This window comes from Labrus bergylta, chromosome 8, assembly GCF_963930695.1.
Source record: "Labrus bergylta chromosome 8, fLabBer1.1, whole genome shotgun sequence".
NCBI classification, from domain to species: Eukaryota; Metazoa; Chordata; class Actinopteri; order Labriformes; family Labridae; genus Labrus; species Labrus bergylta.
The window spans coordinates 3731134-3803222 of record NC_089202.1 but is presented as its reverse complement, the minus strand read 5'-3'; positions in this window follow the sequence as shown (position 1 = coordinate 3803222).

The following is a 72089-nucleotide window of genomic DNA, read 5'->3' as shown; positions in this document are numbered from 1 at the left end:
TGTAACTTTGCTAAATGTTGCTAAGTGCTGTGCATGTTGAGTCCTTTTTAACATAACAATGAGTATGGTCTTTTACCTGCTCTTTTTTAAAGTGTCTTGAGATCACATTTTGAGTGAATTTGCGCTACAAATAAAGATTGACTGATTGATTGAGCCCAAAGAGAGTTACCACTGAGTCTTTTTTTTCCTCTACAGAACTTGTTTATACAGATGATTAAAACTATTATAATGGGAAAACTGATTCAGTTATCAGGAGCACAGTCATGTGCACATTCGTGCAAATTCTCTGTTTTTAATGTTTTATACTCCTAACAACCGTCTATGTAGTGAAGTAAGATAAACAGTGTGGAGGTCGAGGTGGTGGAGCAAGCAGTACATCCAACTTCCACATGGGAGACGATCAAAACTGAACACTGATTGTTTTTAAAATCATTTATCATCTCAATAATCCTTTAACTTTAACAAAGAGCTGAAATGTCCTGAAAATTATTTTTATTTCACGTGACAGCAGACCTTCCCATACCTCGCCTAAACTGTGGTTGCTGTAAGCAGAGGCTTTTGAAGAAAAAAAATATTTTCAAAAGTTGGCATTGGCTGTTAAAAAATTCTGTTTCTGAAAGTTACTCAAGTCTTTGAAGCTTATCCAATATGAAGATCCTATCTGGCAAAGGGTTTGGTGTAAGAATCTCAGATAGATCAGAAAAGCTCAGAAAAGGTTTTTTGTGGAATCTACTAATTCTGACAACATTCACCATGTTAGCTACATTTACCTTTATGTAAATAGGTATATTTACATTTCTATCACATCACATATTTTATTGTGATGTGGTATCCACATGTAAGAGCAGATTTGTTATATCAACAGTTGTTCATGTAATACACATCATTTTCAATGAGACACAGCCTTAACTCTGTTTTTTAATCACACTTAATACCGTGGGAAAAACACTTTGGTAATTGTAATTAGGGCTGTCAAACGGTTCAAATTGTTAATCGCGACCATCGCTAGATTTCAACAGTTAATTGCATTTAATCAAATTTTTAATCACATTTGAAATTCCATTATTGCCAATTGAAAATCAAAATGGACATGCTTTACTGTCTTAAGATGACTGTACTTTACTTGCTGTTTGAATTTAATCCTGCTTTTATTTTGAAATAAAGTAAGGACCTTCTGGTAGATGGACTGTTCACTTAGATTAACTTAATCACAGGAAAAGGAAATCAGTATGGATCAAAAACTAAATGAAAACAGCTTAAAGGAACGGTAACAAAGTAAAATAGTTGATGAGGTGGTTTTTGACTTGGAAGCTGAACTGTCTCAAGTTTTTTAAAGTGAACTAATACGGTCAAAGATGCAGCAGTGTCTTTCTTTTCCATCTAGAGACTACTTGGAGACACTATGGAGACTTGTACATAGTACGCCATGAAAGAGACAAAATAACATACAATTGATCTTGATCGACCAGAAGTGATTAAATTGGAAGCGTGGCTCAGTGGTCAGTCAGTCATCTTTCAACCGGAAGGCCGGGGGTTCCTGCAGCAACATGTCAGCAACATGGTCAAGACCCTTTACCTCAAATGTGTATGTGTAAGAATGTGTATGAATGGGATAAGCTAATACTCATGGCCACTTTACAGTCTCAGCCATCAGTGTGTGAATGGATAGGTGTGACCTGGAGTGTCAAAGCGCTTTGAGTAGTCAGAAGTCTAGAAAAGCGCTCAAGTTAATTTCCCATTTAAACATGAGTGATATGTATTTAAACAATTGTTACTTTTATCCACCTGATAGCTTCAAAATGTGATTTGCTGTTTGCTTTTCAAACTAATTGAACTACATTCACACAGTTGTAATTGGTGGTTGAAGTGTGTAAAAGTAATGGCAATATTATGGAAGTTTGAAATAAAGAAGGCAAGCCTACACAATATCCATTCAGAGCCAGACCCGTATTACAGCAGACATTATCTCACAGAGGACAGGACACAGACCATGGTGGTTTCTCCCTGACCACAGCTAGTCAATATCCTTTTGTTAATATGACTTTCTGACCAGATGTTTGGCCACAGAAACGATTCTGATGCAGTGTGGAGGACTTTTGCAACAGTCTGGAAAACCTGCAATGAAAGCTTTTTCATGGATTTTAATGGAGACTTTTAGTGTCCTGTAAAGCTCTAAATGCTGTTTCTCAGACTTACATAAAACCAGTATTTCCCAGAGGAATTGTACCTCAGGGGCATGTAACGTACATTCATTCCCTTTCTGTAAAGAACTTCAACATGTCCGTTTGGAAGCAGTTTGTCCTGCATTGCTCTGAATCAGCTCAATCACTGCTCCCCTGTGACACCCACCATTAACATTATCGTGTTTTTGTTGATGTCAGAGGTTGCTGACAGGGTTTCTTGGACTGCAATAAAGACAGAAGACTATCAAAGGAGGCCATGATGTCGCTGAATTAAACAAAGTGTGGGCTTTTATGTGGCAGGAATGATTTGATGTTTAATCAATTAACCATAAATTTGAATTTGTGAGCATTTGAAAGTATCCACTGATTCCATCACACTACAAATATGACAAAATATTGTAACTCAACACTCTGGTTTCTTAGGTCAAAAAGACAAACTCATTATTGGAAGAGTTTTTGTATATTCTTGTGGTATTGGTTTTAAGAAACAAAAGGAAAATTAAAGGAAAATTAAGCACACTGTGCTTGTAGGCAGCTTGCATGTCATCATCCCGTTGTTATTTCAAGCCTGTTAATTTCCCAGTACCAGTTGGAGTTGTCCATCTGTTTATTAAAGGTTAACTGCCTCCTCACTTACAAGCGTACGTTTCTCGCAGTCCTCGGTATGAAACATGCAGTCGATTGTCTCTTGACGCATCTGAAAAGTTTGTCTTCTGCTCGGATAAAAAGAGTAAGTGACAGGTTTTGTCACAGTATGGCTCACATAAATAACTGAACGTGAGAATGTAAACTCAGCTTGAACTTTTTCACAGAAATGAAAGCAGAGGGATGAGAAGTGGGAGAGCAGCAAATCTAAAGTTCACATTTATTATGCATTGGTGTATTTGTATTATTAATACAAAAACGATTTAAAAGTCAGACAATCAAAGATAACAATGTCTGTATATTTCTCACATTGTTTCCTTCATGGAGTCTGCAGGTGAGTGAAAGCTTTTGGCGGATGTGGAGAGGACAGATGGGCAGACAGTCCAGTTAATGACCATGCATCACCGTAGTGGAAGGAAGTTGCAGATCCTGAATGTTGATTTAATGGACAGCCTGTCACGTACTTGTCACTGCACCAAAATAATTTTACTTCACCCATTGTGCATGTACTCCATGTGTGTGTATTTTTCAACAGCTATTATGGGGTATTTTGAATGAAGCACACTGGTTGAGAAGAATGCCAAGACCACCTTCTTTGGGTTTTGGCTCTTAAAGTAGCAGGTTGAGAGAAAGTATTTCCTCCATGAATTGCTTTTCCATACATGAGCCCAGTTATAACCCAAACAAAACAAAGAGGCTTTTTTGCAGTGATTCCACAGCAGCACAGCAGAGCATTGTTTTGACAGAGCATTATGCAGTCCATCCATTTAAAGCACATTTTGAAAGGCTTAAAGGGATTGTTCATTTTTTAAAAGTGAGGTTGTATGTTGTATGGAGTTATAACAAAGCTGTTTCTGATGAGGTGAAGCAGGGAAAATATCCGCAAATAAAGCCCACACCTCAGGACGTTTAGTTGTGGCTAATGTGCGTGTTTCAACTGAGGCTGTCTGCAGCAAGACAAAGCTTAGCTTCTGTGTAGGAACTCAGGTCAGCTTCTCTAAACAGGGACTGTGCTGACTGTTATCGACCCACACTTCAACACATAATCCATCCCTTTAAGGTAAGTTTAATACAAGTCTTTTTCCAAACCTAAATTCTGACCAGAGGAAGAACTTCCAGCTCACACATGGCACTTGTTGATGATGTTACTTGTTCTTTGTATTCTTGCAACGTGAAACATAACCGAAGTCGTTTAAGCAACTGATCCGTTTTCTAGATTCTCATATGTGAACCTGACAAACCTGCAGCAGCTACTGTAAACACCTCACATGTGACTTATACTCAAACATCAGTATGCTTACTGAAGAGATGTGCAAACATCAAAGAAGATGAGTTTAAGTACCAGCTTGTTGCCATGGTGACTTTTTTGCCCCAAAGAGTCTGTGAATTCTACTTCCTGTTCCTGAAATGTGGAAGTGACACCATGTGACACGTTTTTTTTTCTTCTTCCCAGCTAGCCCCACCCAGCCTCCAACATCCACCACCACCTCACCACACCCCCACCTCACCACCTCACCACCTCACCACCCTGCGTCTCCTTTGTTAAGCCAAGCTCGGAGTGCCATAGACACAGATGAAGGCGTGGAGAAAACACATGCCAAAAAGGCCCCCCTGCCACTCTCACTCTTGCACAGCGACAATGATAGGCTGTCATCACACAGCGATCAGCACTGTCACCCACAACATTGCCTTGCACAAGCACACATACACATACACACAAGTACGGGCATGCACACAGGCGCACAACCACGCATACACACACACACACACATACACACACACACACACACACACACAACCACACACACACAGGACCCACGGCTGTGAAAATCCGCACCAGCCTCGACAACACTGACAACCAAGTCACTGCTGTCACTTCAGTTATTTTTACACCGGGGCCTGACAACACATCAAAAATCCCTCTCGCTATGGGAACAACATGAGACCACTGCATCAAGCCCATTAGACGCCACGTGTCACATCAAATATCTAATTATCTGCTATTCAATATTCCCAATTAAGTTAGAGATGTTCAGTATGCACATAGACACGATAATATACCAGAGTGTTGTGCGTGGAAACTGAGATGATAAAGCTGGCCAGGCTGCAAGAAAAGAAAAGACAACAGCTGCTTTTCTGTCCCGTAATGTTGAGGAGGCTGAGGTGCATCCTGGAGAGAGTGATCGCTTGCTGTTTTTCTGCTGAGAAAATCTGACCATAAACAAAAAAAAGTAAGAGAGACACAGACAGAAACATTCTGTTTTTTTTTTGTTGTTTTTTTTAAGTCCAGACTGGTGGAGGAAGAGTTAACTTTTTTGGCCCTGGCTGCTGTCAGCAAGCAGAAGGCAGCTATGTGATGAGTCTGATTGGCGGCCGATGGCGGAGAGATCAGTGGCACGGCTGTGCGATGGATGCCATCTTGGCCGGCTTGTGATGTGCAGTTTGTCGCCCGGGCTTCACTCGGAAGGAAAGCCTTGAAAATACTGCTGGCTGTCACTCAAAGAGAAATATGGTGTAGTTCCAAGAAAAAGCCTTCAACCAAACACCTTTTTGTTTTCTATCTCTTCTTTTTTTTACAGCCCCCAGGAGGCGACGCACAGTGTTAGAGTAGTAAATAAAAAGGTGAGTAAACTCTACATTTGGTGATAAACAGACGTATAAAACAATCTTTTTTCAATACTATGTCTCATCCTCATTAAACCTACAACTCATCACAGTGCTACCTTGAGGTGATTTGAGTAGGCTAAGCCCTAATAAAAGAGGGTTAAAAGCTATCTGGGTAACCATTAGTGATGACCCTTTGTGTGCTGTTTTTTGCACAACAACATAAGAGAAGTTCTTATGGTCTCCATGAAAAATAAAGTGGGTTTTTCATTGGTCTTCCCAAACCAATCAATGTGACATTTCCTGAGCAACTGGTGAAGGCAGACTACAGATCTTTACAGCAACATTGGGGTTTTTGTGATAACTTCAGGTTCCTAAAATGTCTTCCTGTCATGTTGTAAAGACACCAGTGTCTATAATCAGCTACCATCCTGTGTTTTCGAATTATTTGTCTTACCGCTTGTGTCTCATACAGACACACAAGGTAGCCCTATTGTATGTCATTCAGACCCATGCTGGCATTTGTACATTTTTGGTTTCACAAGAGACTTACACCGCAGTCTCCCAGGTGAAGATCGTGTGTCACACTGGACTGAAACCTCATGCTGACTTTTTCTGTGTTTCTACATCATTTTCTCTCAAGTCTCATACTCAAAACAAAATAAAATAAAATAATAGAACTGAGGCAAGCATTAAAGAGGGAAAAGCAACAAAATATCCCCATAACGTAATTGACATCATCGATTAAAGTCTGTTACCTGCTGAATCCACTCCTTGCACTGAATTTTTATAAGTGAGCTGGAAGCAAACAGTACAGTCGGCATGAACACATCCGTCCTTTGCATTCACTCATGCAAACCCCCTGAACAATGTCGGGATATTTTCAGGAGTGCAGTGCATGTGTGAAAGGGGTCTTATAGGGGGCACCAGTAGTCCAGATGTTAGTGCGTGTGTCCCATGTACAGAGGCTGTGGTCCTCTGGGCGGACTGCGCAGGTTCAGGTCCAACCTGTGGCTCCTTTTCCCACATTTCTCTCCCCAACTTTCTCTCTGCCTGGTTTCTGACTCTACCCACTGTCCTGTCTTTTGCATAAATGCATAAAATACATCAAAATACAAAATACATCTAAAATAGGGGTCTTAAAGGACCACAAATGGGTTTGCATTCCACTCTATTGAAAGCCTGTTATGTCACATGCAGAGGCATAGACTGCTGTGACAAAGCATCAATATTTGACACACAAAGCACAAGAACATACTGGTGTTAAATCTAAGAAGGAAACGTGATGAAAACCCGGCAGCTTGTCAGGAAAGAAATTCAAAAAAAATTCTAAGCTTTGATGCCAACACATCTTAATGAAAACATAGAATAAAATAAATTAAAATATAAAATGAAAGAGAACACAAGGTTGTTGGTTACGTCACTATTGTTAATGTTAGTTAAACTGTTTCAGTTGCAATAAAATATGCTTTTTCAGGTCATAAATGGGAACAAACAGAAATACAATCAAACCACCAGACATCCGGCATCCGACATCCCACACTTCAGGGAAACATCTTTCAACCACCCCACCCCCGACTCCCTCACCCCATATTCTGCCATTAGCCCCTTGTTTGCCATGACAGAGTGGGATTAAACACTGTGTAAAATGTTACACTTCTGAGCAGCTCCCTTTTTACATTTTATGACAAAACAGCCAAATTAAGCCTTTGCCCCATGCAGCTTTGCTCTCCCCCTCCCTCCCTCCCCCACCTTATATGTGTGTTGCCTGAAGCAAAGATCGCCCAGTCATCGCAGTGAGTCGGAGGAGTACGGCGGGGTCAGCTTTGCCTGAAGGCACAGGGCCCCTTGGAGCTGCAGCAGCGGCTCATTTCAAACATCAGCCAACATTTACAAAACAGACACCCTGGCTGTATCTGCTGACCAGGAAGTAACACAATAACATCCGCAAACCAGAGCAGACCACTGAGGACGGGATCAACAGCTAACGCAATGAAAGGGGTTACTCTGCCATTAACCTAAGATGGTATGTTGAGAAGACATTAATGGCATCTTTAAAACATTTGGCAACACTTGAAGAGGTGCTCATTTAAGCATTATTAGAAGGAAATCTAGCCATGACCCATGTAGCCGCTGCACACTGCTGCCGATGACCTGAACGCAGTATAACCCATCTTCCAGTGTCTGTGTAATTCAAAATTCACCCTCAACAAACTACATTTTCCTTGCCTGGCTAAGCAAGAAACATGGCCTTATAATCAGACTGAACTCCATTTGTTTCCGCTTTATTCATTTATTCATGTGGTCATGTGAGCAGTTTTTCTTTGCGAATACGGCTTTGTTTATTATCAGGTCAACATTCCTATTTGTCCAATTATTAGGTTTGTGAACAAATGTACAAAAATCACGACATTCCCATCAGCGCTCACTTTTCTAAATGTTACTTTGAGTGCAAATATTAGCTTGCTAACACTCTTAATGAAAAAAAAACAACATTTTGATGACAATTTGTTTTTTATAATGGAATTACTTAAAAATAAGTCATTTATTCTCATTAAGTGTATATATGTTGTGCTGTATCTGCAATTCACTAATGCTTATTTCATTGTTTGCAATTATTGCTCTTTTTGCTGATTATTTCAAAGTACAAGTTGTTATAACTGTAAAAGTAAAAGCAATGATTCAAGATTTTCATTTGTGAAAAGAAAGAATGGTAGATTCCGTGACAGATTGATTCAGTAAATAATGTGAATCGCATATAAAGTCAAGCAAGTGATACTTAAGAAACAGCCTGGAGCGGTTAGCATCAGATGATGCTGTTACTAACTTTGAAATGCTGTTTTTGCAGTGAAGCTGTAAAATTAATGTAATGAGAAAGCTTCTAGGGAACTGTAAAGAAAAGGATTTTAACATGTTGATAGAGAATTTTATACTTGATCAAATAAGTAAGTGATCATCATTTGGCAGACCCAAATAAGGGTACTCATTTATATATCCTCTTGGAAAAAAAACCTAACTAACATCGGTCTGCAACACAATTTGCAGACTTACAGCTGATTGTTTTCTTCTAGCTGGCCATCGAATCCAGATAAGAACTCCACAGAGGGCATATCTTTATGACTTTGGTCCTTAATGAGGCCTGTTCTGGCTTTTTAAAAACTGAGACAAGGTCCTTATCAGACGCTCTCTCCCTGGGGATTGTCACCCTTTGCGGAGTACGTTTCCACGTAAGAGAGATTTCCCTGACACAAAGGCATCTCTCGTCTATCTGCAAAGCTTCTTGAAGTGTTTATCCACCAGAACTGACAGAGAGCTGACTTTAATTAGCACCGTCTCCCTTTTTACCACCCCCCACTCCCTGCCTCACCCCCACCCCCCCACCCTCGTCAAATTGCATAACTTCCAACTGAACCGTATATTAGGTTTTTTATTCACTGATGTTTTTGAAGGACCAGTTCAGAGAGAGAGGGGTGAGCGAGCCGGCTGCTCTCCTCATTTATGGCACATAATTAAAACTAAATGACAATTCCACTCTCCTATTTAATTAACCACTTTAGATAAAGCAAACACACATACAGTATGGTACAGGAACGCATATACACATCACGCACACACTCAAACACACACACACACCAACCATATCCAGAAAGCACAGACACACACACACACACACACCATCTCTCAGAAACAGGTCACACCCCCCAAGTCTTATTAAGGTCCATAATATTTCAATCTGGGGCATTACTGACTTTGATAATATTCGAAAGGGAAAGCTGCCCCTCCCTCTGCGCTTTTTAGGGGGGGATGTCAGTCAACTTGACACCCTGTAAATACTCTCCTGTCTCAGCTATTCCCCCCTCTGTCCAATCATTTGTGAGTTTTTCTCAGTGTTAATGATGAAGGGTTTAATTCATCATAACAGTATTCGCACAACCTCTAATTAGCAGCAACACTCGTACAACAATGCCAGCGTTATCTCCTCATGCAAATGAGCTCTCAGTCTGTTGCGTTTGCTAATTTTATGAAACGGCAGGGCGATAACTACGCAGCCCGTGCTAATCTTCCCTGCGTTTAACCCTGGTTTTCTTTTTAATCCACCATCCATAACAAACAAACAACAAACAATAATCCTATTATCGGCTTGATGATTCCTCTTCTTTTGACTTATTTTACTCAAATTTAATCTCAATTATGGGCAAACACAGACAAACATGCACTTCTCCATACATTCAGATCTTAACTCCAGATGAGCTCGTATATACAAATCCCCTGATAGAGGCCTGGAGATAACATCCATAAAGGAGTATGTCATTGGAAATAAATGGTTGTATTCTATGCCATGTTGTGCGTTATACTGCTGCAGAGCCTGGAGTATAATTGATAAGATTCAATTAGCACCAGGCGGAGTTGTATTAAACCATGTACCGGTTCACATATTCATTGATATTTTGTCTAATTTTCAAAAAATTATAATAATGATGTTGATGTTTAAAGTCATGTGGTTTGCAAACCAAGGCAAGCGCACGTATTGTGTAGGTCTGGAGTGTGTGCATATGCCGGTGTGTGGCAGGGGTCCGGCTCGTTATGGCCCTGGGTTCACTAACCTTGTCCATATTGACAGCTCCTGCTATTAGGGGCTACAACTGTGAGGGATCCCTGCGGTTAGATTAGTGAGAGATGAATACTCTATGCCTGACTGTGAACGTGTGTGTGTGTGCGTGTGTAAAAGCTTTTGCTGTTGCTGATTACCCACTCTACCTGTTGTCACTGTGGGAGAAAATATCAGCTATTGTCTCATTTGTCCCAAATGACACAGCAGTAGCACCATCAACACACATGTAGTTTAGACTCTAATTTGGCCATTCAAATACACTTAGATTCACAGTGGGACATCTTTAGTTAGACATAAAAGCATCTCTGTTTCATACCTAATAGATATTTTTATTACTATGACTTCATGAATTGTGGGTCTGTTCCTGTGCATGTGTGAGACCTACCTTTGGGATACACAGACACTCTGCTGTGACAGGTCATTTTCAGTGACCTCGCAGACAGGACCACCAACCCTATTTCCACAAAGTCGTTAAATGGCAAGAGATAACACATCCCCCTATATTTGAGTTTGCTGACATGTACGGTAAGTTAGTAAATTTTTCTCAGCACTATAGAAAAATAATAAAATAAATAACAATGGGGTCACATTCTTTAGACGAATGCCATTTGATTTTCCTAGAGCTCTGATTTGGGGCTCCAACTGGCTTCCTCTACAATTGGTTTGGCTGTGATACCATGCCAAATAATTCTGGTTATTTTAAAAGTAATCGTACATGAACCTATAAGGAAGGTACAGAGCCTGTGAGAGTCCACTGTTTCTACTTCAGGTTACATTAGAGAAACATTTGAAATGGATATGATAGAATAATTTGAAAAAAAAAATACTTTACAACTGTATGGATTTCTTTCTTAAGTAAAAACACTGCAAATAATCAACAAATGTCTAACAGTTTTATTGGCACATCTTTGGATACAACTAGACTAGTGTACCAACATCATGGCATCAAAACAAGAAGCGGTCAATGACATGCTATTCTTCATTAGTAACACTTATCATCATTACCTGTTGAGGTGAGGCCTTGAGATCATTTGTCAGAGCACTTACGTGTTTGTGTGACTGGGACAGAATAGACAATTACAGGGGCTTTGGGGTGCTGGTGTCAAGGGTGAGATGTTACAGAGGGAAGGGGGGTTGTAGGGGGTGTGGAGTGGTGGGGTGTCTAATGGATTGAGCGTGTGTTGATATGGTTTCCGCCGACATCGTCTCCGAGCCCACCAGCCATTCCCCTTAAAGATGTAATGACATCTCATAATTAGCATAATGTCCCAACTTGTCTGCTGCTTTTAGCTGTCACACTGTATTTGTCTGAGCCCAGCCAATTATAGCACAATGCACGGGGAGGGGGGGCTACTTTGGATGGCAAATAAAGGCTCACATGATTGGCCACATCCCACTGGCTTTACTCGCCATGGATGTGTTGCGCTGTTAATAACATGAGATTTGACAATAGAATGTTAAGTTAAGAGAAAGCACGTGTGTTTGTGTGTGTGTGCTAAGTCTGTGACATCTAGGTTCAGCTGTTACATAAGATCACATAAGCTGGACTGTAGGCAAGAAAAATATACCATATGGTTAGCATCATGAACTAACTATTAGCCAGCTTATCTATCTAGTTAGCTTATTAGTTTGAAAATGACAAAAGTTTACTCAGTTTAATTTTTTAAAAAATATCTCAAATGTTACCATCAACCCTTTTCTCCAACCATCTGTCTTTAGCATTTTCACCCAATCAGAGGAGAGCTGCGGACGGATAGTCCTTTTTGATAAGAAGCTCCCTATCTGAGCAAACGACCCAGAAGTAATTAAGAAGTTCAGAATCTCTTCATAAAAAGGCACTTACAGTAAAAGCTTCCTTGATTATATCCTTTAGCTTAGGAAACACTGGACCATCCTTATGGCTGCCAAATTTTAAGGGATGTTGATATTTTCATGACAACAAGACATTTACATGACGGTATAAGATCAGAGTGCCTGTCTTGACTGGATATAATTCTTAATTTCATACAGTCAAATGTATTTGTATTCATGTATTTCCTGCCTCTCGTCAGCTGTCCTATTAATGAAGGCAAAAGGCCGTAACATTTTTTTTAAAGTAGTGAACTTTGTAACAAAACTTGTAAGACACAGAAGCCTTCACCATTTTGGTTCCCTAAACTCATTACTATTTAGCAATGACAAAAGGTCAGGCTGTTGCTCAATGGTGCAAATTTGTGTGCCAGAAATCCACTTCTGTTTAATCTTGCTGATGTGACCCAACCTTCAAATTTGACAAAAAAGAAAAAAAGAGACTTGACAGTTTCAGCAACCCAAAAATCGCATGGTCAGAATTTGTCCTAAAAACGACATAATATGCAACAAAACAAGGTTTGCTGATATATCAGCACATTTTCCCTCTCCAATAATAACATGTTACTGTGATGTATTCCATTCTGTCATGTATATAAAGAAAGAAGTCAAGAAGCTAAATAAACCTGCATCCAACGTGTCAGACACTAAAGCTTCTCTATTCATCAGACCTGTTTTAATCCATCTCCATATGATTCCTGCCCTCGCCACCATACATCCTCCCAAGTCTCAGCAGCCTTATATATAATGTATCTGAACAGAAAAGAAATGGAGGTGACAGAGTCAGTAGTTACTATGATCAAATATCATAGCTGGAGGCTAACCGGGCTTCGGGGCCCACTGACAGTCACAATCCACCGGGAATGAAGGGAGAGAGAGGGAACTAGAGAGAGAGAGAGAGAGAGAGAGGATGTCTGTAGTATAAGGTAAAGGATGGCTGTGTGTCGGTATAAATCACCATTGCCGAGGCTAATCTCTCAGGGTCTCTGGCAGGATAAATACTTTGCTTATAGATCCAACACGCCTCCGTCTCTGCCACTCATTGGGCACGCTCAGTAGGCACAAGGCCTCCCTGGGCACGGTGCTGGCTTTCCCCCTTAAATCATCCCTCATTCTCATCTTTTTTTCATTCGCGCCTTTCAACACTGAGAGACTGAGAGGCCAGCTGGGTGACTTGAAGAGGGATGAGGAAGATATCATTCTCATTTCTCTTTATTTCCTTACACTTGCCCTTCTGGAAAAAGAGCCTACACTCTTGCAAGTCTTTAAACCTTGTATCTGATCTTAAAAGTCTTTCTTTTTCTTGAAGTAATTTGGACCAAAAGAACAAGATCATTTCTTTTGTAACTCATGCAGTTTTTTCCTGTCACAAGATTTTTGTTATAAACCTGTCACTTTATGTTGAAGTAGGTTAGAATATGCAGATTTTGCCCTTACAATCTAACAAAAGTACAGAACATTCCCTGTCTCTATCCTGCCCGATGACAGATCCTTTTTCAATTGTTTAAAAAAACAGACTTCACTGAAAAGACTTGTTGAAAGGGATACCTTTTGCAGTGTAGTGATCATTCAGCTCTCCCTTTTTTCTCCCGTAACTTCTCCAGCATACAAGTGGCATCGGTGAAATAAAATTAGCCTCACTCCATTGTTTCTGCAGTGACAGGGAGCATTTTCTCATTTCCAGGACACTTCACTCTATTGTTCAAACCCATATATTTGCGACTACCTTGCTCTCCATTTTCTCCATTTTATATTTGCATGTCCCCAGCTTCACCCCTTTCATTCCTGTGATGGTGAGGTAAAGACATCCTCCCCCCCACTGACTCCCTCTTCCTCTCCTCCCCTCTTCATCCCTTCCTTGTCCCCCTCTCTCAGTAATCTGGCCCTGTCTGTAACAGTGGAGGTGCTGCCTGATTGAAACAAACGGCTGCTGATTGCTGATCAGCCAGCTGTAAAGCCTGGCAAGGATATGAGCTAATGAAAAAATGGACCTGATTTGAGAGGCACAGAGCGTCGCTCACCCTGCTAGCCCTGCTGTCCCCTGCTGTTACCCTCTATCCCTCCATTCCTGCCTCGCCTTCCTCTTATCAGCCCCTCCACCTCACCCTGTCTGCCTATCATTGTCAACTATCTTTCCTGGAAGAGAGAGAGAAAAGGAGAGACGTGTAAAGGGTTGGTTGGGGCTGGTTGTTGAACAGAGCTAAAGAGGAATTAGCAGAAATACAAATTAGATGAGGTTGTTTTCAAGAGTCTGCATGTGTATTATCCAAATTCGAGGACCAGGTGTCCTCAATAGGTTACAAATATCTCTGGATCTTGCAGAATTGGATTTTTCTGGCCTGTTAATGTCTGTAAATAGATGATGTTTGTGGATATTATCAATTACAGTGTCAGCATGAATGCATACAAAGTGATGTCTTTGAAAAAATCTTGGCTTTATTCACCAGTTGGTTATATTAAAACCTTTAATGACATAAATAATGACGTATAAATATTAAAAAAATCATTATGGTATATTATTTGGATTTTGTAATAAAATAGCAAAGGGTGCTGTAATGGCATACACAGGGAGATTTGTGCACATAATGGACCACTTAGGCTACAATGAACATCTTGTGTTTGTTTTTGCACATTCTGATAATTTCCCCTCCCCATTTTGATGCATACAAAGGCACAAAGTAGCACACTCTGACCCCCCCCCCCCCCCCCCCCCCCCCTCCCCCCCACACACATCTTGTAGGGTCAGTGCTAAAGTAGGCAATAATTGCCAGTGGCAACTCATTAGAATTGGTGATTTGGTGAAAGTAAAGTGGAAAAATAAGAGAAAACACACAAATAAAACGCTTGCACATCCACATGCTGCACACCCACATGCATATACGCACAAAGTAGCAAAACAAATGCAAGCGCACGTACACACACCTACAAAGCCAAGACGATAAAATAAAATCTTCATGACCCTGTGTACACAAAATTAGCCACAGGGCCAACAGACCTGCATTAGAGCAGTGCATAGTAACAGAGAAGAACTCTAATTGGGGGTCATTATTTAAGCTGAGAGAGGAAAAAGGCTGAAGACTCTCATTTTCACTCCTCTTTTGCCTTCTTTTTTATTTGACAGGCGCAGTAAATTAAGAAAGTGGTGATATTTAATACCTTTTAACCTCCCAGAGACAGTTTTCTGATCAATTACTAGAGCATGCTGTAATTGTTAGCCTGGATAATGATCCCACATGTGAGAGAGCAGCGCTAAGATGAAGCCCTGAGTGCAATTACCTTAAACCCCTCAAGTGTACTGGTGTCTGGAGAGGACATTATAGAAAGAGGGAGTTCGTAAGACAAGCACAAAGAACCTGGGGAGAAAGGGGCTGCCATATGAAGAAGATGATGTGAGATCTTCTGACAGTGATGAAAAAAAGCTGCTGATCAAAACAAATAATGTGCTAAGCAAAGGCTGCTAAATTGCAGCAAAGGCCCCTACTTGATAAATGCTCATAAATAGATGTAAGCACAAAAGTTTTTAAATCATAAGACTTAACTGCTAAATATTAGCATCTAAGTACTGACATTAATAACATTAAAGCCTGCTCATGTAACCATTTCACTCAGAGCACAGCTGTGCATTAATTCAGCCTAGCTAAGCAGCTAGCATCTTGATAGCAACTTTCATATTGTTGTTTTTGTTTACTCTAGTACTTTCTTTTGCAGCTACTTCTCTGTACACTACTTGCCTAACATCACAGCAAAAAAAAAAACACAGCATGAGCATGTGTAATGACTTCAAACTCTTACAGCATCACTGTGGTTAATGTCATACCTCTGCCATGTGGTCGGGTTTAGCATTAAATCATGTTGAATAAATAAATTAAAATAATTTTAAAAAATCATATTGAATAAGTGGGCTACTCACATCTGAAGTTAAAGGTAGGTTTGAGTTGTTAAATGTGTGATGTAAGAAATGTTCTGTTAGATTATGTTTCTGGTCTCACACTGAACCGGAATTCAACCTGACCATCGGTTTTGCAGAGTTAGCATAAAGCTAATTAACACATGTGCTGTGTCCAACATTACAAACTCATTCAGTACTCTCGATTGACCTTCTAGGGAGATCTCTGTAGTGGACTATATAGTGAGCTCATCTGCACTATCCCTGTATTGCCAGACGGCCATAACAAGGTCATCAAGTCGCAAAATAAAAATGTGCAGCTAAACATCAGCTGGGGATCAATAATAAATAAATATGATATGATTTTTTGCACCACAATGCATGATGGGCTGTATTGCTTGGATAGGGACTATCAGTTGTAGACTACTTTTAACAACACATTGTTCGGTACAATGAGTCCACCATGAGGGGAACCATAATTCTAAATCATAATACGGATAGCACGATAAAAAGACAAATTCCATATATTGTTTAGGCTACTATACTATATTGAGTTTTGGGTGATTTTGAACACAGCCATAGTCTAATGTAGCATTAACCAGCTCACAAGCCAGATAGTTATAAAAAAAAAAAAAAAAGACATGAAATAAAATAAAAATAGCTGAGACAAAATATTGCTGAAGAGAAAGTGAAAATTGAGCATGCATTTACCAGGTGGCTATAGTGCTGAACATATCTATGCAAAAGGTGGTGATATGCCAGTGTTGTGTTTACAGCTTGTTTTCCCTTCATTTATCACAGGTTTAATGCATTTTTCCAGTTCCATCTGAAAACTGACCTCGGTTGACAAGCTGACAAGTGTTGTTGTGTTGTTTTTGACGAGACATCACTTCTCTGTATGGGTTGCCATATGCTGGCATGTGGGCATAGCAATGTGTTAATGTGCATATTTGTATAGGCTAGTTTGCATATGTACAACTTCTGGGTTATGTTGGAATGACATGTCTGCCATCCTTTTATTGAAAAACCTATGTGGGTGTCCTTTTCGTGGCTGTGAAAAGTGTATGTAGCCAAGCAATTTAAGATCAAATTACACCCTGTGAAATCTCATGCTTGGCCTGACAGCCCCCCAAACACTAAATAAATCACCTTTTTACTGTGGAGGAAACTGCGTGGCTCAGCTGCACATGAGAGCACTCCCTTTTTAAAGAGCACACCCACAGAATTCCCTAACTATAGCTGACCAAAAAGGAAAATTCAGATTCATGTTAGCAAGAGCTGGAAAAAAATCTTTACCTTGGAGTATGTTTCCTCACTGATCTGCATGTTTTGGTATCTTAGTCTTGGAATGAAACACAGTCTTGAATATTCATGACAAACAGCCTCAGTGTGCCAAAATGTCCTTCTTGAGTGGAAGCATGGCTGCTGAACAGAAATTCTCATACAGATGTATTCAAGAGGCACATCTTATATGTGCAAAAACACAAAGTTTGGTTTGATTCAAAAGCTTTTTTTTTTTTAAATATCTCTCTATGTAAAAACACGAAGATTGGAAGTCTGAAGCTTGGTTATGGAATAACCCAGATCATTATACCTATGACCAACGCTTTTTTTAATCAAAGACCTCTGACATTCATGTTGCACAATAGGTTGGTTGGAAATTTAGCAATGTAAAGGAATCAAAACCAACTTTTTTTCTCACTTAATGAAGTTCAAGAAAACAAAAGGCTGCTGCTTTACGGTTTCCACAAAGCCTTAATTTGTTGCTTTACACCCTTGAACTGTTCAACTGTTTTGCATGAAGTGCAAGATTTATCAGGGGAGGTGGAAAGAATGTGAACAAATAGTGAAATTTCAAACAAACAGAATGCTTGATTTCTTCAAATATTGAACAGTTGGTGGTGTTATCTGGCTCGGTGACCCAGCGCTCATAGCAGGCAGAGCGGAGTGGCATGGCCTGACCTCCTGTCTGCGGCGAGGCTGGCTGGAGGCTGAGGAGAGCCAAGAGAGAGAGAGAGAAGGGGAGAGGAGACAGGCAGAAAAGGACGAGGGCAAATAAAATACCAGACGCTTGCACGAGAAACACACACAAAACTAAACTAGCATGAACCCGCTGCCAGCATCCCTTCCACCCCCAACATCAAAAATGTTAAGGCCATCTGTTTTTTTACACCAGTAAACAACAATGGACTGTCAATAACAACAGGGCCGGTGAGTACACTTGTTAAATATTTAACACAAATAAATGACTCTAGGTGTAGAAGTTAAAGGTCTTACATTAAGTTTGTTATTCTCTTGGTAAATGGTAAATGGACTTGAGTTTGTATAAAGCTTTTTCACATTCACACATTGATGGCAGAGGCTGCTCAGTAAAGTGGCCATCAGTACTAACTAATCCATACACATTTAGACCCAGCTGATGAGGCAGCAGGAGAAACTTGGGGTTAAGTGTCTGTCCTAAAGACACATCTGACATGTGGCTGAAGGAGCTGAGGATTGAACCCCCAACCTTTCCGATTGAGAGATGACATGCCGCCCTATCCATTTCCTGTTTGGGGCACAAAGACATTGCTGCCAGTTACCATACTAGCTGGTGATATAGTCTGTTGGTTTCATGCAGTGTCATTATTACCACTTGCATTTTTACATTTAAAATCAACATTTTTGACAGACAAAAATTTTTTAGTTTTTCCTTTTTTGTTTCTTATTTTTTTACTCCAAAGCATTTTTGGAGATGAAGAGGAGGGCAAGTAGTTGAAATATTTTTCCCATTTTTACTTTTACTTTCCCCCACCATCTGGTGTCATAAAAAAATTCAAAATTTCTATTTACCCTGGCAAACCAGTACCCTTTTCTTGTTTTAGGCTGTTTAGCAACCATTCTGTGTGTTATGAAGTAAAAAAGCTGGCAGATACACAAAGTATCAACTTATGTTGTCAAAAATGTAGACAGAAGGACTGTATTGTTTTCAAAGACAAAAATTACTGCTGAAACACTTTTCAACATCTGTGTTATGGTCAAAAGAGATTACAGTAACATTTATATCAACGCTGATCATCAATAAGAAACATGCAAATAACCTGTCATTTCTATGTTTTCCCATGTTGAAGTAGCATCTTGATGAAGATATTTGCAAAACTGTATCGCAAAGCCAGACCTAGCATAAAGGTATTGTACTCGACTTCATTGCCAAATTTGTAACAGGCTTTGGGAAACACGCTAATAAAGTAACAGATATCATTTTGGTGACACTGCTGAAGACCTATCAGAATTTAGATTCAGTTTTTTCATTGGAAATTATTCATCTGGAATCCTTTACAACACAAACCAGCATTTCACAAGTTGTTTTCATGTCTTCTTGTCAACCATGGAAGAAGCAGTCAATCCAGCCACAGTTACAGTGGATGTTTTCACAGATTGTGTTTAACCTGGACAAAAGTTGTAAGTAAATCGGAAATGAAGTCCTGCATACTTTATATACATTTTATTCAATCGCCCATTTGTAGCCTGAGCAAAGAGAACAGTCCTGACCCATGAACAAAATCCCCACCTGTATTAAACAGAACCTTCCTCAATCACAGGTAAAGCTTCTTAACATATGTCGGATGGTTGGAATAGAAAGAGGGCTTTCTCCTGCTACAATATGCTCATTATACCACACCCTATGTTTTGCCTCGCTCTTGTAATGTACTTTTTGTAAATGATGAGCAACATTTAAGGTTGTCACGAAACAATAACAAACACCAGTTCAAATCTTAAAAGTCAAGTAAAGTGGTGGAAGAAGTCAGTGAGGTGATGTTTCACATTCAGTAGAGTTGACTCCCCTGACTCTCCTTTCTTTCTAACAGAAACAGACGAGGGTGATTTACCTTCACAGCCACTAAGATGATCCACGCAGCAGATGTTTTACACTTTCTGACCATTTATTTGTGGAGCGGGCGAGGGAGGGGAGGGGGGGGGGGGGGGGGGGGGGGCATGAAAGGGATATAATTAGGATTTATGGAGTGAATCTGCAGAGTTGCAAAGGCGACTGATGATCCCTCCTGTAAGAAGTGTCTTTGTCTGCTAGGTGAGGGATAACGGACGGCGCCATGTTGACAAGGGCAAGGACAAGAAGCTGGATGTTTTAACGTTACTCACAGGGTCCCTCATCCGCTTAGCACAGATGAACACACAGATATGCGCCTCTGCACTGCATGCCAGACATACACACATACACACTTACAGAACAAAAGATACAGAACACATCCATGATTCTGACAGGGTGGGGCTTTTTGATTATGCATGTGTCTGTTTAACATCATCCCTTTTGCACAGGCCCCTGAAATGAATCTGTGCTCTTATACACACACACACACACACACACACACACACACACACACACACACACACACACACACACACACACACACACACACACACACACACACACACACACACACACACACATTCCAAAAACTGCTGTCTATATGACAATCAGGCACTGTTAGGTAATGAACATGAATGCATTCAAATTGACACACATACAGAAAGAGCATATAGGTTGCAAAAAGGTAAATGCATTTAGAACATACACACACATAACAATGAACATGTATGTTTCATATGTGTGTCAATACTTTTCACAGGCCCATGCATATCCAAGACTACCCCCACCCCTACGCAAACACACACTGATACACACACACATATTCACCCCCATTGACTACAGTAATATGTCTGAAGTCCTGCAGCACAGCTTGTCTCTCTTGAGGTTATAGCGGCACCAGATCACCTTCAGTCCAGCTCAACCCTTGACTAAAGAGGAAGCCCCCTTTTATGTAAATGTACTACTTTCGTTGGGGTATTTGATTTCTGTGGCCAAGTTTCATGCCATCGCACAAACATTGCTCCAAAGTAGCTCCTAATGGGGAGTCGACCAGATGACTCCCATTTGTATTTCTGTTTTTTTCTCTCTGAGCCTCTGGCCTGTAGCCTGAAGCCTGCCAGCGGTCATTAAATTGGTTATTTACAGTAAACAGCGCTATAATCCTGTCACAACCTCTCCCCCGTCCTTCCACAAAGCTTCAGCCAATGTTTGGTGGCGAGAGGAGCGAGTGTTAAATGGGTATTGAAGTGACGTTATCTGGATTTCTTTCTCTTTTTTCCCTCCGATGGATGTGGAGCGGGGTTTGTTTGTCTAAATGTTAGCACTTTGGAAGAGCTCCACAGCTGTGGGTGCCGAGATCACGTTGGAGGTTTCACTGCACACACACACACACACACACACACACACACACACACACAACCACACGTACACACTGCTCACTCACACTCTGACAGGCAGCCATGTTGGGCTGGCAGCTCAACAACACAAAGCTTTTATCTGTCAGTGGTCAAGCCTGACTGAACCCCCGCTACATTATAGGCACTCACACATACACACACACACACACACACACACACACACTGACTCACTCTCTCTCAAACACACACACATGCACTTTGAAAAAGTGCCATTTCTATTTTTTTTCTCTTTAAAACCTGGCTCAAATCTGCTCTTTTCCGGAAATTAGCCATCTGTGCTGCCCGTGAGTGACAGAATGTTCATATCAATCCTTCCAGGAGATGATGAGCACCCCGTCTGCACACACAACACCCACACACACACAGCCACATACACACACACACATGGCCACATTTCCATGAGCAAGTCATTTGTGAATTTGTTTCCACTATACGGATAATGGCATGAAGTGAACCTTCTCTTTGAAACAGATTACTTTGGTTCTGATTCTCATGGCCACTCATACAAATACAGTAGACACACACACAACACACACACACACAATATGACCACGTGTCAGACAAGAAAGAGAATATGTGGAAGAGAAAGAGAAACACACTTCCATGGATCCTGCAGGACAAAGATGGCTGGTGGTTAATGAATCTTAGTTAACTCCATTAGATTGAAAGATGAGCGCTGTCCGAATGTGCCTTCCTGTGTGTGTGTGTGTGTGTGTGTGTGTGTGTGTGTGTGTGTGTGTGTGTGTGTGTGTGTGTGTGTGTGTGTGTGTGTGTGTGTGTGTGTGTGTTTTTTTTTCCTGTCTCTCTGTCTTCTTCCTTTCTGCCTCTATTTTTTACGCTTGAATTTCGACGAATGGCTTTCATCAGCAAAGCGCATCTCATTAGCGGCGATGATGCTCCGTATGTTGATCATCATCATCTGTGAGTGGACTGATGAGCGATGAATGTCAGCCGTAATGGAGGCGACGACGCCGCGTCCCGTAAAACCCACGGCGACACACTCGTGCTAATTACTCCATGCAGCACCGTTACCGGCAGCAAAACGGCTGCAGCGGCACCAGTAGGAGCAGAAGTGGAAATGACAATCATAATGAAGCATATCAGGTGCATCAGTTCACTAAATGCAAGCTGTGGATTGGTTTTAAAAAAAAATTAACAGGAATGAAACTCCAGAGACAATTTTTTTTTTATCAGCAGCACTAATGACTGACATGATGTTATTTGCTTGATTATTTTAAGTTACCTGATCCCAAATAGTCCGCAGTGGTATCTGGGGCTATAAGGATATTACCTTGATAGCTTGTTGTACTTAAAGGCAGATAGCACTTTTTAAGATTTTGGTTGAAATTGTCTTTAGGCCCTGACAGAAATTAATAACCCATGTGCTCTGAAAAAGGAACAAAGAAAATCCATCATCTGTAGAAGTTGTTAGCCTGTAAAAACTTCGACCAATGTCTGCCACGAGGTACCAATCTGACGAACCAATCATGTCTCCCTGCTCGTTCTCTACCGCTTGCGTGCACTAACTCACACTCAAAGCCTGTTCCACCGATGAGGGAGTTCATACTGTGAGTTTATTTACCGCTGAATGAGAAATGAGTAGATTCTACACAATGCAATCGATGAGCTGAGGTCATGCACGAGGGCCGGTTAAAGAGCGGTGTGGCTGTTGAGGGAGCACTGAGGTAATGCTACTTTTGCCTGTAACTAGGACTTTAAGGGCCTTTATATGCGGCAGCAGATGTCGCCCTTGAGCACCAGCATGAAACCAAAACAATGGATTAAAAAACATGTTAGCATGCTAATGCTAGCGATCTTTATTATGCTCGTATCTTCACACTGCATGTAAATTTACCTGAAATGAGCGTGATCTAGAAACACAGTTAAGCAGTGAGTACAGTATGTTATTCTTCTTTTCTCTAGTCCCTCAATTAAACAACTTTTATATGTGAGGGGAGGAGTCAGCCGGCCGTCCTGGCGATGTAAACAAACTGGAGATAGGACTCTGAAAACTCGGAAAACATCACAGACAGGGGACTCGGGTGTTACACCCATTGTAGACAGTCATGACTCACAGAGTTATTTTCAGAGGATATACTTGATTTCTATTATATTAAAGTGTGAAAAATCACATAGAAAGCCTTTAAGGGCCTTTATCTGATTACATCTATGTACTAACACACCATTAGGAATGAACTGCTCAACAGTCCAGAATTAAGTTTATATAAATCCATCATGTCAAACAACAACAGTAAAATGCTTTAACTTATTACATAACGCATACCATTCAATGATCAATGGGGTCTTTGCTCAACATTTACCTCAAACTCTAAAGTTAGCCTTGAAGATCCGGACTTTATACTTGCCTTTAATTATGACTATTACTGGAGTTTTTATTGAAAGGATTAGATGAAGGTAATTACTTAAAAGATGCTTAAAGCATGAAGAATTTTGTTTCTATTTTGGCGCCCTTGTGGAAAAAGTATTCAGATGCTATATCTTTGCTCACCCTGTCCTGTATAGGCCTCAGATAATTTTCCAAGGAAAAAATATCTTCTTCCTTTTATCTGCCTGGCAATCTACTGACTGTATAACTTTGTTTGGAAAAATATAAATAAAGGCTGCTTGATGAAAAGGGCTTCCGCCTGTGTATATTTAAAGCCACCTAAGTATATTTGCTGACGATATTTGTAGTTGTTCTTATTTTAAAAAAATCCATATAACAGCATCATTTGAGAGGGATCAATGATAAAGTGATGGACGCCCTCTACCCTCTGATACCATGCTCTGTAGGCCATTTGATAGAGAAGGTCGTCCACTGGTACAACACTCCTTAAATGCATAGATTGTAGGTCAACGTGTCATGTTAAATTTGTACAGTTGTTAGGATAGTTTTGTGAAGATGGTTTCTACCAAAGTTACTCTGCAATCTCTTATTTTTGCCACATAATCATAACAAAAGCAGAAAGGTTCCCGTATTGAGATAACAGAATCACGAGTGAAACTTTATTAAACAGTTTTCTTGTTTAGGTGACTTCATAAAACTTCTGATGAAGATTTCCAAAGTCTTAGACACGTGAGGCATTAAGAGAGGGAAAGGTGCAGGAGTGTGTGTGTGTGTGTGTGTGTGTGTGTGTGTGTGTGTGTGTGTGTGTGTGTGTGTGTGTGTGTGTGTGTGTGTGTGTGTGTGTGTGTGTGTGTGTGTGTGTTTGTGTCTGTGCATGTGTGTGTGTGGATATGAGAACTGCACGGAAGCAAGATGAGCGAGTTAAAGTCATTTGTGAAGACACACTTTAAAAAGTTAGTAATTAAAGCACAATTAACTTAACATGCAGCCTAACCTGACCCATAAACAGGGTTATGTATTTGAAAATAGTAAACACTCTTTAGGATGAATTGAAGACTATTTCAAAAGCTGTTCAAACTCTCCAGAGCAGATTTGAGTTTATTTGCGACTGTTCAATATTCTTAGTTAGTAAAAAGAGTTCCACATTAAAATCAAATCTACAGTATAGACGCCTTAAGGGTAACACACAGAGGAACAAATTCAACATGCGCACAAGTTCAAAACGTTGATATTGTCACTTAAAAGCATTGAAAAGTAAACATCAAAACATTTTCACAATTTATCATACATACCTCAGAAACATATACATGTAGACTTTAATGTCACAATACAAGCCAGGATCAAGTGACGTCTTATACAGGTTGCAGAGTATCTTAGCTTGACTTAACTGACACCAACTAACTCTACCTATATGTTTATTGCAGATGTAGAGATATTCGCTGACAGGTTCATGCCAACTCAGTGCGCTGGCTCTTGCACATCACAGGTGCGTCTTTTCACAGGTGACAGAAGGATGCCGATATGGCAATATTTTTTTTTTCTTTGTTTGAGGGCGTTTGTTTGTGATATCGCACCTCATGCTAACTTGCAAATTATTGAGAGCCGTGGTAACAATAGCACACGACTCCTTTGTCCTCTCACCACTCGGGTTGTGGCTGCTGATGCTGTGATTCTCCTGAAATCCACTTTGGCTGCTACACAAATGAGACAGAGAGAGAAAACACCGTCTGGAAAACACCCCTCAAGGCTCCAGTCCTTGAACCAGCGGTCAGCCTGAACGCTGTGGGAGATTTTGGCCAAAACAACTGTTACTGTTTTTTGCAAGTTCAAAGTGTGCCCAATGTTCATGTCTTATGCTTTTATGTTAGTAAGATAGCTCTGTTTGAAAATGGATCCTAGCAAGTTTTAATGATTTATTATGTACACTATTTTGCATTTTACAACTCAGTAAATCAAGAAAGTATTAGGATAACTTTTGTGAACAATCCTAATCATTCAGAGCAAAGTATCAAAGTTTGTTCTTACGAGTTTCTTTCTGTTTCTCCTCATTTTCTCCAAAAAAGTCATCTGGCCTCTCCTCTGTTGTTTTGTCTAATCTGAAGACTCCAACTTTGGTGAGAGAGAGAGTGTTGGAAAGAAAGAAAGAAAGAGAGAAAGAAAATGTGTGTACCTCCGCTCCAGTTTGGAGAGATTTATGAGTGGACCAAACCAAAGAGTGGAAGAGTGTACACTCAGAGAGAGTTTGGGAGGAGAGATTTACGATGCGCCGTGTGGGTCATAATTCAAAGTTCACGCTCACATATATCACATTTGGAATCACATAGATTATGAGAGAGAACAGATTTATCATACACACAGGTAGCACATGTGCAGGCCTCCTAAAAGCAGAGAAAAGAAAAACAGAAAAAAATAAACAACACCCCTGCACAAACTCACACACCAGATGGTTTTTCATTTGAAGGTAATGTGATCCTCACATACAGCAAATCTGGTAATATGAGGACTTTAAATCAGTGTTGGTGATTGCTTTAATCTATGATATGTTGGAACAATCCGTCTCTTTTTTAATACTTTAAAGTAAAAGCACTGGTTGTTTATCATCAAAGCCTGTTTTCATAATACTCCAACCAACAGTCAGTTATTCTGCTGTCATCATATGCTATAAATAACCAGTTTGCGACATAAACACACAGGTTTTGATTGCAGGAACATCCATTTGTCGAGCAGTTTTTGATCAAATGTTGAGGGGTGGAAAAAAAGGGAGGACCAGTTCCATGTCTCATTGGGTCCAGTAGAAGCTCTTTTACAAGTCTATCTTGATGTAAACTTTACTTTTCTATTCCCCTTGACTTACTGTTTGGAGTGTGTTAAATGTTTCATGCGCAACTGAGGCCACTCTGCTGAAACCTGTTCAGCTCTAAACACACAAGCCCATCTATTTCTGTTCCTGTTTGTTAAATATTAACCACACATTCCCGCCGCCCCTATGTGTGTGTGTGTTACAGAGAGAAACTTGTGCGACGTTTCTTTCTGTGTTGTTGGGTGTATGCATTCCAGTGTATCTGGGAGTTTATGTGTGTGTGTGTGTGTGTGTGTATGTGTGTGTGTGTGTGTGTGTGTGTGTGTGTGTGTGTGTCTTGTATTTGTTGGTGTTATGGTGAGGAACTTGGGACCCATCTGGAGACCTTTTAGTCCTCTTTATATGTCTGTGACAAAAACACTTTAAAATGCCTCTCTTGATGCTGTAACTCAGCACATTCTACTAATTTCTAAAGAAAGTGACCCTGCTGCAATAGTTTCAGACACATAAGTCAGGGAGTGTGATGAAGTAAATGACTTCCATTAAGGTCCTACCTGTTTAAACACTGGTCCTGCATTGTGTCAAAACAGGCACACATTTGATTCTAGGATGAATGATTTTGTATGTCTTTAAGCATGTTGTTTTGCAGCACTGAAAGGAATCCTTAAGTGATTTATACCCACATTTATATAAGAAAAAAAATCTTTAAATTGTTCTCAATCAATATTAACACCTATTAACACGTGTAATGAGAGCTTCTAATCAGTTAATAAAAATGTGAAAGTATACACTGGGACATCAAGCTGATTACATTATCTGTCATTAAGCATGACGCGAGGCAGACAAAGGAAGAATACTCCTGCCCTTAAAAAATAAATAACAGAAATGTGTGTAAAATAGATTTTTTCTTGTCTTGTGCTGTTATATCTTGCAATGTGTATTTCAGCCCAAGTGCCGTTTACTCAGTGAAACCATGGTAATAGGACTCAAGGCCACGAGTACAGTATTTGAGCTCTCAAGTTTTGTTTTGTTTGCTCCATTCAGGTAGAAGAAAACAGCAAGAATCCCCATTTTGATGATGCAACGTTACTTTTTGTCTGAACCCTCTCTCTGGCCTGCGTGAGACAATTAATGAGAGTGTTTTGTTTTCTGGAGGCTCAGTTCTTGTAAAAGTCAGTGTGATGAAGCTCTTGTTTTTTTTCCTTATCTTGACCTTGTTGGAGCCTCCATCACCCTTCTAAATTAATATTCAAATGCCCTTAATTAAAAACTCGACACCCCATCCTCCTCTGGAGCAGGATAAACAAAACCGGGGCTGTGTTTGTTCCCTTCTGGCCCATCCTATACTCTATTTTAATGATTTCACTTCAACCCCAGAAAAAAAAAAAAATGCAAGACGGCACGATGCAGCAGAATGTGACATAAAAAGATGAAGACAAGATATAGCTGCGGGTGAGTGAGGAGAGAAGTGGTGGTGGCAATGGCGGGGGGGGGGGAGGGGGGAGTAGTGTATTTCAGAGTTGTGGTTAATTACAAAAAGCATTAATGTTTTATTAACCCCTTATCAGTAATTAATCATGGGTCTTTGATGTAAAGTTCAGCTTACAAAAGCAGCAGGAAAAAAAATATCTCTCTTCCATATTAGCCTATTAAGTCTGCTGGTATGGACCAGTCTCGCTAACTGCAGAGTGCAGGACAGCCTCCGCAGGCATTAAAGCATTTGTTTTGACAGCGCTGTTTGTTTTCTACTCCCAGAAGCCATTGCAGTGCACCTCCAACTCCCACTAGTCTCTCACCAAAGAAGCCGGTTTGCATTTCAAATATGATGGAGCTATTGCATATTGTGCACAAAATTCTACCTTTCCCCCAATGTTTCCCTGGATTCTTATATGATGCATGTTGTTCCTGACTGGCAGTCACAGTAATATGTTGTTTTTTCTCTTCTTATATAATGTTGAATTATGTGATCACTTCTTAACACTCTTTGTTGGTGCTATCTATTTGCACAAGACGGCTAATCATGTCCCACAGGAACACCATTTGAACCAGAAAACTGGTGGGCAGTGAATTTAACATGTCGGGATAATTCTTTAAAGCTACAACTTGAGCCGAAAACAGGCTTATAAGACACCTTTACTCTTTAAAGGTGCATTTTAATATCATATATTGAACCAAAAGCGCATGTATGTTATAATGTTTGATGATGTAAAGGTTTACATTTTGGTGGGTTCGTCATGTTTGAAGTATGGACATGTTTGAAGTTTTAAAGAAAACAAAGTCAGATTTTTTTTTTTTTTTTTTACATACGCTTTTACATATGCTTTTTTTTAAAAGTCTTGAGATTTCATTTGTTATGAACTGGAGCTTTGCAAATAAAAATGTATGATTCATTCATTGATTAGTTGAATATGTCTTTTCTGAAATTGTAAAAAAAAATACAGGAATGGTGGAGTCAGACTGTAATAATATATCTCTTAAAGGTCAAGTATGAATAAGAAAATCGTGGTAAAATAATAATAATAATACAGATACATTTTCATTTAATTACTGTCTGCAATTAATCTACTCTGGTTTTTCAAGCCGTCCTGAGTTGGGAAATGGATCTGTCGACACCCACTGAGAGGAGGATGACTAGCCTTTCACCTATAACCCCCCTCCTTCTGTCTCTCTCAGGGTGCTGTCTGGGGTGATCCAAGGGGCAGGGGGTGAACCGGAGGCCAGCTGGACTCTGAGAGGGTGATCATGAGGCCAGTAGACCTTAAACACACTGGTGTGTGTGTGTGTGTGTGTGTGTGTGTGTGTGTGTGTGTGTGTGTGTGTGTGTGTGTGTGTGTGTGTGTGTGTGTGTGTGTGTGTGTTGGAGTGTAGGGGTGTCGGACTGATATTCGGGGTGAGAGTCAGGTCAGGTTGCCTGTGTACACTGAGGCTGGGGTGTCCTGTTGGGGTCAAGCTTTGGTCACTGTTGCTCACTTTGAGGAACTTCTGATCTGGATGTGTGTCACTGCTTTGTTTAAACATGTGCTCAGACAAACAGAGCCTGTGTGTCTGAGTTAGCAGCTGATTGATTGACAGCTGCTTAATGAGCTCAAACAGACTGCAGTAAATGTCATCTTCTCTGTAGTTTCCCTTCTCTTCATCTACAAACAGAAACAGGAAAAACAAGCACACACACACACACACATGACTTTCCCCACATCCAGGCATGTTCTCTGCTCTGCAAAAAGTACGACAACACACTGGAGGCCATGTTACCATTGTTGATGCTTTTGTTGTTATTGTTCCTGCCCGTGTTGATTAAATTAGGAAATCCTTTAAGTCGGCAGAAAAGAGGGGAGCGTTGTTTTATTATTAAAGAGGAAAGAGACACCCCGGCAAACATCGCAGTGGTTAATGAGAAGTACAGCGGAGTGCTTCAGGACTTGGAGATTTCAATAACATGGCAGAGCAGCCCCCCACCCCCCAGTGAGGAGGATAATACAACAGCCCCCCCCCCCCCACCTCCGTCTGCTTGCGCCTTCCTTGTTTTCTTTTGCTGGCAGAGCAGACTGTAGGTGCTGTCTGAGAGACAAATGTAGTTCAAGAGCCTTTAGGTTCGTTGTTTTCTACTTCGGTTACAGGAGATCAGGGTGTGAACCAAATAGAGTTTTTGGAAAACAGATAAAGATCATTCTGGATATTTAGACTGACTTTAAAGGCATTTTCTTAGAAGCAGTAGGGGGTAACTATCATTATTAATAACAAACGTGTCCACTTCAACTCCAAAAGCTGTGTTTTTTAAGCAGAGTGGAAGCATCATGTACCACTTAAATTTATCAAAAATATTAGTTAAACTTTTTTTTTAACAGTTTGAGAGAAGAACTCGTCACAGGCCGCAAAATTATAATCAACTCCCTCCCCCCCAAAAAATCTAAAACTGTATTTATCTAGCTCATGCAACATCTAAATCCATTTCCAAAAGGCTCTATTAAAATGACCATCAAAATATCTTCCACTTATTTGTGTTTATCCCTTTAAATGGCGTAACATATTCACTTATTGTATGGAGTTACCCAACACATTAAATCAATAATTTGAGCTCCTGTTACGTGCTAAAGATAAAAGAAAGAATACAAGTTAAAAGTTTGCTAGTAAAAATAAAAAACGTCCAACCTGTAAGAAGTAACTTTTTCACTGTAAAACCTTTTTTTTTAAACACATGGTTAGCTTTTAGCTTCCGCACTGTTAGCCTGCAAGAGATACATGTCTCTTAATTTCAATTGCACCCGCCTATTAACAGATCAAGTTAGCGCAGGGGAGAAATCTAAGAAAAGACACAAGAAAAATGGGCATCTCTTCTTGTTTGCTTTCCACTGCCACACAGATTGTAAGCGTAGGTGGGTGCCATTGTCAGGGCAGTGTCACATAAAATGTGTGTTTTCTGCATGTGTGGATGTATGGAATCGTTTCGGTGTGTATTTGCTTTTGTGTGTGTGTGTGTGTGTGACTGCATCTGTTGTTTGGAGGGTCGTGTCACACCGTGGCTCTATCAGACAAGCTGGTACTGCATCCCCTCCTACATGACTGCTGTTTCCCCATACAGGCCCATGTGTGTGTGTGACAGACAGCACATACTGTTTACATGCACACACTGTGAGTCTTTGACCAGGCAAAGCAGTAAACAGACAGCGATCATAAAAACATGCGCCTAATCCCTCACGGTGTTTAATCAGTGGAAGCCTGCAAAGGAAACTGAGCCTATATATCATTACAGCTGTCTGTCAAAGGTGACCGAACATCACCTTCATTCACACTGTCTTTCATGGTTACAACTTTTGTTCTGCTGAATGTCGACTGCATTTGCATTAAAATGCTTGTTATGGCTTCAGATTGGATATTGAAATGTTTCTTTCAGAGGTTAAAGCAGTCATGTTAAGAATCTTGTGAGCTTATTAAATAGGATATCTTAACATGAATAACATCTGACAACATGAGAGTTAAATGTAAAAGGAGAGCTCGTGCAGAGTCTCTTTTCAACAAGTGCAGCATACATTTTGGTCTGGTTTTGTCAACAGTCAAAACAGGAAGGTTTGATACCACTCTCTTGTCTGTCAGGTAATACAAGCTTCGGCCAGTCGTCGATTAGCTTAGCGCATAAATACAAAAGTTAGTTCCCTTTAAAAAAATGTTATCATGGCATTGTGTGTATTGATTACATAAATGAAATATCAATAGTCTAGTAGCTTTAGAACTGCTAGTAACTGGATTTTTGCAGGTGAGCGGTTGTTTTTATGCTGTCTTTATTCTCATTTAAGCAACAGCTAGCTGCTAACTCATATTGACATGTGTTGCGTTCCTCTTGAACTCTAATTAAGACTGTTCAACACAAGGTAGCCTCCTCCTAACAAACCTTGACTTGGCAAAGGGCTAACTTTAACCATAGGTAAGAAGGCAAACTCTGGGAGCTGGGCCTAAAAAAAAGCGGCAGAGACTACAGTAAAAAGGATCGGTGGTATGGTTTGAACACTGAAACAAAGGGGCTAATGATTCCCTTTTGCTTTCTTCTTTTTACACCCTGCTTCCTCATACCACAGCAGGTTATCAGAGAGACACAGGGCCAAAGGTCAGACAGGAGTCCTTTCTGTGACCCCTGGCCCTGCCATGACCCTGTGACCTCAGATTCATCAGGCCAGAGTTAACTCTGAGTTCACAGAGGGTCACCTACTCTTCAAAGACACACGGGGTCTGTGGCAGCCGTGTACACTGTCAGATCAGTGTTTCTAAAAAAAGGCTGTCCTTCTAACTGAGGGATAACTACTGGAGTTGTGTTCACACATGCACTCTTCCATAATCAGCTGCTCCAGAAATATTCCTGAGTTGTTTATACACACACATCACTCACAATATCAATCTTTCCTTGTCAGACAGGCAGGGTTCTCATGGAGGCAAGGCATGACGTAATGAAGAGGTAGCAACAGAATCCAACACTATTATGCCAAAAACTCTCAACCAATCATCCTGCTGCTGTCACATTTTAAAATCAGTTCTCCTTCTTCCACAGTCAGTCTTTAATCTTCAAGATCTTCTACTATGCCCAGTTGCCTTTGGATCTTCAAACACTATTATGGCAGTTTTTTGGCCTTTATTTCAATGATACCTGTCTGTGTAATGAGACATATTCACAGTAAAAAAGAAGCAAATCACTCCACAAAGGTCACACTTTCTGTTCCCTGTTCATGTGACATAAACTTCATTGGCCCTGCCATCTCATTCACATAGAATCTTTTTTAAGGATATTTACTGCATCACTACATGCAGCTCAGCCTGGAAAATTCAGGGATTTTTTAGGAGTTTTGTGCATGTGTAAAAACAACCTTAACTATAAAGAACATAAACAAAAGAAAACACGTCTCTGCAAGTGTCTTCATGGCAGCTGAAGTGTTGTTTTCGCATGAAGAGTTACCCTTTTCTGCACCACTGCTTTGGAGGTGGTGTGTTTAGATAATTCATTCAGCGAGCATTATAACGTTTATATCAAAAAGATAAATGTCACACATGCTGACAGTGATACATGTATTTGGCACTACCCTGGTTATGCAGGTTGACAAATCTAGAGAGGCCACCCCTTGACCTTTTGACCGAGCCGGGCCTTTATGCGTAATGATGATACTGATGGCCTGACAGCCAACTTACCCAGTGGCCATCTGGAGCAGCTGTCATGGTGGCTGATTGAGAAGGAGACCCACCACTGGCCATGCATTGATTTTTTTTTTTTTATACCAGGAACCAATCCCCCCCCTTTTAGGAACCCTGTAGTCAGATCTTTTAGCACAGTACTCACCCTGAACTTTGACCTGAGAGAGAGTGGAGCTGGAGGTCACTGTCAATGCCCCTCGCCTTCTCTCCCCCCCTCCCAGCATGAGTTGCATTCTCCTAAGAGACGAACATACTCACTTATAATCCATTTAAACACACATACCTATATGAATATTATGGACTTAAACACGACTTATTAGTGTCAACGAGCTGCTTGCTGTGCCATTTATTGTTCACTGTTATCCATAACAACAGCTTGCATATATAGCTACATAAAATATTATGATGTCATGTCTGCCTGGTTGTTATAAAAGAGCCTAAAAATGAATTGAGATCTGAACTATATGCAGAACTGTCTGTCTATTTAACCATGATGCTGTCAAAATTCACAAGGTACCTTATGCTACTGCGATACATTTCAGAGAGTTATATTCATTACCATGTTGCATTGTAAATAAACAATAGAGTTAATTTGAACTAAAACAGACACTGGTACAAATCAATTGAACAGTAACAGTTGTTACTACGTTTGTTACATGTGTTAAAATTAGCTTTACTTTGACCACATTGTGAAGTTCTAAGTTGATTAAAAAGCGATGCTTCTTATTGATGCATCAGAAAAGGTCCAATACAATATTATAAAATAACCCAAAGGTGCTATTATCATGGGCTTTAACTTGATACTATCTAAATAAGTCCAATTTTAAGTCCAATTTAAAAATTTTGATGTAGAATTTTTACTTTGATTTAATACTTTGATTTGACTTAATGATATGAACACCTGTGCAAACATTGGTTATTTCTAACTAACATATTCATCTGAATTTTTACAATCATTAAAAAATAATGGTTATGTTGGATATGGATAGTATATTCAATGTTTAAGTAGCATGTGTTTTTTTTTTAATTCAGACCAGAGAGAGAGAGAGAGTGCCAGGGCATCTCTGTTGCTTTGTTAAGAGTGTGTACTGAAATGTCACAATTAGCCTCCAGTTCAACATTTAGGTATTTTGTTTAATGTAAAATGTACATTTTTAAATGTCTACTAAAAAAGAGCAAACAATTTTTAGAAATCAAGCACACGTCTCTGATTCAGAAATATCAATTCTTCACAGTCAAACAGCAGCACTGGTCTGATCCTGTATGGTTGAAGTTCATGGCTTCCTCTCAGTGGTTGTTTATTATGTAAGCAGAATGATATTGATCTGCTTTGATTGAATTTTGAACGTGTCGACGAGCACTGGAGGTTGTAAACATGTCCGGCTCTTTCTACAATACCAACCCCCCATCTTCCCACCTCAAACCACCCCCCCCCCCCCCCACCCCTTTCTCTCTCCGCCTAAACAGACACCTACACATACCACTGCTGCCGTATAGTGATCCGTATAATCCGACAGGCTCGGGGAGTGACTGATAGCTATTGTTGTGTTGGAAAGCTTTTGTCACCTGACAAAGAGCTGCAGCTTTGGCCCTCATCCCTCTGCATCATCCTCTTCCTCATCCTCTCTCTCACGAGGATATGGAGGGGCCTCAGCGCCCCATCATGATGACTGATGGGGTCTCAGGGATGGGTGAGAGGAGGGAGAGAATGGGGGTGACAGTATACTCAAAGGCTATCTTCATCACAGAGGAAAAAAAGACAACAGGAGTGTTCATGACATTAAAATTACTTTAAATACCGTTTTGTTTCCTGTCAAAAACAGGGAACAAAACCATTCAGACTCCATTGAGAATTACCAGCTGTCTTGATTAACACGCTGAATAAGGTATCGACATCATAGAGGAGGCTCTAACCAGCCACCGGCAACATTTCTGCTGCTCTGACACTTTTATTTTTGCTCATTTCGCTTGTTTATTGTCATGATAATGAAGTCGCAGTGTTGGTGTCATCAGGAGAAATCTCGCATTTTGGCCATGTTCCATCTCTAATGTATGCAAGAGTTACTTTTCCCTTCTCATCACTGTCAGCGGTCCACTCGCCACCAAAATGGCTCCTAATTGAGCAAACTGGAAAACAGTACGCCAAGAATTGAGCTGTTAATATGTGAGATTCAGTATATATGCCGTGGAGTTTTTAAATTTAGCTGGGAAATAGGCTCCTCAATGTGTTTCTGTGATCACCAAATCATTTCATGTGATAAAATGTTTTTTTTTGTGTGATTCTGTGACAGTGAGGATTTCAATGTAGTGAGTGGGAGTGACTGAGCACTACTGACAAGCTTAAAGCATTATAAATGTTTAGACAATACAAACTGGCAGAATGAATGCTTGAGATTTCTTTTCTTTTTTTTAAGGCAAAGACACATTTTCCCTCCTTCCCTTTTATTCTCTCTTTCTCCCTTTTCTTGTATTCATGCCATTTATCTCAATGGCCTCTCACGGCACTGTGGGAATAGCAGCAGCACTTGCGCCATGTGTGAGACAAAGAGAAAGGTCTGTTTCAACACCATCAATCCCACAATCCCACACAGTGATGAGCGAGAGATAGTCACCATCTGTGGATGTGTTTCTCCTCACTTTGCCTAAAAGTAAAAAACTGCACCCAGCGAAAAGTTAAAGTGTGAACGCCTCACTGTGCCGTTTGTCTAGGTGTTTCGGAGATACCTCCCACTATTTTCTACATCGCCTTATTTTTAAATAGCGTGACATTTTGCAGTAGCCATCCACACGCAACATTGTTGTTTTGTGATTTTACGTGTTAAAAGACATTTTCTTCCTCCTCATGTCTGTGTCACTCTGCCTCCGCTGCTGCTGTCTGTTTTGCCCTCTTTCCCTTCTTTCTTTTTTTTTTTCTTCTCCTCCCTCGTTCCCTGTCCCTGGCTGCAGCGCAGCAGCCATTAGCTTTACAAATCCAGCCTTTGATCTCTGATTTGGGCGGGTGCCTGGGAGAGGCGGGGTACCGGGCTTGCATGTGTATGTGTGTGTCTCTGTGAGTGTGCGTCGAGCTGTCTATGTAGGCCATTTGAGGGCTCGCTGGCTCTGCAGAGGAGGAGGGTTCACGACCGGTCCACTCCTGCCGAGGTATTACAGAGGGAGTCGATTTCCAGGGAAGAGGCCGTGATGATAATGCCGCTTCATTTGCATTCGCACTGAGCGAATAAGCTGCCTAATGGTTTAAATATAACTCACTTAGCACTCACTCCAAATTCCAGTTCTCTCCCTTGTACCACTGTCCCTCTAACACCCCCATCCCACAGCCTACCTTTCCTCCCCCCCGTCACTTATCTCACCCTTCAGAGGCTTTCGGACAGTCTTATCCTCGCCTCATCTCTTCTGAGAATAGTTCCTTTTCACGGTCATGTGCCCAGATATTACATTATTGAACAGAAATCACTTTTAGCTCTTTGGCAACGGTCAGGGACTCCAAATAGGTATTCCAGCCCTGTGATTATACGTACTAAGTGTTTCAGTCAAGGCTCATTATTTGAATTTTTTAGTGCTGACACCAGTACCAGTGTTGTCGGATTGTAACTGAGGACTTCTCACATAGCCCGTCTGGTGATGAGGACTTTTAGGTGTTACCTTCCATGTGTTTCAAACCAAACTGTAGTGTAGTCACAGAGTACAATGACGGTAAAAGAGACATTCTCTGGTAATTAAGCTGTTGAGTGAAATCCGTGGGAAAAAGCAAAGATCAAAAATTGTGTTCACCATTAAAGTAGTTATCAGTAACAGTCAAACTGTTTGTTAACCATCAAATAAGACATGGAGGACACAGACTGACAGTTATTTGATTTATTTCATAAAAGACAAGAGAATTAAAATAACAATACTTTCATCGAAGACTTGAAATGGAATATTTCTCGGCCATAAAATACCAGAATCTCTCATCGTCTACCCCTCCACTCGTCCATCCGTCCGTCTGTCTATCTACCTGGCCTTTCTTCCACCTCACTCCCCCTCTCCTCAGAGGTAATGAATGGCTTCCCTCACTGCTGCGAATTCACCTGTTTCTGCTTCAGCCTTCCTCGGCCGCATTAAGTGGGGATTTATGGAGGCGGCTTTCCATTGAACAAAACCATTTCTCTTCCAGTTTGGTTTAACAGCACTCTTTATTCCCGGCAGATTTAAGGATAGGAGGCATGGGGTGGGGTGGGGAGGTGTGGGGTGTGTGTGTGTGTGTGTGCGTGTGTGTGTGTGTGTGTGTGTGTGTGCATGTGTGTGTGTGTGTGTGTGTGTGTGTGTGTGTGTGTGTGTGTGTGGGGAGGGCAACACCATTAAGGGCTACGGCCCTCCCAATTTCTACCGCACTTACACTGGGAAGGCAAACAGCCCTGAGCGGTCTGCTCCTAAAGAGACCTCTGTGAATAGATGGATGCCTGATGGATCAAGTGCAGCGCTAACACATGCAGGAGGACTGTCCCATTTCTGGCAGGAGCTGCTGGATTCAAATGGGACTTAGAGCCGGAGTAGTCTTTTTTGTTCCCCCTATAACTAAGAATAGAAATGTAGAAAGGAAATCAGAGGTAGGTCTGATACACACGGGATTTAGCAGATATTACAGCAGGCCATATAGAGACACTCGTCCCTGAGAGTAAATCTATTACTGAACTCTTTATTGAGAATGAGCCAACATGTTCAAGACCCTCCTGAAAATCAAAACCTATAAAGCTGTGACATTTTATAATTATTTTTTGTGGCAGAGTATTTCGGTGGATCTTTTAACTGTCGATGACTGTGTCATATGTGGCTGCATTAGCGTCTCATTACTTTGGGCAATAGGGAGAAGATTCCTTAATGCCTCACGACAGGCCATGATGTAATTACACAGTGTTTGTTGCAAGTCAACATGATAATTTGTGTTTCCGAGGGATCTGTCATACGCCCGGGACGCTGGGCGCATAAATGATTCAACCCCTCATAAATGTCCTGATTGAAAACACGCTGTTGCCCAAAACCAACTTAACTATCATGTCTGTGCGGCACCTCATGGCCTCCACATACACAGCTAAAAAAAACAAAACAGTGAAAAAAAAAAAAAAAAAATCCTTGGAAAATTCATCACAGTGTTTGGTGCTGTGAGGCAGAATTATGCATGAAAGTATAAGAAAAGCTTACCTTTCACTTCTCTTTTCTGCCTCTGTGCGTTTGTGAGAGATCAAGTTAGGAGGAGCATGTTGAGAGAGCGAGTGTTTAGTGTATGTGTGAAACTACTCTGCAATTCCCCAGAGGCTGCCATAGTGGAGTTTACCCATTCCCACCCTCTGAGCTCAACCTAACAAGACTACACAACATCTGCATGGGGGCTGCAGAGTTTATGTACATGGTAGAGGGTGTGTGTTTTTTTTCGCGAGGAGGGTGTGTGTGTGTATGTGTGTTTGTTTGGGGGCGTCGTTTTTTTTTGTTTTGGACTATCTGTTTTGAAATCTGCGCGGCGGGCAGGGTATATTAAAGGCAGAGCGAGGTGTTCCTGCATAGCCGGCGGCTCCGCTGCACCTCTCCAGCATTCTGACTGTGACCCCAGCCTTCGGGTGTGTGTGTGTTTTCTTTCTCTTTGTATACGCTCTCTTAAGATGTTCTCGCGCTTCTCCTCTTTTTCTCCTCTTTTTTTTCCCTCCTCCTCCTCTCCTCCCTGTGTTCCTTGCAGAACAGAGCCCCAAATACAGAAGATATTGCCCCTGGTTTATTTGGCCTGTCTCTGTCTCTCTTTTTCTCTCTTTCTCTTGCCATATATATCTCCTGATTCTCCTCTCATCTCCTTTCTCTTTCCCTTTTATTTATCTTCTGCAAGTCCTCTCACTTTGCGATCAATACGTTTTTTTTCCACTTGAAGCCTTGCGGCCAATCTGAGAGGAGCTACGGGATTTTTTTGAAGTCGGGATGCTAAACATGTTAAACAGCGAAGATGTTTTGAAAATTTGGGATCATTGGAGAGATGTTGAACGTCTGAATTTGTTTTTCCCAGTTCCCAGCTGCATACAGTACGTGCATCAGACGTTATAGCTTTTTATCAGCTATCTTTGATCTTTCTGTAGCTTTTTATGTGATATTTCTGATTCTTGCATTTGAACCTATTAGCACATCACTAAATCAGGGATGTAGTAGTTATCCTTACAAAATGAACATATGATATGAATATTTATATATTTATGAATCTTCTTTGAAAGTCAGTTTGCTTCATTTGAAACTAACACTTTACTAGATTTTCTTGCTGTAGACGAGCCCTTGCTTGATTCCTAGAATTGCTAGTTAAATTCTGAAAAAGAAAAAGTTAAGTTCATAGAAAGACTCAGTGGCAATGCAGAGTTTATAAATCAATTCCTCATCCAAAAGGATCTTTGTGGTGCGAGAGATGTTGCACAAAACTCCTGAAAACTTCCTGAACTTCCTTGTAAATTTAAAGTCGGGAGAACGCAACATGAAACAGTCAGAATGATGTTATTTGGAACTACATATTGATATACATACAAATAAATATTATAAGAGCATCTAACTCTGTTGCTTAGTGTGCTACTTCTGCATCGTTGGGTTGATGTCATGTCTTGCCTCCTCAGACCCCCCTTCCGACATGCGTAGTCTCCCATTGTGGGGGAGATGAACAACCAGCTCAAGAAGAGCTGCCTTAAATGTTCTTAACATTTTCAGGAGTGCATGTGTGCATATGTTATAATCCATTTCTTTTTCCTTTTTTATGTAATAGAGGCCTTTTAGGTACAGTAACAATAAAAATGTGTACGATAAATCATGTGATATTCAGTCTGAACACTGTCATGCCAAAGTTCAACCAGCTCAAAATCACAAGCTGACTTAATTTACCTGAACATTTTCTGGTTTGCCATAATAGCAATATGGATCTTTTGAAGATTGATTCCCCAACAATACCTGGATTCTTGGGGAATCCAAGATGGCTGCTGCTGTGTTTCTCTGAACTTGTGGCTGGTTATCAATCCAACACAAATCTGAGGAATTGCAAAACTTTTTTATCTTGGATAAGGAAGGGTTAAAACAACTATCATCAGTTGAATAGTGGATTTTGTTTGTATTATCTTGTGGAGGTTTTCGTCTCTGCTTAACCTAGTAATCCTTGATTTCCGAACCATGCCACCAAAAGCCTCTAACAACTCCACTGAGGAATATGTCAGCATGGCTCAAGTGCATGAATCGTTTGACCAGCAAAAAGATTTCTCCAGAACTTGGCTTGAACAACAGGGAAAATCATCGTTGATTCTTCTCAGAAAAGGGTTGATGAGCTGTCAAAGGACGTCTATGATCTCAAGGTTGTCTTGAAGTAAATCAAAATAACTTGAATGTTTTTTTAAGCCTTAAGTAAAACCTGGTCCAAGAACTGTAGTGAAACCAGGACAGATTTACAACTAAACTTTTTTTTTACTTTTTCAAAGGGAGAAATACGGTGATTCTGGTGGTCTATTAGTTAAAATTCTCTAACATCTTTGGTCAATACCAAACACTGATTTCATGCTAATACACTTAAATAAGATTGCAAACATGGCTTAAGCCAAGCCTTTACCCTCATACCATCAACATTTAGCATTGTAATGAGAGCATGTTAGCAGACTTGGTTAGACTCTAAGTCACTTAACAGCATTTGGTGTAAATATTGAAATGAATACAGCAGTGGGGGAACTGTAACAGTAAAGTATTACTTTCTCCATAAACTTATTTTAATATAAATCCATAATCCATTGGCATTCTCTGTCCCAAAGATTTGTAGGCCTTCAAAAGTTATGAATTTGTTTGGAAAAAACGTAGAGCACAGTCCTGGATTTGCTGTGTCTCTTTGACTTCCAATCCAACATAATCTTGGACATCTTGAAAACAAGTACAAATAGTAGTTTCTTTTTATCCTCGACTAACCCCTCTTTCGCTCTATCAGTCTCTCCACTCTCTCCTTTCTCTTTGTTCCCCATTCTCTGCACCTGCTCCTCTCGCTCATACTGTCGGATGGACAGGCGGAAGGTTGCCATATCCCTGATGACTGTCATCATCATCGTCTGTCTGTCCAACCAGTGTTGATGAGCCAGAAAGGCAGCGAGCCAGATAGCCAGACAGCAGGGCGGTGGAAACAAACACAAACTGCCCCCTGCCCCCTGTTTGCATCCAACTGTCAAGCAAATGTAATGCAAACTTTTGAAATGTCACACGGAATAGATAGTGGATGCGGTGTGTTTTCATCCCTTCAGTTGAGAGTGAATAAATTGGCTCTATTAATGATTTACGACACAACCACTGTTCTTTCAATTATTGATGAGTAGTGGGAAAGTTTGTCACCTTTCATTGTTTTTATTCAAAGACAGCAAAAGTGCAGTTGTTGACACACAAAAGTCTAACAATGATGGAGATTATTTCCACTGGGTTGCTTGTTGTTTGAGATCCATGGAACTAAAAAAGCTTTCCAGCCACATTTAAGTTCATAAAAGTTGCTTTTTTAGTTGTCTTTTGGTAAATGGCTGATTTGTTTTTGTTACAGCATGTGTAGCTGAGTTGGTGTCTCATTACCTCTATGATGGACAGAAAATTCCACAATGTCTCTCGATAGGCTTTCATGCAAAAGCACTAATTCTTTACATTCTACAAAATGTGGAAAAAATATAACTCATCCCATTTGGACTTTCAGACTTTGCAAAAAAACAAAAGTCAATGAGAAAGCAAGGATGTGTTCACCCAAACCCATTTCTGTAGATGGTGTACATTATCCATGTGCAAGTGTGTCTGTACCGCACACTTCCAGCTGCAGACTATTAATACACACAGTTTTTCTGATGGACCACATGAGACAGGAGACAGAAGGGTAAACATCAAACCTCATCTGTGTTGGTCGTCAATATAACACTCCTACAGTGATCATAAAGATTCTTAAGCGTTGTGTTTTAAAGTGTGACACTGTGAGTGATGTAGAGAGGAACAAAGAGGGAAGAGTGAAGGAATGAGGGTGAGAGGGAGGGGCGAGAGAGGCAGATGAGACTGAAATGTGACGGCAGAGAAAGAGAGAGAGAGAGAGAGAGAGAGATATTCAGGCATCACTGCTTTTCCTCCAGGTGTCTTTGGCCTGCATGATTTCATCTGCGAGGCCATAATAAACTTCCTTAATGAAATAAGTAATTAACATATTATAATTGTGCAGCGGATGATTTTGACAGAGATCATTTTCCATATCTAATGCTATGCTAATTTAATCTGTTCCCCTCCCATGCCCGACACGACCCTTTCTGTGATTAAGTTTCATGGCATCTCACTTTCGCTTTTCCTCACCTCTCCTTTTTCATACACCACCACCTCCCTCGCCTCACCCTTTTTACTCCCAATCCTCTTTCTCTCTCTCCTTTCACTTCCTTTCTGTCTCTTCCTCTCTTTCTCCGGTGATGGATTGACTCCTCTGTAGAGGTTCAGGGCCTTGTTGTTGTGGAGTTGCGGGCGGAGGGACGTGCACAGATGGTGGGGGAACAGGAGGCTGGGGGTTGAGGCCTGGATCTGTATGTGTGGTCTTATCACGCTCCTTTCCTCTGCCTCTTATGCATTAGGGGAAAAAAGGAAAGCATGGAGCAGGAAGTGTAGGAGGTGGGAGTAACAGTGATGATTGAAATATAGCCACGGGCTGGTGGTCATGTGGACTTCTTGCCTCCTTTGGTTTGAACCCTGTGTTTGGTTGCTTGAGCTAAGAGTCCAAAGAGGGAAACTTGTGTAAAGCAAATGTTAGCCTTGTTTTTGACAATATCACCTTGAATTCTTTGTTGTTTTGTTTTTCATACTGACCTTTTGACCTTACATTACTACAACATTTTGTGGCAGCAGGTTACAGTTTGATTTAAGTTGTTTCTCAGAATTAGCGCTACCCTGATAAACCGTGTAAAAAAGTGGGCTAAAAGAATAATTTCCCCAATTGTTATGTAAACAACAGTTTTTAAGCCATGGGGTAGGCATTTGGCCTTTGCCATTTTTTTTATTTTTTTTACCATACTGGGAGAGAATGAAAACAAATTACTACTGTATATCTTAATCTTTGACATTGTTGAACAGCGCAGCTTGCCACAGTCTAACACACAACCTCCTTTACATTTTATCGGTCCTGGATTGTCCTTAAAATGAGGTCAATCTACAAAATGAACATTATGCTAGATGTGAAACAATCGGTTGGGACCCCTACTGGGCATCAGAAAGAGTGCAGATTTAAGGCACTTTCGAATCACCTTCACTTTTGAAACCATGAAGGGCAGAGACAAAAGTATTTTTATCCACACTGTTTGGCATTGCTCAGACGATTTGGGTCGGTTAGTCGACCACTTGAGCCCATACTGAAATAACTGAAAAACTATGTGATGGATTGCCTACTGTATGCATTCTGTACAGGCATTCATGATCACCAGAAGTTGAATCCCTTTGACTTTGGCAATCCTGCAACCTAAACCCTTATACTTGCTTGAGCAAAAACTTAAATCCGAAATACCTGCAAAACAAATGAAATTCAAAATATTATCAGCTGAACAAATATTTACCTGCCAATATGGTTAACACATGAGGTGCCAGATAGCCTAGGGGTTATATTGCGCTACATCATCACAGAGGCTATGGGTTCAAATCCTACATTGACCCTTTTCCTGTCACTCTTCAGATGCTATTTATTAAAAAACATGGTTAACACCAGTATGTTAACATGATCATCTCCTTTGTATGCCACATTAGCATTTAGCTGAGCCTAAGAACAACCTCATCGTGCTGTGAGCTGTTTGTAGTGCCACAACATCATGGAAGTATAAAAAAGCCATGCACAAAACAGAGACTATACTCTTCAGCCATTTCTGGTAGAAAACGTGAAATAGGTTTCAGATTAAGAGCTAGGAATGCTTTGTTATGTATATTATAAGGTTTGCATCAAGACAAATAATGGCACTAAAAGTTTCAGTGGACAAGCTCCAAACAATCAACAGGCTGGATATGTAATACATTAAGATCTCTGCAGCCTCTCTGAGAAAGTACACATGGGGGGATAAGGGTCAAGGAGGTGGAGGGGGATTTGGAAAGAGTGGGAGGCAAGGGACGACTGAAATCAGCCAGCTGTGGTTTGAGCTGTCCCATGTGATGGCAGGACCCCTCTTTCTTTCTCTCCCTCTCGCCTCTCTCAGTCCCTTCAGTCTCCCTCCCCTGGCTTCTCTGAGCAGAAGGAGGCACCCACTGGGGGCTCTCCATTTTCTGTCACCCATGAAATGATGCGTACAACACAGTCACTACCCAACTGCCTCCACCTCCTTCCCTTTCCCCTAAATCCACAACTACAGCCTATAGAGAAGACTATAACCCAACCCATGCCTTAAAATAAAATAAAAACTGTCCACATAAACTTCCCCTATCTGGTACTCAGTGATGTGGACTGGACCACAGAGGAGCTTTCAGGACTGTCAATTCAAAAAGGACGGCACACTCCTGGTATTTAATACTTTTGTGACAGTCTAAATACTAAAAATCTTATATATGCTGTTGAAGCTGAGACTTAAGAGATATCAAAAAGAAGTTCTGTCTTGTGGCTTACCTCTTCACAGTTTAAAGTTTCTTCAATATATAACACAAGTTTAAATTGATCTGAAGCTTTGTTGACAGTTTGTTTTGTTTCATGTAAATCAGGATATCTTGGACGTTTTTAGAGAATGTCCTTGCAAAGAAGAAACGTTTTGAAAACCAGAGGTATGAATTCAGAATTGTCTGTCTACTGTAATACTGTGAGTGATTAAAAGTACAATAAGTGTTTCCTGGACATGCCCTGTAAAAGTATCTCTTATGTGCATATAAAAATGGTGGTGCTACAAAGGAATGGTGTGTTGAACAAACAAAGGGAAAAAAGAGGTAAATAATGAATAAGCAGTATTTTGTAAAGCAATTTCCCCTTTCCTAAGTTGAGCACACAGGAACAAGTGAGATGTATAAATATTGTAGTACACTGAGGCTTTGTCTGCCTGAATACTCAGCTGACTGTACGACTCTATGTTTGTGTGTGTTAGAGAGAGAGAGAGAGAGAGAGAGAGAGAGAGAGAGAGAGAGAGAGAGAGCGAGAGAGAGGTCAGGTGGGGCAAACAGAGGATGAGTAATGTGAAAGAGCTCAGATGTGAATGAAGCAAGTAACAATGACGGAGTGACAGGACACATGCCTTGGGTAATAAGAGGTTTACACCTGCATGTTACCTTTTTCTTTCTGACACCTAGAGACCCCATCATACACACACACACACACACACACACACAAGTAAAAAAAAACAAAAAACACCACACCCCAACATACCAATGCCCCCGTCTCCACAAGATCACCAAATGATGGTTACATTCGTCGTCACGAATAGCCCATACTAGTGTTTCCTGGACAAGGCAGTCACAACAAGTGAACAGTTAATAATAGCAACCAATGATGTAGTCACCCTCTAGTTACCCTAATGAGAAAAGGTAGAAGTTTCAAATGAGTATGTTTTTATAAATCAGGGCCTAAATCGGTTGAGTGATACACCACACCGGCTTAGCATAGCAATACAATAAACTGTAAGGATGAAGATGTGTGTTACAATTATAAGCCAGTCAACCTTGCAGTGTTTACATTTGTGAACAGTATTTCAATTGAATTGAATTTAACACAGAGTGCCCTCTAAAACAAAAACAAAAATCTCATTCAGAGTGTTTTCGTGCCTAGTATGAGCACAACTGCTCCCTCCTTCCCTCTCTCCTGCTCGTCTGCTTTCACTTAAGACATAACATTGTTCTGTTCCTGAGCATACTTGTGTATGTACACAGTCTGATACAGTAGGTGGCGGTATGCATGTTGTTTGTTTGCAAATCCGCCAAGAAGAGGAAAGTGTCACGGGTGTGGAAAATCAGGAACTGGGCTCAAGTGCAGAATGAAAAAATAAAAATATTTATTTAAACAAAAAGGCAAAAACTAAAACTATCAAAATGTCCAAACTGAGAAAATCCAAAAACTGAAAAACACTGAGAAACACTAGGAAACAGTGACACTCCAACATACGACAAAACAACACTAGCAACTTGGAACAATGATCTGACAACACGAGAGCAGGAACACAGAGACTAAATAGACACAGGGGTAATCAGACACAGGTGAGACTAATGACACAGGTGAAGACAATCACCCTGGAGGGAAACACACATAAATACAAGACTAGAAACACGACAAGAACTACAACAAGAATCAAGGAACACAAATCACAGAGATCTAAAGAATGTAACAATACTACAGACTAGAACATAAAGGGACACAAGGATACAAAATAACACAGGAAACACTAAAGACTAAACTAGAAAACACACAAGGGAAACACCGGGGAAGACTGAGAACTAAAAGATAAATACATCTAAACAAAACTAAAACAGACCAAATCATGACAGAAAGAGGAAGAAGCAACCATGGCAACCAATCGCTTTCTGTGACCACACTTTTCAACAACACTTGTCCTACTTCATCATCTACCCGTGCAGCTCAGATGGTGAAACAGGTTCTTGCTGCACTGATGTGATGGTTTCTAAAGAGACAGGAGACGTTTATAATTGCTTTCACAACTCTACCTGCTGACTGCAACTTTAGGTCAGCCGTATAGTCCACTTTGATTGAGCACGGTTGCGTTAACATCTCCCATCTGATTGTGCTAGAATGAATAGTGCCTGAGACCACCTCTTTAAGCAGACTCAGGCACGGAGCCCGAGTATGGTACACTTGTCTTCACACTGATCAGGTGAACCAGACTTTAGTGTCCAGTGGAATCCGTCCATTGGTTCCCTATGTGAAACTGCCCTTAATAGGTGATCGCACTGCACTGTCATTGCTTATACTGTACATTGCCGCAGCATAAAGAATCGAGATATCGGTGAGGTGAAACTCCTTTTTAAAAGTATAACAGAATATTTTTTCAGCACAATTGACAAATGCAAAGCTTGCCCCCTCAAGTCACTGTTTCTAGGTCAAAAGGCTTCACAAAAAGAGACACTTTAAAAATTGTTCCATCTTCTACCAAGCTGGACTTTAATGATTGTACTAGATCGTTTCTGGGCAGAAGCAAGCATGGAATATATATTTATGTATTTTCTCAAATATATTTTTGAAATCAGGATAAACAAATGCCTTTTACATGATCAGGGTATGGTAGTCATTCTACAAGCCCCCCAGCAACATCTTTAGGCCATATTCAAACTTAATTTGCTTTTCAAAATACACTGATGTTTCACATGAAAGGCTAAGTACGAGTATTGGCTTAGGTTGTTTTAGGTTTCATTCCTTCACAAAGGTCCTTAGTCTATTCATAGTTATGTGTAGAACAGGTAGATATGGAAATATCTCAAGATACGCCTAATTCTGTCTCTTCACCCACTTTGTCATCCAGCCAGCAGATGGCTGTTCAACAATGAATTTGGTTCTGCTCAAGGCTTCTGCTCGTGAAAAGGTATTTTTCTTGCCCCTGTTGCAGAGAGTACGTGCTTTTGGTGGAAGATTGTTGGGTCTATGTTAACATTATTACCAAGAGTCATGAGGTATCTATAATGAGTCATGAGAAACGTTTTGTTGTGCCTGGTGTCTTGAAAACAAATATTAATTGAAAGAATGAATTAGGAATGCATAACAGGAAGCTTAACTTTCCTTTTGGACACTTTTCAAAATCATCTGTGAGGAGCGATAGCTCTCCACCACTTCAGATGATTTTAAGTGACTCTGAGCTTTGTGGAGCATTTCTCAATAACAAGTGAAAACAGAAATGTCTCTTCTCAAGACGAGGGACTACTTCCTCTCTCTCTCTCTCTCTCTCTCTCTCTCTCTCTATATATATATATATATGTCAAGCTGGGCACATAATGTATTTTACTTTCTTCCAAATACCTTCCTGCCACTGAGCGACCTTTACAAACAACAGGTGCTCAAATGAAATACAGCCGTAGAAAACTGAAATCGATCATGTCTGCTTCTAAATCTTCCCCATTCTTCTACCATCACAGCATTCTCTCAACTCTGAGACAGTGGCTTCGCTGAGACCAGATGGTAATAAGGAGCTGTCACCTCAGTCAAAAGCAAACACTATCCAGCATGTCACTCTGAACACCTCAAGGACAACAGAGAGAAACATGGTTAAGAAAAGAATGATGGATGTCTCTCAGTGGAATTCAACTTTGGGATTCAAGGCCCAATATGATGCCAATTTATGTCAAGACAATCAAAGCAAGTCTGGTAGAGCCACACAGACAAGCAGTTTTATTTAAGAGCTAATACACGATGATTGCACATTATGTTAAACAGAAAGAATACGAAATATATCATTTCTGGCTGCACAAGAATCCTAAATAGCATTCTGTCCTTTTCTTTTCCTCTCTTAAAACACCACCACCCCTCAACCAACACCTAAAACCATCTCTCAGTGTGTCTTTTCTCTTTATCTCCGTCTTACTGTTTCTCTTTGGCTCGCCTCTGATGTTCACAGGGAGATCTCAACATCCCTAAATCATCATCAGAATGAGAAAAGAGTCCCAGGGCTAATGCAATGCAGATATGTTGTCTTTTGTGTCGGAATATGAGAAAAGGAATTTATGTGAGGCGCTCGGTGAGTCAGAATTCATTTCTTGCTCAAGCTTTTGCCCTGCAGTCAAACGTAAACTGACTGCAGACTCAGCTGGCTGACTGAGTGAGGACACACACAGACATGTGCGCACACCCCAAATACTCACACAGCCATGCACACACACACACACACACAATTCCATCCCACTCTATATACACGCATGGACTCCTTCAACACTCAGCACACTCATATTCACCCCAATAGAGTGTGTCTGTGTGCTCAGAGTGGCCTCTTTATCCTTGAGTGACAGGTGTACATGGGTGGCACAATGGCCGCCAATATTGTCCAGCGACCATGGTAACAATGGCTGGTCTCCAGGGAAATGTGGAGCCTCAAAGTCGCAACCGTCAGACATGAAAAGGAGAGAACATTTCAGGTGGTGGAGGGAAAAAAAGGAAAAGAGAAGAAAAAAAAAACATTTGGAGGGTTTGTGCTAATCAACATTGCCGGCGGCAAGCGCTTTGATAGGGAAAATGGATTCTGATTCTTGATTATAATATAGGGCAAAATCTGAAACAGCTCAAACACACACATGGAGACTGAATAAGCAAGCTGAAAAAACCAAGAATGTGGTCTTTCCTTGACCATTAGATACTTTATTCTATGATTATTTTCCACATCTGAGGAAAAGCATGAACACTCCACTGGAAGAATAAATCCTCAGTGCACACATAATAAACGTCTGATTTTGTAGAATACACAGGAGATTTACACAGAGAGCAAAATGAACATCATGGGGTGAATAGTATCAATAAGACGGGCTTTTTGTCAAACAAAACGATGCTGTTTGTACTGAAACACAGCCTCCATGCATGCTGCTAAAAGCTTACAATCTGTGAGTGTTTGTGTATAATGTGTGTAAGACAGACAGAGAGACAGACAGAGAGAGAGAGAGAGAGAAAAAGAGAGAGGGAGACAGAGAGTGATGTACTCTTATCAGTCTTCCCAGTCCTCAGCAGCAGCAGATAAACAGAAGTGTGAAGGGCAGTTGCGCTGCAGGGGGCTGATTGACATGGCTGGTGCCCAAAGAATTACACACACACACACACACACACACACACACACGCAAAGTCGCACACACGAACACACGAACTCACAAAGTCACACACACACACACACACACACACACACACACACAAACACGTTTGCCTTTTGCTGCCTTCCCTTGTGCATAGTCCTATATCCACAAATGAATCGCCTACTGTATGCGAGTAACATTTTCAATACTGCTGCCTACAATTACATTGACAATTTCAATGGAGCCAGATATAAAACATCAAAGGCCAATTTCCTGTGGCGTATTGGTGTAAATGCCGTACACAAAAAAAGAGAATAAATTGAAACCAATGCTCCCCAAAATCAAGAAATGTCATGCTGTGTAAATTTGTATACACAGGTTATGAATTTAATGTGAATATGATTGGGGACCTGTTCAAACGATGAGTAAACAATGGGTATTATTTTACCAGAAATATTTATTGGTGCTTTGGTGACTTGGAATTATCAATTATTCCCCAAGAAAAGAGCAAGACTTAATCAGAAATATTCCTTCAGTCCCCTTATCACCTTTGGTCCCACGAGAGGTTACAGACACCAGTTGTCAACCAAAGAAAATCGAGCACTTTGTAGCCTTGAATTGTGTTAGCTAAAAATTATCTTTGAATAGTTCAACACAAAAGCATCTAAATACCGGGGAACTCCAAGGCTCTCTCCTTTTTCAACAGTTAAAATGCTTTATCTTTCAAAGCATGGCCGTGTAGAACAGAAAACAAAGACCTCTTGGCATCAAGTCTTCACCAGGGAGTCAAACAGATCTGAAGCTCAGGTTTGGTTCCTCTGATATCTTCAACTGGCAGCTACACAGAGGCAAAACGTTTCATTATTTTTCAAAAAAACTGGCCTATTACTTATGAAAACTCTTTTTGCTAATCCCCTACCACATTGGAAGAGCAGCATCTTCTTCTCTTTTGAGTGATGTGGTTTTAGAACTGTAGTATCCAACTACAATGATATTTAATTACATTTTGCAGTATACTCGTTTTTTTGTGTTGTGTTGCAAAAACATCAACCCTGTACAGTACATATAAGCCAATAAACGCTATAATACAGTATGTGTGTATGTGTGAAGATTAAACATTACCTCAGTACCAGCAGCTGAAAGCAAAGAGGGGATTAAAGCAGATGAGAAGAAGAAAAAAAAAAGACTGGCCCATGTATCAGGGAGGACAGAATCAAATGGAAATGACTGGGATAGTCTTGACTGACAGCCAGAACACACCTTGAGTGTTATTTATTTATTTATTTAAATGCACATTTTGTAGATCTATATTCCTGATTGCAAAATGCATATGCAACTTTATATGTGCATGGTAAAGCATATGAACCTATGTGTGCTAGACTGAGAGTGTGTGTGCATGCATTTGTGTGTGTGTGTGCATGACTGAGTGTGTGTCTGTGTGCATGACCTAGAGTGTGTGTGCGTGTAGATTTATTTCTTCAGTGTGTTAGCAGATTATTGAGCAAACATGCCCCGTGGCTTCATGCTGTTCCACACCAAACAGTGAAACCAATACCTTTTTGTCGCTGATAAAACTGGATGGCCAGAGATAGACATGCATATTATCAAACTCACACACACACACACACACACTCACCCTCTGCTAAACTGTATTTGTGTGTGTGTGTGTGTGTGTGTGTGTGTGTGTGTGTGTGTGTGTGTGTGTGTGTATGTGTGTATGTGTGTGTGTGCTTGTACTAAGCTTGCAGGGTTTTGCTTTTTTGTGAGTGTTATCGGTGCATGTGTGTGAGTAATTCACTCCTACAAAGACACCATACACTCTCCCGCCTACTCTTTCCACTTCCCCTGAGACAAAGTCCCAATTTCTCCGTTGCCTGCAGTCAGACAGAAAGATGGGGGGGGTGTGAGGGAGGGGGGGGGCAGGAGCGGGAGAGTAAGGAGAGGTAGTGCAAAGAAAACCCAGATGCTATCAGCCCTCAGAGAGTCACCAGGGTCATTGTCATGTGTCAGTCAGTGTAACACAACTCTCCCTGATAAGCCCACCGATTGCTTGCGATTGGCCGCGACGGGTGACAGTGCGATACCATCCTGTGCCTGCGCTCCTGACGAGACCCGAAATTAACCCCCAGTGCTTTGCCGATAAACATCTAAAATGGTTTCGGGACCCCAGGGGCTAATGGGAAGAGACGGGAAGCTATCAAAATATCAAATGTGCGTGACAAGCGGCACAAGGACCAGGTCTGTCAAACACTCGCCTCTCCGAGTGTGATTTAACTCCGTGTCTCCCACAAAGCCTGGCAGCACCGAGCTGTGGAATGAGCCAGTAGTCACATCTGTCTGTACACAGTGAAGCCATATTTTAATAGACATATTTATTTAGTCGAACCGATGTGGGGTTCCCGGTTTTAATTAGGTAAACAGCTCGTCAGGAGGAATCAATGGCGATGCTTTAATGAAGGTCGGCCAAGGCTAATAGCTGAAGTCATTTCTGTCGCACAGAAATTGTCATGAAAAGGAGCAAATGCAGTCGTCTCTTCCTGTCTAGCGCTAGTTGGGTAACAGATTGCTCTATCCTGTGAATGTGTGCGGTGTATACCTGCATGTGTATTTTTTTTTGTGTTTGCGTCCTTGGAAGAATGTTTGAAGGACAGAAGAGCAAGTAGCAGCGGACGCAGAGGCCTGTGTGTGTGTGAGTGTGTTTGTGTATCATGTGTCTCAGCTTGGTGACATGTGAAGGTGATGGGTGTCACCGGTGTCCCCGTCGTCTGAGGGCATGTCTCCCACTGCTGGCTGTGACACCAGCCTGACTGACTTATGATCAGGATTTATCATCTTGATTTATGATGAGCCCGGTTCGTCCCTCTCACAGCCAGGAACATGGGGAGGCCTGCCTTCTGTGTGCATCAGTGTGTGTTTGTTTGTTAGAGAGAATATATAGCGAGCTTGTGAATTGGACAATCTAGCAAGTCCTTATAAAATACTTTAACGTGAATTTGTTATCAGCATTGATCTTATAAATATACAAATCTGCTATGACATCACTAACTGGTTTGTTGACTGCCCTTTAGAAGCCTCCATTCTGACATTGGTGTCACCATGTGTTTTCTTTAGTATAAAATGAACATATTTGGAAAATTGGGGCGAAAATCTCAGCTGATGGAGCCAGCATGCACCTGTCCACAAAGCAACGATGACCCTCATTAACATATACCTGTAAGAATCAATCAATTTAAATGAGTGAATCATATGAACATTTTTGTATTGCTTCTTCTGTTAGAATAGAAAAATAAGCTATGGAGACTGTTTTTTCCAGCTTGTTTTAATTTCAAGTTTGGCATTAAAATATGAAGTTGTGAAATCAAGCAATACAAATAAAACGTTGTCCAAGCAACCATCAGTAAGCTCAACAAGTCATAGCATATAGCACATTTATATATATGTAGAAGCAAAATTCTGTTATTTATAGTCTATTAATGTTTTTACTGATGGCATATTTTAGCTTGTTTTTATTAACCAGTTTTGTTTTTTTCTGATGGGATGTATACATATGTTAATATTGTTTGTACCAAGGGTTAGCTTTCTAGTATTAAGAATTGTTGCCCCTTCATCTATCATGTCTGGTCTTGTGCTTTTGATTATGTCTGTAGGCTGACTCACTCTGTGTAAACCATATCTACCTTATGGTACCAAAAAGTAAACTGACCTAACATGGGGGTTAAATGGATAATGTCTGTCTTTAGCTACTAGTGGCCACTCAAGTAACTGCAGTTTTTGGCACTTCATGTCTAGGCCTCAAAGGTTGCAGCTTGTTTTTCATTATTTCATACAGTGAAAAAAATGTTTCAGGTGTATAAAACGTGTCTCCCCAGTCAACTAGGTGGCCCTGTTTGTGGTTAGGATTGCATCCTGTGTTAAAGTCTATCTCAAAGAATGTGAAGCAGGTGTTTCCCTGGGTAAATAAAGGTATGACATATACAGTGATCCATAGGTGTTAATTAAAATGACTTTTGTAAATGTTTGGAAACTTTTAAAACAAAAGCCTGGGTATAGAGCGCAGATAATGCAACGTATCATCGCTGCAAACATTTTTCCCTTTATATTGTGCTGTAACAGGCAAGAAGAGTCTTGACTACTAAATGCCAGGCACAGGGACATGGGGGCTATTTAGTAAACATCTTTCCATTCCATGCCAGCCGGCCGGGCGCACAGCATTGCAGCCTCTTAGCTTCTCTTCCCTATGCTGGGATGCAGAGAAACAGGCTGACTACAGACCCAGGGGATGGAGGGATGAGAGGGGAAAGAAAAGGGAGTAGGGGGAAGAAGAGGAGGGTGTGAAGAGACAGAAAATGAGAGAAGGAGGGCACTGGAACACATCCACAGATTAACCCTCATGGAGGAGAGGGAAAATAGAGCGGAACTGAGCGTACGTGTGTGTGTATGTGTGCGAATGTGTGTGAATGTGTGTGTGAGAGAGAGAGAGAGAGAGAAGGAGGGAGGGAGGGAGGATGAACTGCGACATTCAGAGGCATTTGGGCACAGTGACACATAGGTGCCCATTTTCTGTCTCTGCCTTGCAATGGGGATCAACAAAGAAAGAAAGCAACAAATACACACCTTTAATTTGACAAAGCGACCCTCTACCCCTTTGATCTCACCCTCACTATACCTCCTCCTCTCCTCTACTAATCCTCTCCTTCACACTCCCATATAAAAGAGGTAGGAGGATGGGGCAGGGTTGGGGGTTAGGGCAAAGAGAATTCTCTTGTTGCATTGTGCCAAGCCTTCATACATACCGATATGTATATTAGAGTTCAGTCTGTTTGACTGACACTAACATGTGCCTGTTGGAGTGTAAGAGCCATTCTCTTCATATCAAGGAACAACATCCAGTTCTCAGAGGGTAAAGATTTATTTTTAGGGTTCAGATTTACAATAGGCTTTAGCTTTGGATTATAATAAGGTAAGGATCAGGATTGAGGTTGAGTACTTATAGGAGTAAGGTTAAGTAACGTGATAGCGCAACTTTGTGTGTCTCATGTTTGACTTTAATGACCCCCTAAGATCAACACTTTGTGCTAAGCCATGGGGCACACAACCCTCTTTACGCCACAGCATTTGTTGCCTTAACAGTAAACATTAAAAGGTCAAATTTTATTCTCTTTTTCACCTAGTCTCAGATCGCCCCAAAACATGTCTGTGAAGGTCACTCTGATCCTGTATTTGATCATGCCTATAAACCCCTCTATTTCAGCCCTACTCAGAACAGGCTGTTTCTGTGTCTGTACCTTTAAATGTAAATGAGCTGTGTCTGACCACACCCCCTCTCTGTGGCTTGGGCTTTCTGGCACCATGCCGGCTTGTTTACGGTGAGCAGGCTGACTCAGAGGGCAAACAGATACCAAGCTGTGGGAGTGTCAGCAACCTGTGGGTTACTGCCCTTTGTGATGTCATGAAGGGACAATCTCTAAACGGCCTGTTTGAGCACTAATTTTCTGAAAAGTGGAGCAGTCAAAAGATGGAGGGGATGGACTTCTCTCATAATTGGGGGGTTTGTAGACAGACTGTAGGACACATATTAGTGTTAGATAAACATGGTATCATAAAGTGTGTTTTGTATAATATATGACTTTTAAAAAGAAATTGTAACAGTTTTTGTTTTTCTTCTGTCCAAAGCCAATATATAATGAAAGTATTGAAACAAGAAAACTATTAATACAAATCATTGCACTGAAAATGAAGATGTGGAATTGTGGAGATATAGATCTGTGTTCACTATGTCACTATATATTTTATGTCACAGCTTGAATACTGACTACAGCCACTGGAAATTGGCCTCTTCGATTATTGCATCCGACTAGATCTATAGTTTTAACATTGGGAAGATTTTGACCAGTTGTAATTGCTTGTTTTTAACACACAGTCACTTTATTATATTTCATAAAGATAATGTAGGAATTAATGTGACTAGGTGCATGATGCACATGAACGAGGATGGAATAATTGTATGTAACGACATGACAAATGTGACAAAAACCATATATTTATATAATTATTTCTGAATAATATGAACTTTTGCAATTAATTATGTTAATATAATCTCAGATATATAATTAGAAGTACATCTTTTCCAAACAAAATCTTGCAGGATTCAAATAATCCTTCATTCTTATAAAACAAGTCCATAAACATAGTGAAGCATTCATTGCCTTTGATATAATGCTAACCCCAGTATTGTACATGCATGTTCCCTGCTGTGGTGAAAGCTGTCGAGTGTGTGTATTAATGTGTGTGTGTGTGTGTGTGTGTGTGTGTGTGTGTGTGTGTGTGTGTGTGTGTGTGTGTGTGTGTGTGTGTGTGCGTGAACATGTTCACTCCCTGTTTCTGTAGTTGTGGAGACAGAGAGGGCTGCACAGATCCAGATACACAGTCAGATACACGGGGGAATAGCTGTGAGTGAGTACTGTTGGTTTGTTTGACAGGGACCTCTTACCCCTGTCTCTCTCACCTTAGATAGAAAGAGACAAATACACTGGGATGGCAGATAGAGGCAGATAGCGGGCGAGTGAAAGGGGGGAGCACGGAGAGCAGAGAGAGAGAAAAACATAAAGATAGACCACGAGGTGTTGAAGACGGGCCTAGGGAATAGGAGGCAGAGCATAAAGGCGCAAGAGCAAAGCGCCAAAGGAGGGGCGACAATAAAGGGGCTGGGGAGAGAAGGAGAGAATTAAGGGAGGAGAGGGGTTAGAGAGAAAGGGAGGGGAAAGCTAGAGATAAGGAGGGAGAGAAAGCTTGGCACTGCACCGGGTAGTGGAGGGTTTATTATTCTCTGTAGCACTCAATCAAACGCCGGCCCTCTGAACAGAGAGCAATGCTGGCGAATCATCCTGGGGGCTTTCTCTCTCTCCCTCTTTCTTTCTTCCACTCTCTCTCTCTCCATCCCTCCTCCATCGCCCTCCCCCGCTTTCTCTCTCTTTCTCTCTGTCTTTTTTTCCTGCGGTGTATGAGTGCTATCCATCTGTCAGCTGTCAGTGCCAGTGAGAGATATACAGAGCTGTCACTTCGCGTCAGCCCGGGTTTGGGAGGCCCTTTTTGCAGCTGCTGCTCTACACATACTTTGCCTATGGCAGCACAAGAGCACAAACACACACACACAAACATAGACAAACACTGATGTTGGAACAATATATTGGTTTCGGTCAATTAAAAACTTGACATAAAGCAACTAGTGTAAGCAAAGGTGGATTGATTATCATAACAAGGATAATAAACATATTTCAATGTCCTTTTAGTCTTTTAGGGCCTTTCAACTCCAAACAATATAAATCACTGTTTCTGTTTGCTCAGTAATGAAAATCTCCCTTTTTTTTAAATCACACTCCAAGTCTTAAAAGTACTAAAATAACAAACCAAAGGTCCGTCTCTGTGTCAGAAGATAGGAACCGAATTTAAAATAAATTAAGAATCTTTAAAACGCAAATAATTAAAGAATCGACCCTTCAGCAATGCCTTATGTCATAAGGTTTACTCCATATGTCTGTACAAGGGCATTAATTAAAAATGAATATGGTTTTTAATATACAATTCCATCTTTTGTTCAACATGCTTATGTCTCCTCAGCCCGACACTTTTGTGCATTGAACATCTTGGACCAACTGAAAGTAGCAGTCCATTGGCAGGTTTATGGGCCATGTTGTCTTTTCAGAGTAAGATGTAAAGAGCTAAAACATTAAAAAAAATAACCTTAGAGCATTTTGTTGAATTTTGTTTCTATGGATGAAATCGATCATACCATTACTTAGCCAAAGCATTGGATCTTTTTCACAGGAACTGCTGTTGTTTGCAAACAATGCTATCAGTCAGTACGCTTACATGATATTAAGAACATTAGTTTATTGTGTTAGCCCGACTGGACTTTTGGTATCCATTTAAACATGTTGATCCAACTGAAATTGCACGAATTGTCGATTTTCTCAAAGTTGGACTCACACACCGAGATGATGCAGTTGAGGATGGATTCACTTTTTGCATGTATGCACTTCCATTGGACCCCAACTGGCCAAGGCATTCTGAGCAGGCTCCATGGTTTCCCACGCTGGGCTTTTACCCAAAGTCAATGAGCAGAAATGAGCAGAAGAAAGCCGAGAATAAAACAAGATGATGATATCAACATATGTTTGTCGACTTTGATGTAATAGGTTAACCGGAAGAAGGTCCAACAGTTACTAGTTGAAGGGGGGGATTTTGTCACTGAGTCAGACATATTGTCCCTTGGTGCTTGTATACTGGGACATGGACAGTAGTCCCATTTGGCCTTATACAGCTATAACTGTAGCTCAACTAAACTGTGCATTTAAACTTAGTGTTTGACGGAGATATTGAAGGGCTTCTTTATGTCATTATTAAATCAGAAAATCTATAGTTTTAAGAAGATTGACCCTGCAAATATAAATAGTCAAGAGGAGTTTATAAAAAACAGCCGTTATTATAGCTTTATTTGTTCATAAAATACCTGTCTACACTTCAGTTGGCAAGGATGCCAATTTGTCTTTCAAGATATGTGGATGGTTGGTCCTAGACACAGACTATAGGTTGTCATAGAGACCATATAGAAATGATAATTAGAGGTTTCAATAGGAGCTAGCCGAAAAAACCTATCAAGTAGTTGAAGACTTCAGCCGTCCCAGTGGATAATGTTGAAAAGATATTGGTTGTCAGGCCACTGCTTAACTGTCTTTGTGTTTAATTGTGTGTTTCTGTTACATATTGGCACCCCAGGAACATCTTGAAATAAATGAGTGGGATTTATGTGTCTGTGACTGGTGGTAGTTAGCTTAAACAGGATGACTGTAGTGCCAGGATAGATAGGATGGAGGGGTGTTGGGATGGATATGTGTGTGTAATCGAGGGGCAATTACACAAATTAATTGTAGGCCTCTGCTGACACTACTCAGGAAGAAGACGTGAAGGCTACGAATGTGTTTTCTATGACAACAAGAGAAAAGGGGACGTGTGTAGCTTCCTTCCATTTGTATATGTTGACAAGATTGCCGGGTTTTTGTGCCTATTGTGCCACTCCTGCCATTCCAGCGCCAATTGTGTTGGGTTTTGGGGGCCTCGTTATTAGAGGGTGACAGTTTCTGGGCGGAAACAAACACGACTCTGACGATTAACACCATGTCACCATGTCAGCTCATACAGTAATCCTGATATTCTGTCTATCGCACATGTGTGCAGAGGGAGAGAGAGGGGGAGGTGAGAGGAAGGGACAGTGTGAATATCATAGAAAGAGAAGAGAGAGAGAGAAAGAGGCACAGCTGAGATCCCAGGAGAGACAGATAAAGCCGTGTCGTTCATTGAGGACATTGTGTACGTGGAGGCGTACTGTAATGCAATGTTAACATTCTTCCCAATCCTGGGGCTCTCCGCAGGGAAGAGCGAGGCCTGCTGGGAGATCTGTTTAGTTGATCAGACGTGCCAGTGCTCTCGCCATGGCAAGGGAATAGACTAGTGTGGGATACAATAGGAGAGCAGGGCGTGACAGTCTAGGATGAGATGAAGAACAAGGTTTTAAGGCTAAGCGTGAATATCATTGCAAGACGACAAGGACAAGATAGTGAAGTACAAAATTTTATTTTTTTTTGTCTTAGAGTAGAGCATGGGTTAGGGCTGGGCGATATATCAAGTTTTTAAGATATATCGATATATTTTCAATCCAGATATAGGGTAGGACAATATCGTTAATATCGATATAGTTCATGTTGCATTAAAATAACGTTTTACGCGTCTTCTGTTGAGCTGCCAGTTCACCTATTTCTCAGCTCACTGTCTCTCCCTCTTCACCCTGCTCCTTTCTCTCTCTCTCTCGCTCTCTGAGCCAAACTCAACAAACTAAATGCATAACAAAACACACAACTGTGTATATTTTATGTAGTAAATTAATTAATTTCACAAACTGGTAGTTTGTTTTCATGTACATGTTAAAACTTGTGCATCTGACTTTTAATAAAAGACATATCGATATATATCGAGTATCGCTATTCAGTGAAAAAATGTTGAGATATGATTTTTGGTCCATATCGCCCAGCCCTAGCGTGGGTTAACATACAGTATACAATGAAGAAGATTTGGTATCCAGCTTTTGTGGAAGAAGTCCTCTGGAGCTGGTTGTATATTGGTTATAATGAAAGGCTCAAAATAGAGCCAATATGGAATTGGTCAATGGATTGGACACAAGTTTGTAAACTGCTTTTCTAGTGTTCTGACTACTCAAAGTGATTTTTTTTAAACGGCACTTCACATTCTGGTTGAGAGACGACCGACTACTACTGAGCCACAGTCGCCCTACATTTTTCTTATAGGCATCTGTAGTCATAGAAAACACAATTTCATTTGCAGATCGTGCATTTTGAATGAACAACGTATCCTAAAAGAGTATGTTCTAGATCAGCTCTCTTTTTTTCTTTAAAGTATTGTAAATGATAATGGAATATCGTATTCAACCATATTCACTGATCAACAGTCAAATAGTGTTTTATTGTTTCCTCCTCAGCTCTGACTGATGTGACTATGATAGAAAGACAGTGGAGTTTGTATGGATGAGGTTGGATAGGAGGTAAAAGCTTATTATTGCATTGGACACAGTAGCTTTGCAAAGGAAGGTGAAGCTAGGCCAGTTTATCCACGGGCATTTTTCTATCAGATTGTAACTCAGCAGCACTCCAACTGCAACTCCAACGCCTCTGTGGGCAGATTGGCTTCACCTTCACACTCTCAATCAGCTTTTCTATCATAGAGGTGTCACATTTACATACATGCATGCACACATGCCATACAAAATAGATGGCAACTTGCAGATGGGCATGTTTGTGTGCGGGTAAACACACACACACACACACACACACACACACACATGCTCTCTTCCCCTCCTCCAGCACCTCTCAAACCCATTATTGGCAGCAGTTCAGTGACGGCTGTGTGACTGCCAGTACTGCGGATCTGCTCCTGGAGCGAGCTCTCCCCATCAGCGCTGGCTTGATTACCCTGATGTATGCACACCCAGACACTTGACAATCTCTCAGCATTTACATATGCAGCCTCAGCACTCCACACTACTTCTGATCTGAGGTGTATGTGTGTGTGTTTGTGTGTGTATGCAAGATTTACTGTTTATGTGTGCGCGCAGGAGTGTGAGTGTTCATAAGGCGAGTGGGAGAAGATGAGGAGGAGAAAGGAGGAGAGAAATGGCAGCTCTCGCTCGCTAAACGTAAAACAAACAAACTTTAATCCGACGCCGAGCCGCTGCTCTTCAAAGGCGAGACGGAAGTATGAAGGAGAGAGAGTGAGAGAGCCGCCTCACCTAAGGGTGTGCGACGCCGTAAACACACAAACAGAGCATTTACCAGCCGGCCTGTTATTCACTCTCATGTCAAACACATAGCACTCAGAACTAACTACCGCACACACTATCGGGGATAGAGCCGTGTTAAAACCCTCACAAAAGCTTGCACTTGACTGATGTTTTTCTTTCTTTTCAAATGAAAAATCATCATACAAACAGCCCCCCTCACCCCAAACCTGATTCAAAAGGGCCTGCCTCTTGTTCTTTCTTTCTTTCCATCTCTGTCAACGTGAGGGAAGTGTCGGTGAGAGGCAGAGCGAGAGAGAGAGAGAGAGAGAGGGAGACGGAGAGAGCTGAGGTCTGGGGAGTTGCACTGTGTCGATCTTTTTTGGCTGGCGCTTCACAGGGAAAACCAGGCTCGGCTGATCATCATTAAAACGCACACAACTTGACATGTTTATTTAATGGCTGCTCCCGGCAAAGACGGCAAGCTGCTGCTATCTCTCACCGTCACATGTTGATCTACCACCGTGCCATGTGTGTCTGCTAGTGTGCGAGACAGAGTGTGTGTTATAGCGCTAATCTTTGCATATGTGCCTTTAACTTCCTGTATGTTCTATGTGAAGATTTCTATAATCTAGAGCAAACTATGTCGCTCAGTCAGGTCAGGCTACTTTATGATTGGACAAGGTGGACTGAAGTGATTATTTCATATACCACTGCATTACTTGGACAAGATTTTAAATGTGACTGAACAGTAAATACAGATTTCAATCCTCCACCAGAATCTCTAATCTAAACAGTCCATGCCTTCAGCTCACATGCCAAAGTGGTGCCACCCTGCTGCTCTCTTGATTTCTCCTGTAACTGACAGCTTCCATAAATACCTTTGACGGCTTCAGATCACTATTGGCCGACAATCCAAGAGTGCCACACCACAATGCATGAGTGAAGCACACGGTGATCAGAGAGGAAATATTCATTCTGTTTTGTAGTTAAAGCTCTTCAAGAGTTAAAAGTCTGTTTGAATCTCAGCTTGAGTTGGAGCATTCGTCAAAGAGAAATATTAGAATGCAGAGACACAAAATGTATTTTTGGTTTACACGATAATTTAAATCACCCAGATGTCAAGCATCCTTGATGAACACTATTTTTTTTTAAGCTAAAGCAGGGCTAAATTACATGGAAACTGAATATCATGTAACACCACGACCCACATGATATCTTAGGTTTGAATTTTTTACTTTGTGGATGACATCATTAAATATGTGTTACAACCAGCTATATGCTACACAGTTATTCTCAATTAAAACGCAACTGAGCAGAAAAATGTTCTGGATATGTAAGAAAAAGCAGACGTTTAAAAAAACACTAGTGGCCCTCTGTCAGGTTCTGTTTTGGTCTCCACCATCTCCTGAAAGAAATATCTGTGTTTTAAGCTAACTGCTAAAGGCTCCACGAGTTCACAAGCTAGTTTGCCTTCTGATGCTTTGGAAGTAGCTTTTTTATGTTGCAGAAACAGCTGTGTTGAATCTGAAATGGAATCTGAATGACTTTAACCGAATACTTCTGACTGAAGTTACCATCCTTAAAACCAAAACAATAAGCTGCTAGCCTAAATGCTTCAAAGACCTTAGGGGGAACTGCTGTGTTAATGGAAATATTTTCATCTCATTTCATTTTCCATTTATTATACATGAAAGTTAAATAGTAACATTAAGTTACAGGTTAAAAATTAGTTTCCAGCAGGTTCCTGTTCTGCATAACATGAAACATAAACCACAGTCATGTCAAGACAAACACATTTACAGGACATTAGCATGGGCTAGGCAGATACTGACAAATTAAAACAAACAATACAGATAGTACAAAGAATACTTGAACAATACATGAACATTTAATGAGTGCAAGTGTGGAGGAGGAGTCACTTTAAACTTGATCGTGTCATGTGGCATCTGTCAAGGGAAACCTTTAGAGTGATATTAGAGTTAAGAGATGAACACCCAGGACAAAATATGTTTTTACTAAACAAAATTAACATTCTGCATGTGTAGAGTTTTCTGCTTTGCATTTGAAAATGTTAATTAAGAGAACAAGAAAACTCTTACAGTAGCTAACCACTCAGGACAAAAACTCTCAAGTGTCTGTTTGCTACCTCTCTGTGCGACATATAAAAAGGGAGAGAGCAAAATGTAGTTGTTGGCTTTAGTTTGTGGGTGGAACGTGAAAGAGAAAAGAAAGAGTGAGTGAAGCAGGATCAGAGGTAAAGAACAGAGCAGATGTGTGTGTGTGACTGAGTGAGAGACTGCGGGGCGGATTAAGGCGACACGCTTCCTTTTTTGTTTGTTTGCGTGTGTAAACGCAGTTTTGATAAAATATTAATGGCGCCTTCCAAAATGCCTTGTAAAGGATCCTCTGTCTTTGACTTTTCCATCTGTAGCACCTCAGGTAGGCATTTAGTATGCTGCGCTCTCTGTCAGGAGGGAACTGGAGACCCTCCATGTGTCGAGCTGTCAGCGCAAACCCGCCCTTCTTCCCCCACCCTCCGTGACACACCTTTAGTCCCACAGTCTGGGAGCCCAACGCCCCACCCATCAGCCCACCTAATCACCAGCCCCTCACTCCTGCAGTGAAACTTTTTCACACCACTGTTCTAGTTCTAATAATAAACTGACAGGTAAAGATCAAATAAAAGATGGAATAGAATAGATAAGTGAATGATTGATACATTCTGACATTAAGTTCATATTTCCTGGTGTTAATCTTCTTTCCCTTTCACAAATAAACTGAGACAGCACTTCTTCTCTGATCAAGTTGACGAGGAGCCTGACAATATTGATTGCACTTCAGAGAGCCACTTGATTGGCAGCTGCCAAGGATCTGAGGATTTTATCCCACCCAAACACCCACCCAAGCATCCTCCCGGAGCCCCTACAGAGGAATCAGATACACCGACAGTCCCTCATCTCCCTCTGCTCGTGCTAATGCCGCCTGACTGAGGTGGAGAAAATGATAGTGCCTGTCGACAAACATGAGTCTTGCTTGTGGTTTGCCGACTGACGGCCTTATATTGGTGGAAGGAATTGGTTGAGTCTGACTCTCGTATAAAATGGAGCACAGCCAAGTCCCGCCCACACCGGAGGGTAAATCAACTCGTAGTGCACCAATCCTATCAGTTGAAGGTGCCTCTTTGTCATTTTCGTCTACTAGTGTGCAAATAACAGAAATGTGCCAGAAAGCTGCTGGTGTAAGGAAAAAAGCAAGAATTTTTTTTTCAAAGTGGTTGAATTGAAACCTGAGGTTTAAAAGTCCAAAATGTGGATACAAGCTAAATGAAGCTAAGTCATTAGCATGGCAAGTCGGAAATCTGTGAGATCCTGACACTCTTTATCTTGTCCAGATGCACTGTGTTGACACTGGGCTATGCAAGTGGATTTAGATTTTTTTTCTGATGAAATAATGATTTATTTAAATAAAATTAATTAATTTGTTGTAATAAAGAACTTTTCTTCTGGTCATCCATTCTCAAAGTGAAGAAAAGGGACACTGAGACATGCTGACAGTATGGAGTGTGACCATATACTCTTTCTTTTATCTTAGACAAAAAGGGCTATTACAATTCCTCAATTTAGGAATGGCCCACTTTGAAAACTGACATGTTTTTTGGGGACCAGGGTGCAGGATAGTCCCATAGAGGCTATAGTCCTTGATTCTGGCAGCCTAGGTTTGACTCTGACCTTTGCCACTTTGACGCACGTCATTTCTTACTTTCACATCCTGGTTTCCTACTCTATCCACTGTCCTATCCTCAGAAACATATAGGTACATGAATATTCTCGGGCCCACCTAAACCTTTAATGACAGAACTCCAATCAACACCTGAAAGTAAGTAAGGGGAATTACATTTTGCAATAGATTACAAATAGTGAAATGTTATGCATACAGCAGTGTAGTGCAAATTAAAAAAAACAAAAAAACATCTATATACAGAAAGCATTTTTTTAAAGGGCAATAAATGTTGTAGAAATTGAAAAAGGAAAATAAATATTTCCTGTAAATCCCCTCTAGTGTCCTGAAGGTGGACACTCACATGTGTCTGTCAATCGGTGCACCCTGGTGTAATTACAAAGGTGAAACATCCCACGGTGTCATCATGAGTGGTCAGCCATACACCCACAAGGCTTCCTGTCACAGGGAACAGCTAATTATAGTTTTTTACAATATGTGTTTGGGGGCAGGGTGTTTTGGCATGCAACGCTTCATAATGGGCTTCATTTATAACACAGAGATGCACATTTCAATCTTGTGACTGGAGACTGAGGGGCAGGAGGCAAGTAGAGAAATACCACGTATTACAAGTACTGCTAGTGTTTTTAACTTTTTCTCTTGCATTTGTGTTTAATGTGTTTCCAAGTAAGATTGGGGGAGTATTACTCTGCCCCTAGGCCTCATACAATGATAGCATGAAAAAATGTAAACAAAGAGGGAAAAAGATGGCGACTGTTGCCCGAGGAGCTATAGCTGTCATAAAAAAAAGGCTGGATTGGGATTTGTTGGTGTCACTCAGTAAATCAGTGGGAGTTTAATTACCAGCCTGGTGTGGAGAAGCTGTGACAAACTGTGTGTGTGGTTCTGTGTGTATACCTCTGTGTATGTGTGTGTTTGCAGGTTGAAGAGCGGAGACAGGCACAAGCTCTGTGAGTTAGCATTCCTCCTGGGCCGGACTCAACCAAAAAAAAAAAAAACCTTACAGGGCAGAGCTGCAAACACACACACACACACATACAGGACTGTACCATTCTTCATAGAGGGGGTGGGATAGGTGTCGGAAAGCGGAGGGGTCTGCTTTGCACAGTTGCAGCTCAGTCTCTCTGCCTATAATCCCCCCTCTCCCACCTCCACCTCCGCCTCCTCCTTTTATGAACTGTGCCGGGCAGGAACTTTGGAGGCTAATCTCTGCCTCATAGTCCAGCGCACACCGACTCTGACCCTCAGCCCCATAATCCTGTAACCGGAGAAAAGAGCCAGAGAGACACAGGGAGAGACAGAGGGGGAAACAAAACAGAGAGAGAGAGGGAGAGGCGGCGCGATAGAGAGGCAGCAGGGGGTGAAGCACGAGAGAGGAGACATGGAGCAAACAGAGATGTAATGTAACATGAATGCAGAACACAAACTTCAAATTGTGGCCTTTACTTGCAATAGATTTGAGCAGTTGCTTCTTTGGTGTCATCGCTACTAGTGATGCATGATTTAATATCAAATTGCTAATCAGTTTATTTTTTTATACCAGGGTGTAAACATGCCTCTAAGTGTGGGAAACAACGTTTTTGCTTTTACAACACTGGACAAAAATATTTCAATAAAGTCTTGAATTGAACAAGAACGTGCACCCTTTCAGAAAAAGAAAATAAGTATCAGGTAGAATGAAAGGGTGACAGGGAAGCAAACACGGGTTTGACAGAGGTAGGAGAGGTGACGATAAGCAATAGGTAATGTTTTTCTTCTCCAATTCCCTTTGAGGTAACATCCAACAATTTGAAGGTTCAATGGACAAGATTACAGTTCTGCTAGAGATGAGTTAAAAATACAGGGTGAGTTGTAACACTCTCTGCAGTGAGGGAATGACACACACACAGACAGACACACACATTTTCCAACAGATACATCAGTGTGCTGCAGTGCTGTGCTCTGTGGTCGCTGTTATTGGCTGTTTTCAGCTGTAGCACGGATGAAAAGAGTCAGCATTACAGCTGTCAATTCAGATGGAGATCAGGTGGTGGGAATGAATGAGGAGACAGCAGATAGTGGCTCTGGGTTTGTCTGCACACACACACACACACACACACACACACACACACACACACACACAAATAGGCATTTACTTGTGCATGAATGCATGCATGCAAAGGCATTTGCAGATGCTAACCCTGAAAAATAAATCTAATCTTCTTTTTCTGCCAAACGATTCTTCTGTCTCTCACTCATACTCACTGATCTCTGTTCCTCCCTGAAAGAAACAACAATGGCAGCTGTAAGAGTGTGTCATCATTTAGCGCTTAAAGTTAAAGTAAATATTTCAGTTTGCAGCGAGCGCATATCTGCCAAGATTTCACTTTTCATGTATCAAATTGTTTCAATTCAAAGTATACGGGTGACAAAGAGAGAAATTTCCCAAAGAGAGTAATTAATTTCCTGGCACCTCAGTTCGAGAGCTTGTAGTGTAAGTGAAACAATGAGCGCACAAAACAACACTTCACTGTGCTGCAGATTTCAATGCTAACAGACAGATGCCAATCCAACTCTCTCTCTCTCTCTCTCTCTCTCTCTCTACCCCTGCTAGACATGTGTGCTAGTTGGCTGAGAGACATTAGCATTTGTTTTACCCCCCATCCCATGTGCTAGAGCCTCAGGCGCAACAGCCAAAGAGACACCACCACCTCCCAATATCTCATCTCATCTCTCAGTATGTGCGAGTGTGAACACGAGACAGCAGTGTGCAAATAATAACACACTGTTGTACTGAGAGATTTTAATCTAATACTCTTTGTGTTTTAGTTTTTGATTTGCAGTTTGCATGAGAAAATTCATAAAGACTCAAGTACAAAATTTGCATTCTGCTTTGCTTTCTGTTCCAGTAGATTACAAAGCCAATAGGGGACTTGATTGTGTGTGAGTGTGTGTGTGTGTGTGTGTGTGTGTGTGTTAGAGCCAGTGTATGTCCACATAGGAGTGTGCATGTGCTAGTGCGCCCCCTAGCTCTCAACTGAAGCCCTTCACCTTTTTTTCTCCTCCTGCTGTTCGTCTCTTGCCCTACATATCAGTCCCGGAGAGAATAGACCCGTCTAACACCCGGCTTCACAGAGACGCTGTTTTGTCATGTTTTATATCATTCTACTAATGGCAAGGAAAGCAGGTCCTCTGACTAAAGACTGCACTATCCCTAAAGATCTCTGCTAACAAATGCTCTGCGAAAAAAAAAAAAAGAAAGAAGAGAGAGAGAGAAAAAAAAGAACGTGACGACTCGCCTAAGCCGAGCTCTCTGTTCTAACCAGAAAAAGCTCTTGTTTTGTAAATAGTCGAGAATGGCAGTGTCTTTTGATCTGTATTTGTAATAAAATGAGAGAAAAGAGACAGACGAGAGAAGAGAGGGAGAGGGAGAGAAAGAGAGGGATCCAACAGATGGTAGATTTGGCGAGGCCTCTGCCATGCAGTTTATGTAAAAGCCTGTCTGGAAAGAGCACGGACCCCGAAGCATCACTCACATATTGAGGAGTCACAATCATGGCCTGGCTGCAAAGTGAGACGCCCCTAATGTTGCTCATTACTGACAAACTACTGTTTTTTTTTCATTCGTCCGAGTGTTTGATAATTTATACAGTAAAAGTAGCAGACATTATCTAATTCTCATAGCTCCAAACACACTGCAAATATATTTACTGCAAATAAAATGACTATTTTCACACACTATATGATTACCTGCATGTGATCAGTGATACTTTACATGATGCATTTCATTTAGTTCAGGTAGGTTAACATGGCATTATTATATTCAAATGTCAGGCAGTTATTAAAGGAAAGTATTCATGAACACACAGTCTATCCCTCAAAGTGTATTTGTGTAGATCTGTGACACTGTGGTTGTCAGTCATACTGACTTGTTTTCATTTAATAATTATCTTTTTGTATCTATAAATCTGGCAGATATTTTCTTTTTCAAATGTGCAAAAAGTCCCTTTTTAAATGATAGTATTATAAGAACATTGAACAGGATTTATTTAGGTTGGAACAGAATTATTTTAATTTTTTTACATTTAAAAAAAAAAAGGTCAATTGATGTTTCAAACAAATAAATGAATTAATTGTCCCAGCAGTTGTCAGTATTATGAGAGATAAACAAACCTCCAAGAATACTGTTACCATATTATTGTTTTCAGTGTGATTGAATCATTGATTTGACTCCTGGCGTCAGTGTTTACAGTGTCAGTGGCCGGTGACAGAATGTTTGGCACAGAGTGGGCGGACACACATCCACCCACACCCACACATACATACACATACACACACACACACACACACACACACACACCACACACCCCACACTCACAGCCCCAAAATGACCTATTTGTGAGCATGTGTGACCTGCGACTGTCGATCAGTGCAAATTTGTGAGGCAATGAAGCATGCAGGAGAGTCCCGTCAGAGCAGAGGCTAGACATCACCCCCATCCAAAGTGTGTGTGTGTGTGTGTGTGTGTGTGTGTGTGTGTGTGTGTGTGTGTGTGTGTGTGTGTGTGTGTGTGTGTGTGTGTGCATGAAGGGGTGAGGGCTGTGTGTGAGAGCAGGGTAAAGCAGGTGGAAAAAGGCTCCATAGAATGTAAAGAGGAAAGGGGAAGTTAGGATGGAAGAAGAAGGAGGAAAAGGGAAGTTAGGATGGAAGAAGAGGGGCAAATGAGGAAGAGGAGATCTCACAGCGAGTGAAGCTCATCCAACAGTGAGATGTAATGTCATCTCCCGGCTCGCTAAAGCTATCCCCCCCCCTCCCCACCCCTCCTCCTTCTCTCCATCCCTGAAATGTTGAAAAAAAAGAAGTTCTATTCAAGTCGGCATATTTTTATTCCTCCTCTTCTCTCTCATTTCACATGGGCTGCAGATGCCTTAATTGTGCTCGCTCTTCAAGGCAGCCTTTTCGCTTGCTCTTGATAAGTCTTTGATATTCTGTGCTTCACTAATTGTAGTCGCTGCAGTACATCTATCTTTTTTCAATTTCCTGATAATTAGCCTCTAACTCTTTCATCTGTCTTTTCAAGTGCACTAAATCTCCTTCTCTAATGAAAGTTACACTGAACCCAACAAGGTTGACGGCTGGTAAAGAAAGAGAGGAAGAAAAAGAACCTGACGTCTCTCTCTCTCCCTCTCTCTCCCTCTCTATTTTCTTCTTGCCGTGGGCAGACCCTGTCCTTGCGTCTCGAACGCGAAAAATATTCAACCAAAAGAACACAGGAGCCGTTTAATAAGAACATGCTTCAAAATGATTCCATTTTAATGGGTAGGAGATGTGAGGTGAGCAGGAAGAGCTAACCTGGAGCAATCTGCTAAAAAGATTTATTTTTATTTTATTTTTTTTTAAAGCACTGCTCTCCCAAAAGACAAGCGTCCTATCGCGAGGCTCTGAGTAATGAGCTGGATTGAAATATAAACCTAAGTTGGGTGGGGGGCGGATGTTATAGGTATATGATAACATATTAGCACAACATCATCAGAGTGTGACAACCTAGTTTGTACTCCAAAGCCCAACCTTAACTTCCGCCATGATTCTTCCCTGTCTTTTTCAAAAGCGAGCATCAGAGCAGAGAACATAAAAAAAGCCAGAGAGGTAGACTGAGATAAAGGCTATTTGAAGTACAAGGAGTATTGCTCTAATAGTTTTATGCCTTTTGATGCAACGTTTCCATGGTGGAAATGTGTTATTAAGAGCATTACTAAGAGGAATGCAAACACAGACAGCTTGAGAGGAGAGCAGAGAGGAGAGGAGAGAGGAATAAAAAAAAAACAGGCATCAAAATTGATTTTTCAATCATGCCTGCTGTTTCAAGAGGGCGTCACATGTTCTAATGACCTCATCCCTCTTGTAGTGATGTGAGTTATTTCACACCGGGCCATTTTAAACTAAGAGGACTAAGGTGGGTATGGGGTAAGGGTGAGGAGGGGGTTGGGGGGACTAAGTAGGACTCAAAGCGGTGAGGGGTGGTAAAGAGGAGAGGTGGGGTGGGCTGAGGGAATGGTTAACAGGGTCATTTAGATTGGATGGGAGATCGATACTGAGAGGTAGAGAGGAGGTGCATCTCTGTCACTGTGATGTGTGGCCGCTGTGTGATTGTTCTGCAGATTACGTACAAGGGAGGGGAAAACGAAAAGGGAAGTGCGTGTGGTTGTGTGTGTGTGTGTGTGTGTGTAATCATGTCGCCCTCCTTCAGTGATTTAAAACACATTTCATTGGGTTTTTTTTTTTTGTGTGTTTGATATTCTGTCCCTGCAGAGGAGGAAATGAAATGCAATGTGCAGTGAATGTTAAGATTATCAGTTTGCTTTAAAGATTATCTCTTGTTTGGTAAGGAAGGGGGAAAAATAGTCAGTGAGGTGATTATAAGTGACCAATCTGTTCATTAATCTGGAGGAGATATGGTGATAAGATTCTAATTAAATCATAAAGCTTTTTGAAAACAATGTGTCATTTAGAGGTGACATGTCAGTAGAAAGGAAGGCTTTGGATTTAGAGGTCAAGTGTTGAAAATTAGACTTGGACAAATTTGAAGTGTGCTCTTCCTTAACAGGGCATGAAAACAACCAAAGCTCTAACAGACTTCCAAATAGTTTCAAATCAAAGAAAGAAGCTTGAAAGAGAACGTTTGAGTTTGAGGAGTGTATCAGAAATGTGTGTGTGTTTGTATAGGTAGTAGGTACTTTTAAAGTGTGGATGTATACGTTTTAGTTATACAAGTAGTGATATATGTTTATTTTTTTATTCATTTATTTTTCGCCCCAAGTTGGTATGTTTATGTGTGTGTGTCTCCTTTTTTTTTTTGCATGCAGCCGTCTGTGCTCCAGTGCCGCCTGCAGCATTTCCTGCAGCATGTTGCAGCCTTCCAGCAAACATGAAAGGCCTGGAGCTAAAACTGTTCACACAACATCAGTACAAGAAAGAAAGAAAAAAAAAGACTTGAGAGGATCATAAGGCAGATATGTACAAATGTAATTCCTTACTTTTGACGTAGCTGTAACAAATTCAGCCAATTTACAGAGCAGATATCTTGTGGAATATAATGTGCAATACATGTTTGTGGTTAGCATTGGTATGTGCTTCTTTGTCTGTGGGGATTGTTGTTTGTTCTTCATCTCTTTATTTATGTATGTATGCTACTGAGGCAGCTTGTTTTGCAGCACCTGAGTCCAAGACAATGTCCCCAAGGGGACAATAAAGTGTATCATATCACATTGTGGCGTATGATATCGTATTGTATTGTATCGTATCGTTTCATATCCTATTATTCGTATCGTGTCATGTCATATGATATTGTATCGTATTATTGTGTTTTATTGTTTTGTATCATGGCAAATGTATCGGATTTTGTCATCATACCTCGAAAACGTAGCATCAAAGAACATGTCTGTGAATTTTATTT